Raw genomic sequence first — 71150 nt, 5'->3', positions numbered from 1 at the left:
GAGGGTGATTCCAAGGGAAAGGAGATACAACACTAGAAGCCCAAATTTGACACTGGGCAGAACAGAACGAGAACAATTGGAGCTGGAATCAAAGAACATGCAGAGGACTACCAGTTTGCCATCCCTGATATTCTGGATGAAACAGAGGCTGGTGGCAAAGGTTTTAGCAAGGAGAGAGAGAAAGGAATGAAAAAGAGGTCCTTGCCTGGAACGTGATCTGCAACATTCCTATAAGAAGGCAGCCTTTTCCACGTTCCGTCTTTCGCCATCGCCATGAATCTGTTGAACTGATTCACCATCTCTGGAGTCCAGCTGGCGTTGGGGATGGAATAGTCCTTTGCATGCTCAGACTCATGGAATAGTGCCTGTAAAGAAGGGGAATGTACGTAAGCCAGGGAACTGAAGTTGCGTAGAAGAGAGGGGATAAGGATCCAGGTTATAGCACAGCAAAAGCATCACCTGTGATTTACAGCATTTTCCACCAGTGACTCACACAGCTTTCTTCCCATCCTGCTCTGCTCTCCCACCCTTCAAAGCTCCTAGGTATATGCCCAGCTCCAGTTTTTGCCCCTGACACTCTCATCAGCTGCTGAATGCATTCAATCTAGGGGTAGGGAACCACTTTCAGCTGGAGGGATGCATTCAAACTCTTTGAATCTTCCAGGGTCCAGGTTCTGGGGGGGCAGAGGCCAAAAGTGGGGGTCACCTAAGCATGAGAAAGCAAAAACAACAACAACAACAACAACAAAACATTTATCAAAGTTTTTCCTATGATTTCCTGTTCAAGTCCTCCTTTGAATTCATATATATATATATATATACACACACACACACACACACACACACGAATGTATATGTATGAACATACATACACCGCATGAGTGTAACCCTAGGAAAGTCATGGAAAGTAGGGGGGCAGACGGAAATGATTTGACAGCTGATTTAATTTCATTTTTAATTTGTCTACCACCTTTCTATATTACTATTCACAAGGCGGTTTACAGCAACAAAGTATACAACGAAGAACACACACCTAAAACATAACTTTAAATTGGAGTAACTTAAATCAAATAAAGTAACATTACATAATTAGAATATAAAAGTACACAGTAAAATCATGATGTTCCATCAGGGGTCAGCAAACTTTTTCAGCAGGGGGCCAGTCCACTGTCCCTCAGACCTTGTGGGGGGCCGGACTATATTTTTTTTTGGGGGGGGGGGAATGAACAAATTCTTATGCCCCACAAATAACCCAGAGATGCATTTTAAATAAAAGGACACATTCTACTCATGTAAAAACACGCTGATTCCTGGACCGTCTGTAGGCGGGATTTAGAAGGCGATTGGGCCGGATCCGGCCTCCAGACCTTAGTATGTCTACCCAGGTGTTACATGATTGCTGTATGGGTGGGATAGACCTGGGTGTGTGGGTGTGAATCACTACCAAAAGCTGGAGGCTGCTTTCTGACGTAATGGGCAGACAGCTAAGATGACACTCTGCCCCAGCTGGCTCCGAGCCAGTTTCAGTGGTAATTATTTATTTTATAAAAATTATACTCCACTTGATTGTAAAAAACCCCTCAAAGATAAAACAAGAAAATCAAGAAAAAAATAACAGCCATACTCTAAAAAGACGCAAAAATTAAAATACTAAAACAGATTTAAATTGCCTCAACGTAAGAGCATTTGAATAGACTTGTCTAAACCAGGGTTTCCCAAACTTGGGTCTCCAGCTGTTGTTGGACTACAGCTCCCATCATCCCTAGCTAGCAGGACCAGCGGCCAGGGATGATGGGAATAGTAGTCCCAAAACAGCTGGAGACCCAAGTTTGGGAAACCCTGGTCTAAAAAATAATGTTTTTAGCTGTGGGTTAAACCACAGAGCCTAGGGCTTGCCGATCAGAAGGTCGGCGGTTTGAATCCCCGCGACGGGGTGAGCTCCCATTGCTCGGTCCCTGCTCTTGCCAACCTAGCAGTTCGAAAGCACATCAAAGTGCAAGTAGATAAATAGGTACCGCTGCGGGAAGGTAAACGGTATTTCCGTGCGCTGCTCTGGTTCGCCAGAAGTGGCTTGGTCCTGCTGGCTACATGACCCGGAAGCTGTACGCCGGCTCCCTCGGCCAGTAAAGCAAGATGAGCACCGCAACCCCAGAGTCGGCGACGACTGGACCTAATGGTCAGGGGTCCCTTTACCTTTAAATTACTCTTATAGTCACATCCATGCACAATAACGTTACATGGGCTTTGCACTCGATACAGCACCCATCTTGCACGAGAGCACAATCTCTTTATTTACAACAGGGGTGGGGAATCTTTGGCTCTACAGATGTTGCTGCGTTCCTGCCAGCCCCATCTAACACTGCCGAAAGTCAGGGAACATGAAAGCTACGAAAGAACTGGCAAAACTTCAGCTCCCCTAATTAACTTCTGTTTTCTGTGAAACTGGTCTCGCTGGTGCTCAAAACTGATACCGTATCTGAATACACACCATACGTTCAAAGCACCTGACTTCCCCCAAAGAATGCAGGAAACTGCAGTTTGTTGATGGGGCAGGAAATGGTAATTCTGTGATGGGCAAATTACAGTCCCCAATATTATGTCAAGGGAAGATGCGAGCTTTAAGAGTAGGTTGTGTAGACAGCCCCGAGCTGTTGAAATCTGCACTTAGCGAGTCCGAGCACCTATCCTGCTACCAGCACAGTGCTATTAGCACAGTCAGGCTGTGTGACAAGAGCATAAAGGGTGGTATGTTTGTGACAGATAAAAAGTGCTTCTCCTCAGAACCAGAGAAGGATGTTAGGTGACATTGCAGGGTAGGGGAGTAGTATCAATAAAATCATAAAAATCAGATTTAAAAGAAAACCAATAAAAACACAGCAAATCAGACAACTGGGCAGCAGTCTCTGTGCCCAAAAGCACAGGCAAAAGGCCAATCTTTAACCCATCATCCAAATGATCCCAAATTTGACCTCATTTGGTGGATCTCGTTTAGATGATGGCTTGAAACATCACTGTCCCAGAACCACAAAGAACGTCCAACTCATGTATGCTGTGACTGCAGAGGGTTGGACTGGATCACCCTTGGGATCCCTTCTGAATCTACAGCTCTATGATCCTATACTCACTGCGGCTTTCCACAACGGCATCTGGGAAGAAGGCAAGACTCCTCGAGACGCTGCTTCTGCTCCTGGGGAACCACATCTGGGGCCCCCCCAGCGAGCGAGCCCCTTAGCCAGCCGGGCGAAGCTCCTCAGCATGACCGACTCGTACGCGTCTCAGGGATAAGCTCCAGTCGCTCTTCTTGCTGATCAAGATGCGGCCGGAAGGGACAACACCTGCCAAGGGAGATTGGCCCAGTCAGTTTGGCAAGAGAAACGCAAACTTCGCAGGTTCTCCCAGCATCTGGGCTTCGGAGGGATGCTGGCTTCTGACTAGGGAGGGACAGCAGAGGACTTGGCAACCTCACCCTCTTAATAATAATTATTATAATAATAATTTTTTATTTATACCCCACCCTTCCCGGTTTAAAAACCAGGCTCAGGGCAGCCAACAGCAAATATAAAACATTGATCAAAATGTGACTTAAGAACAGCACAAAACACAATATAAAATGCAGCATCAATATCAATAAAATTCAGGGGTCGTTTTGGGAAAAACAAAAGAAAACAAAACCCAGTCAGTAGACATCAAATGATCACCAGGGCTAATTGGCCAAGTTGGTCCTACTAGCGCCAGCAAGGAGACCAGGGAAGAATTTAAATGTGGGGTCCCAGAAAGGGTTTCTTCATAGAAGAGGAAAGGGGAAAGGGAATAGAGGATCAGGATAATTCAAATTGAAATTAAGAGTTTGTCCTGTCCTCTTTGGAAGCCATCCAAGTGGGTGGTCATCACTGTCTGCAGTGGGAGCAGATTCCAACTTTAACTACGTGTCATGAGACGAAGTCCTTCTTTCTGCCCACCCTGAAACTTAGTCAGCTTCGTTGGGTGGCAAAGCATTGCAAGCAAGGAGCAAAAACTTGCTCATAATTACATTCCCCACTAACACAGGCCCCCACCCGGCCCCACCCAGTTACTAACTGCCAGGAAATAACTGAGAAGCTTGCCTCCTCCTGAGTCGGACCATTTATGCATCTGGGTCAGCGCTGCCTACACTATCTGGCAGCTGCTCCACCAAGGTTTTGAGAGCGGCAGGGCCTCTCCCCGCCCTTCCTGGAGGATCTGCCAGGGAGTAAGCCAGGGGCCTTTCTGGCTGCTCTGCCATCACGGAGCCCCTTCTGGAGGACTTTTGAAAGGACTTAAGATCCCAGTCCTAAAGGCGCTGCTTTTAATAAGGTCAGTTTAGGAACCTTAATACAAATAAGTCACAGCAGGGGGCATTTGGTGCTTCAATTAAATCCTTAAAAAAGGTAAAGGTAAAGGCACCCCTGACCGTTAGGTCCAGTAGCAGACGACTCTGGGGTTGCGCGCTCATCTCGCTCTATAGCAGCATTTCTCAACATGTGGGTCCCCAGATGTTGTTGAACTACAACTCCTAAACCACCCTAGCTAGCAAGGCCAGAGCTCAGGGGTGATGGGAGTTGTAATCCAACAACATCTAGGGACCCCCAGGTTGAGATGCTCTATAGGCCGAGGAAGCCAGCGTTTGTCTGCAGATAGTTTTTCCGGGTCATGTGGCCAGCAGGACTAAGCCGCTTCTGGCGAACCACAGCAGCGCACGGAAACGCCATTTACCTTCCCGCCAAAGCGGTACCTATTTATCTACTTGCACTTTTTTGTGTGCATTTGAACTGCTAGGTTGGCAGGAGCAGGGACCGAGCAACGGGAGCTCACCCTGTTGTGGGGATTCGAACTGGCAACCTTCTGATTGGCGAGCCCAAGAGGCTCAGTGGTTTAACCCACAGCGCCACCCGCGTCCCTTAATTAAATCTATATATCACCATAAAACATATATAACATACAATTTCAAAAAAGTTCAGGAGAGTCTTTATGTATGCTACAGTTGCTGCCAGAATTCTAATCGTAAAAGGTTGGAAGGGAGAGGATACTCCATACAAATCAGACTGGCAAAATAAATTAAGAGAGTACGCTGAACTGGTGAGACTCTCAGCAAGGTTACAGACGAAAAGGTTATCTATCAGAGAGTGGGACATATACAGCGTTTATGTAAAAGAATATCAATCCGTTGGCAGGTTTTGACTGAACTTCTATATGTAAATAGGATAATCTTACAAGATTCAAAGCAAATTAAATAACATGGAGGGAAAAAGAGATAAGTGCACAGTTAAGGAATTTAATTCAGGAACGTAATGGGAAGATCGGAGGTCACAGTATACTTAATTACAAAATGATGTACAAAACAAGTATCACTTAAAGATACTTATTTTGTCTTTAATATTTATTATTTCTGCTATACAGTTTGCAACCAATAAAGCATTCATAAAACCAAATAAAATAAAATAAAGAATAAAACATGTAAGTTCATAAAACCAAATTAAAAAAAAGTTCATAAAACCAAAGAAAAGAAAAAAATAAAACATATAAGTTCCTAAAAACCAATGAAAATAAAATAAATATAAGTTCATAAAACCAAATAAAATAAAATAAAAAACATAAAACCAAAGAAAAAACCCAAAAAATCCCATATAAGTTCATAAAACCAAATAAAATAAAACAGAAATAAAAAATAAAACATATAATCTGGTAAACATTAAGTCATGAATATTCATTTCCCCCTTGACTCCAACTCTCCCCCTCCTCTGACCTTTGACCCACATCCCCCCCCCCAAATAAATAAATAAATTCCAGGCGTAGAAAACTTCACCTCTTCCCTCCTTCTCCGCTCTCACCTTCTGCTGCCTCAGTCACTCTCAGGAGCCGGCCTCTGACTTCCGTTGACGTCACTTCCGCCCATCCCTCCCGAGGGTGGGGAGAGAGTGAGCCAGGCTCTGCTTCTGCGCATGCGCCCATGTGTTTCTCTAGCTCTCCGGGCGAGAGGAATCCAAGCGGCGCCATTCTTTGCGCCACTGCGCGTGCGCAAGAGGGCTCGCCCGCTTCCCGCCCGTCCTTCCGTCGCTATGACAACCCGTGGGGGGGAGAGAGAGAGAGAGAGAGAGAGAGAGAGAGAGAACTATAGGTTGGATGTCTATTGGTGACTGACGCTGCGCGCAATCGGTCATTGGGTCTGGCTCCTGTCAATCACCTTGTAAAAGCCAATAAAGCGCCTCCTATCTCTCCCTCCGAGGCTTCGAAATGAACGGTTGTTCCGCTTTGCCCGCCCTTCCATCTGATACCTGGTGCTGATTGGAGCGCCGGATCACATGTCTTTTATGCTAATTTCTGAGACATCCTTAGTTTTCATTGGGCGGAGGAGGGAGACCCGGATGATCAAAGGTTCTGGAAACCAAGCCTGATGAGGAACGGTTGAAGCAGCTGGGGGTGTTTAACCTGGAGAAGAGACTGAGAGGAGATAGGAGAGGCACCTTCAGATAGAATTATTATTATTATTATTATTATTATTATTATTATTATTATTACATAATAATATTTAATAATAAATGATTTTTAAAATTATTTATATGCCTGTTGTCTTTGCCAACAAAGATCCGTATAGTTCAAGCTCTGGTTTTCCCAGTAGTGATGTATGGAAGTGAGAGCTGGACCATAAAGAAGGCTGATCGCCAAAGAATGGATGCTTTTGTTTTTTTTAAAAAAATGATATTTATTAAAGTTTCAAAGAAAAAATTACGTAGATAAAAAGAAAGGAAAAAGAGGGAAAAAAAGAAAAAAGAAAGAATACAAATTACAGAAAAAAGGTAAAAAAAACACTAAAAAAACACATTATCTTTCCATACCTTACATTTCATTTCCTTACTTCCCTGACTTCCTCACACCTCCCCTTTTTGTATTCCCATTTACAAAATCCTTCCAGCAAATCCTTACCCTCTTTCATTTATCTTTACTCTGTATCTTAACCTATTATAACTATATATTTTCATCCATATAGCTATCAATATTTACATATTCTTATTAACCTTATTACCAAAACCACTTATTTTCAGTCCAACATCATTTTAACATTCATTAATTTTACAGTATTTCCGCAAATAGTCTTTAAACTTCTTCCAATCTTCTTCCACCAACTCTTCTCCCTGGTCTCGGATTCTGCCAGTCATTTCTGCCAATTCCATATAGTCCATCAATTTCATCTGCCATTCCTCCAGTGTGGGTAGATCTTGTGTCTTCCAATACTTTGCAATGAGTATTCTTGCTGCTGTTGTAGCATACATAAAGAAAGTTCTGTCCTTCTTTAACACCGATTGGCCGACTATGCCCAGGAGAAAGGCCTCTGGTTTCTTCAGGAAGGTATATTTAAATACCTTTTTCAGTTCATTATATATCATTTCCCAGAAAGCCTTAATCCTTGGGCACGTCCACCAAAGGTGAAAGAATGTACCTTCAGTTTCTTTACATTTCCAGCATTTATTGTCGGGCAAATGATAGATTTTTGCAAGCTTGACTGGGGTCATGTACCACCTGTATATCATTTTCATAATATTCTCTCTTAGGGCATTACATGCCGTAAACTTCATACCTGTGGTCCATAACTGTTCCCAGTCAGCAAACATAATATTATGTCCAACATCTTGTGCCCATTTAATCATGGCAGATTTAACCGTCTCGTCCTGAGTGTTCCATTTTAACAGCAAGTTATACATTCTTGAAAGTATTTGTTTTAGGATCTAACAGTTCTGTTTCCAACTTTGATTTTTCCACCTGGAAGCCAATTTTTTTGTCTAAATTATAAGCCTCTCTTATTTGATAATAGTGAAGCCAATCTCGCACTTTATCTTTTAGTTTCTCAAAACTCTGCAGTTTCAATTTGTCTCCTTCCTGCTCCAAAATTTCCCAATATTTCGGCCATGGATGCTTTTGAATTCTGGTGCTGGAGGAGACTCTTGAGAGTCCCATGGACTGCAAGAAGATCAAACCTATCCATTCTGAAGGAAATCAGCCCTGAGTGCTCACTGGGAGGACAGATCCTGAAGCTGAGGCTCCAAGACTTTGGCCACCTCATGAGAACAGAAGACTCCCTGGAAAAGACCCTGATGTTGGGAAAGATGGAGGGCACAAGGAGAAGGGGATGACAGAGGATGAGATGGTGGGACGGTGTTCTCGAAGCTACCAGCATGAGTTTGACCAAACTGCGGGAGGAGTGGAAGACAGGAGTCCCTGGCGTGCTCTAGTCCAGGGGGTCACGAAGAGGCGGACACAACTAAACAACAACAACAATTATTTATAATTTATACCCTACCCACCCTGGGCGGAAATAATAAAAGAAGATGGAGCAAGCTTCTTTTCTCCTGCTCCCGAGGGTAGGACTCGAACTCAAGGCTTCAAGTTACACTGGAGATTCCAACTGAACATCAGGAAAAACTTTCTGACAGTAAGAGCTGTTTGACAGTGGAAAGGTCTCCCTCTCCTTCCTTGGAGGTTTTTAAGCAAGAGTTGTTATTTTTTTATTTTTTTATATATTAATTTAAGATACAACAAGATTAATATAACTATCATCATATTCTGGGCAGAGTTTTTAGTGGCCATCTGCCATGAATGCTTTAGCTGAGACTCCTGCGTTGCAAGGGGTTGGACTAGATGGCCTTTGGTGTCCCCTCCCACTCTACAGTTCTAGGACATCTACGGATCGGGTTCTGCCCTAGAAGAAGATCTCTTCTTGCTGTGTTTTGTTGCTTTGTCGGCATGCAAACCGCTGTGTGCGCAGCAATATAGAAAGGCGGTATACAAATTCAAAAGTGAGAGGAAATGGAAATTAAATTTGGCTGCTCCTCTTTTAAAGCTGTCCAAGTTGGGTTGCCATCCCTGTCTCTTGTGGGATGAAGTTTCACAGCTGAACTACGTGTTGCGTGAACAAGTCCTTTCTTTTGCCTGCCCTGAATCTTCTGCTTTTTCGGACGCAAGGGGGAGCAATTGGGCTAGACTGGCTAACTGGCTAAACTGGCTAAACTGTTCTGCTAACTCCAGACAGCCTAGCAATGGTGCTTTTGCCAACTCTGATCCTGACGTTTTATTTTCAGGGCGGATGGCAAGAAAACTCTGTCTCTGCTAAGCAACAGGAACGTGATCAAATACTGTACTGGAGGGTGGGGGAAAGAACAAAAAAACCTACTAGAACACTGTGTAACAGTAAATATATTTTTATATTCTTAATGCTTCATTTGGCAACTTATACTGCCTGCAGACCTGGCATTAAATCCACACTGCGTCCCTCAGAAACCCCGTCTGGCTATGGTGCTTCAGGGATTGCAGCGGGAGTTATGCAGTGTTAGAAACTGAGATATGAAATCTAGGAGCTATATGGCACCTTAAAACGAGGTTATGGGTGCAACAACAGAATGTGTAGGCACACTTTTTAAATAACAAGAATACAAAGCTAAAAATGAATGAACTGCAGCTAAAATTTCACATTCATTTTTCACATGGTCTGGTCCTTCCCCTGCGCACCCCCCTAATATTCTTAAGAGGGTCTCATCTCCAGTCTTCAGAGAGTAGCTGGAAGTGGGCAGGCAGAAAAAGGTCCTCCTTTCCTTCCATTCTACCGTTTTGAATTGAAATCTTTGGGGCAGTACTGCACCCAGAGCTCAGAAACTGTTTGCGCTAATGAAATTCCCTGTTGTCAAATGTGCCTAGAACAACGGGAGTTTCGAACACGGGAGACATGATGGAATACAGTCGTACATTGGAAGTCGAATGGAATCCGTTCCAGAAGTCTGTTCGACTTCCAAAACGTTCGGAAACCAAAGCGCGGCTTCCAATTGGCTGCAGGAGTCGAAGCGGGAGATAACCAGAGCATGCACCACTCTGGCAAGACAGTCTGCGGACAGGGAGGGTCTCAGCCTGCGTACCAGATGGAGCTGGTAAACAGCTGCCCTGGACACAGAATTGACCCGCCCCTCCATGGACAGCTGTGAGTCCAAAATGACTCCCAGGTGTGCATTTTAGGTAAGGCCCCTGTTTGGTAGTCAGGCTGGCGCACTGCTCACCAACAAACCGAATCTCTCCAGTGGGTGCTCCTGACTGAGTCACGCTGTAAGGCGAGGCTGGTTCCCAATCCACGAGAGACCTCCCCTTTCCTTCTAGAAAATGCTGACCATCAACTCAGATCCTCTTGGGGGACCGCTTGGGGGAAATAATGTATCCTGGGTAGAGAAGAGAACTGGGGGAGTTGAGCACATGTGGAATGTTCATGTTAAAAAATTTCTGGCCTGACTTCCACCTTAGACTGGAATTCAGCTCGCATGCCTGGGAGCGTCCACTTCAGTCTGGCCTCGGTCCACGAGGTGTGCTGATAATGCTAAAGGCTGCATCTGCTCCATATCTTATTCCAAGGATTGCTCCGTAGGCTTCACCCTCCCGCTTCACCACTGCGCATTGTCAGAGACTTTTTGCCACCTTCCCACAAGCCTTTTTTCAGACTGTTCTGGGCAAATTTATTGGGGACCGCTTGCCGGCAGCGGGCAAGGCACAAGGGACAAGTGGGTGGGGCACTGGGTGCAAATTTCACCCTTGATTTTGGTTTGATTACCTCTGATTTAATATTTGCTCTCCACTTCTACAGCAATGGCGTTGTGAGCTTCAAGTGGCTCACAGTGATAACAGCATCGCTGCTATATAATAAAATTGTAGGACTGTCATCACGCCGCCAAAAGGGAGCTATGACAACTCCAGCGCAACAGCAGGAGCTTGTGCCTGAGCTTGCTTTCCCCTCCTCCCTCCTGTTCCTCTTTCCTTGTGTGCCATGCCTTCTCAGAATGAAAGCTTGAGGGCAGGGGCTTGAGGGCAGGGGCTGTTTTTGAATAAATGGTGGGGTAAAAAGGTAAAGGGAACCCTGACCATTAGGTCCAGTTGTGGCCGACTCTGGGGTTGCGGCGCTCATTCGCTTTACTGGCCGAGGGAGGCGGCGTACAGCTTCCAGGTCATGTGGCCAGCATGACTAAGCCGCTTCTGGCGAATCAGAGCAGCGCACGGAAACACCGTTTACCTTCCCGCCGGAGCGGTACCTATTTATCTACTTGCACTTTGACGTGCTTTCGAACTGCTAGGTTGGCAGGAGCAGGGACCGAGCAACGGGAGCTCACTCCATCGCGGGGATTCAAACCGCTGACCTTCTGATCGGCAAGCCCAAGAGTGGTTTAACCCACAGCGCCACCCGCGTCCCTAATGGTGGGGTACTAATGCCATAAACAAATGGTTATGAGGGACGGAGCTGAGCGATGGCCAGCCCAGAAACCAAGCAGTTTCTGGGATTGTAGAGGGTGCGAAAGACATGTCCCTTTCCTCCCTCAGTCCTCCCACTCGCCCTTTGTGGAATTCCTGGTCGCCTATGGCGATCAGATGAGTCGTTAATGGCAACCCTGCTCTAACTAGTGCGCCCTGAAACTCTCCCAGGTCTTGCTGTTCATCATTTGATGCAAAGTCTGAGTCATCAATGTCCTCTCCTCCATTCCCTCAGCTCTCTCTTCCCCGCTACAAGGCTGGTTGTACAGTGACTGTTTCATTCCCCTTACGAGCCTCTGTGGTTTGCTGTTCGGCACGAATGAGTCAGGGGCTTATGCACAGGAAGGGCGTCTTATTCCCCTCAATTTTTTCTCTCCAAACAAGTAACTTGATTACGGATCCTGTTCTGAGAGCAAGTGGCTCTTTCCCCCTTGGGCTGACTGCCAGAATTGGATAGTGCAAAGCCCCTGCAATGAGATTTTTTTAATATTTTATGAAAATTCTAGCTGAGCCCTTGCTACTGCTTTTTGGTCACCTGTTTTCTGGGTGAGTTCACACAGCTGACACTGAAAACACATGGAATCCCACATCCCTGCCCTCATGACATCCTGGGAACTGTAGCTTACCCCTTTCTCTCATTTGTAGATAAGGAGGAACATGGTCAAGAACTGGTGCGCACCTTGCAGCCCTAAGTCTCATTTTCCAAGCTGTTATACACCTGTGGTTGCGTTGCTTGCTTAAAGAACCATGTGTTGAGTTGGAAGGCAAGAGTCGTCTCCGTAATAAAATAAGAATAAAAATGATTTACAAAAAAGAAAAGTTATCTATTGTCTCATCCCTGGAGAGGCCCATATACCCAGAATTCCGCAGGCGAGGCAAACCCACTTCCTGTGCAACCGTCCAAAGTGAGCTAAGCAGTTGTGAGCAAACGAGCGAAAACAAGAAACCCCACACGGCAACGGCTGTTGCTGGTGGTGCTGTGGCAGGAATTCCTCCCCATCACCCTGGCAACGTCAAATATTTTTGGCAAAACACACACCCGGGACAGGAACCGTGGTGGGTGACTCACAGCTGCCGTAGTGTGGAGTTTGTGTGTTTGTGGTTAAAGTCTGATAGTGAGCAGCGGGCAGGGAGCTGTTTGTCATTCAGCAGAGAAGCTCGCTTGTGCCAGACCTACGAAGAGCAGACTGACTTTTCGTCTTCCGCAGAGAAGATCCCAGTTAACACGGGAAATCTGAAGACGACGGGCTGAACTTGCGGCTGTTCAGAATGTTAAACCCCTCTGGGGCATTGTTCAGAGACCCCCCTGTTCCCCTCACAGAGCTACAATTCACAGAGGGGTCTGAGAATCAATCCCAGGGTACTCTGGGAATTGTAGCTATGCAGGGGCTGCAGTTCAGAGCCGCCTAACAACTCTTAAAACTACAGTTCCCGCGCCCCCATCCTGAATTGCCAGGGTTGGACTAAAGGTAAAGGGTAAAGGACCCCTGACAGTTAAGTCCAGTTACGAATGACTCTGGGGTTGCGGCGCTCATCTTGCTTTACTGGCCGAGTGAGCTGACGTTTGTCCGCAAACAGTTTTTCCGGGTCCTGTGGCCAGCATGACTAAGCCGCTTCTGACGAACCAGAGCAGCACATGGAAACGCTGTTTACCTTTCTGCCACAGCAGTACCTATTTATCTACTTGCACTGGTGTGCTTTTGAACTGCTAGGATGGCAGGAGCTGGGACTGAGCAACGGGAGCTCACCCCGTCGCGGGGATTCGAACCGCCAACCTTCTGATCGGCAAGCCCAAGGCTCTGTGATTTAGACCACAGTGCCACCCGCATCCCTTCTAACAAAGTGACCCTCGGGCAAATCCTGCAGCTGAGCAGAGTAATACTACTGGAACATCTGCTGGCCTTGCAAAACTGCATCCACACGCGATGACAATTCCTCCTTTCTCTTTGCCCAGCTGTGAATTCTTAGCATCCCATCTGCGCCGGTGGAATTCATTCCAGGGGGCTATTTCTGGACTGCTCCACCTCAACAAACCATGCACTGTCCTGCCTCAGTCATGCCTCCGGTATTTCTGTATCCCAGCCCAACCCTGGGGGGGGGGGGCGTCATCCTGCTACCCTCTCAAGCTGGCCAGTGACAACATCTTGAGGCGTGAATCGGGGTGTCTCATAGCTGTCAAGCGTTCCTTATTTGGCGGGACAGTCCCTTATCCCAGCGCCATGTCTCGCTGCTGTCGCTTATTGATGATGTCCCTTAAATAAGCTACTGAAGGTAATGGGGCCCTTTCTATGTCCAGCTGTCCTTTGTCAACAACAAATTGTTGCTGTTTTTTTGTGCTGAATATATGCTATATGGTAATTTATGGACCCAATAGGTATCTAAAGCCATTTGCACGCAACAAAATATGTATTTTATCAAAGTAATTGTTGATCCCTTATTTTGGCTGCTGATCCCTTATTTTCGAGGCTCCTGGTCCCTTATTTTCAAATCTGTAAGTTGACAGCTATGGGGTGTGTGTGTGTGTGTGTGTGTGTGGACACAGCAAGCAATCTTGAAGGTGTCCGAGTACAAATGCCACGAAATGTCCATTCTGAACTGGGAAGGAAACAGCTCTTTTTGTGTGGAGGCACCTACCCTTTGGAACTCCCTGCCCATTGAAATTAGGCAGTGGCTGTTATCTTCTCGGTGCTTGCCGATGAAGCAAGCCTACCTGTAAAAATCGGACGTGCCTTTCAATGTATGTGTTTTTATAATGCATATTTCAAAGTGCTTTACCCATCAATACGTCTTCCCAAGGAACTCTGGGAGTCGTAGCTCTGTGAGGGGAATAGGGGGGTCTCCTAACACCCATAACAAACTACAGCTCTCAGAATTCATTGCAGGAAGCCATTGCTGTTCAAAGCAGTATGATACTGCTTTAAATACATAGGGACGATGGGGACTTAGAATGTTTAAATGGGGATGGATGCATTGATGGTCATTGTATCAGTAAAGTCGACTGGTGTTTTCTTTCTCCTTCCCTTATTTTTAAATCTCTCTTAAAACATAAAGCGATCCCTGATGAAGATGAGCTTGGGTGTGGAAGTTGAGAGGTTGGGAGTGTTTTTGTTTTTCATATTTTGCCTCGGTTCCAGGAGCTTCCTTGATAAAATTCCTCTGAGCTGATTGTTTTGCGCTCGCTCGTGACACACCTTCCTATGCCGAATGAACGAGGGGGGATCTGGAAACGGTCTGTTTCCTGGAGATGAAAAGCTCTTCAGGATTGTGCAGTGTTCGGGGCCGTAATTACGCCAAGCCGCCTTGGCGACACATTAATCCGCAGAGGATTCCATCTTTGCCAGTTCTGGTAATGCCATCACAGACTAAAAGTGAGGTACAGATGGCGAGCCCAGGGCTAGATTTAGGTTTGATGAGCCCCACAGCTACTGAAGGTAATAGGGCCCTTCATATGTCCAGCTGTCTTTTGTCAGCAACAAATCATCGCTGTGTGTGTTGAATATATGCTATATGGTAATTTATGGACCTAATAGGTACCTAAAGCCATTTGCATGTGTTGTCCATGCAACCAGTCCATGCCAAATGTAGGCACCCTATATATAGAAATGAGCAAACCAGTGATATTTTAGGGAGCGGGCGGGGCCCATGACATACATCATAGGAACCTACACAACACAAAACACTGTTGCTGTATGTCGGTTTTATTTCATTTGTTTTTTATCTTATATTTTGGAAATGTACATCCAGTTTTTTCCCCTTTAATTTTTTTGGGACCCCCAAGAGAGTGGGGCCCTAAACTATAGCTTGTTTAGCTTATACGTATATCCGGCACTAGGTGAGCCCATGTCAGGTCAAAGTTAGGTTCATGTTTGGACCAGAAGTTAGGTTTGGCCTCTCACACCCCAGAAACGGTGTTCCTAAATGTAGCCTGGAACACGTAACAGAAACAAGGGCCCCCCCTCTATGGGGCTGAGATGTCTTCGGCTACCTTAATGCTGAGGGATGGAGTGCGAGAGAGGAGCTGTTGGCCATTGAAGCTGGGCTCCGCACTCGGCCTCCTCCCGGCGTTATGACGTCGTACGCATGGTGTCACCTACATGTGTCATGCGCCTGGTGTCACCTATGCGCTGGGCCCCCTCAATCTTGGGCACAAGTCAGCGCCTCTGTACAGAAACACCCTGCCTTCAGGAAGACACAGAGGACTAGCACCTTGAACTTTCAAGGAATGATGGATTCCAATATCATGGTTAATATTTTGCTGGTCCCTAACAATGCTACATGGTGCGGTACAGCTACGATTGGCTGCTATTTCTCTCGAGTATTGGTATTTGCATGAGACATAACATTATGTCAACAATTCCTCCCTTTCCCAACAATACAATGAGCATACTAAGTAAAGGGACCCCTGACCATTAGGTCCAATCGCAAATGACTATGGGGTTGCGGCACTCATCTCCCGTTACTGGCCGAGAGAGCCGGCGTACAGCTTCCAGGTCATGTGGCCAGCATGACTAAGCCGCTTCTGGCAAAACCAGAGCAGCGCACGGAAACGCCGTTTACCTTCCCGCCGGAGCAGTACCTATTTATCTACTGCACTTTTGGGTGTGCTTTTGAACTGCTAGGTTGGTAGGAGTTGGAGCAGAGCAATGGGAGCTCACCCTGTCGCGGCAATTCGAACCGCCAATCTTCTGATCGGGAAGCCCAAGAGGCTCAGTGGTTTAGACCACAGCGCCACCTGCGTCCCTAATGACCATACTAGTACTGTTCAATCTCTGGGGCATACATGAAAAAGATGTAGCTCAGTGGTGGGGCCTCTGCTTTGCATGAAGAAGATCCCAGATTCAATCCTTGGAATCTCCTTGCAAGGCAGGGAAAGATCCCGTCTGAGAACCTGGAGAGCTCCTGCCATTCACTGGAGGCAGTGACTGGTAAATACCGTATTTTTCGCTCTATAAGCCGCACTTTCCCCCTCCTAATAAGTAAGGGGAAATGTGTGTGCGTCTTATGGAGTGAATGCAGGCTGCGCAGCTATCCCAGAAGCCAGAACAGCAAGAGAGATTGCTGCTTTCACTGCGCAGCAATCCCTCTTGCTGTTCTGGCTTTTGGGATTCAGAATATTTTTTTCTTGTTTTCCTCCTCCAAAAACTAGGTGTGTCTTATGGTCTGGTGCGTCTTATAGAGCGAAAAATACGGTAACTGCCTTTAACAGATGCCTGACATTCATCAATGTGGGGGAAAGCACATATTTTCCAAGGGACTCTGCAACTGGAAGAATTCTAAAGGAACGAGCAAGAAACAAACACCTGGACTGCGCACCCGGATTCAAGTGCTGACATCCGTCAGCTGCGACCTGGGGTTGACGGAACCAGTTCTCCTCCCTTTCAAAAGCTAAATCCCTCCAGCTCCACCCTCGCCTCACCAAGATGGGATGAGCTTGAAAGAACACGTTGCTCTTAGGGTATTTATCTTTTCTCGAAAGACAAAAACAGGCCTTCTGGGTTTTAGAAAAATGTTTTATTTCACGGCCAAGGAGAGGGCATGGCTGAGGGAGGAACGAAAAGGGCTGACACATCCCTGGCAACGAAGCTTTGGGATTTCACAGAAGGGATGGACAGGGAGGTCTTTGTTAAGGACTGGATTACTCCGCACGTAAGGCTGTAAACTTTAAAGCGCATCCAAATCACATTCCCCCGTCAAAGAAACTCCATCGCCCAGAATCCTTTGAGGGAAAGATGCTCTGCGTGTATCGATGGTGCTTCAAAGGTACACAGCTGCAGTTGTGTTATTATTTAGATCGGAGGCATGACACGACCTTTTATTTTTAAGCAGGAGCAGTCGGCTCTGGAAAGGTTAGGCAGGTAAGCTTTTCTGGGGTTATCGGCCCCGTGAGCCCGGCTGCGCCAAAGCGCGCCGCCGGTGCTCCGGGTGCGAGATCACGCACGCTATCCCGTCAATACTTCTTGACTCCAGTTGGCTTCATCTTCTTCACGTAATACTCGTTGCATCCATTGGTCAGCCCGGCAATGAGAGAGAGGTAGCCCTCAAAGTTGACTTTGCCATCCCGACATTCTTCTAGGTTTTTCATGATCCGGTCGATGGCCATTGGATCTTTCTGGTTCTGAGAGAAAAAGAGGGGGCAGGCAGGGAAAAACAACAACAGGCCATTATCATTAGGTAAAGGTAAAGGGACCCCTGACCATTAGGTCCACTCATGGCTGACTCTGGGGTTGCATCGCTCATCTCGCTTTATTGGCTGAGGGAGCCGGCATACCGCTACCGGGTCATGTGGCCAGCATGACTAAGCCGCTTCTGGCGAACCAGAGCAGCGCACGGAAACGGCGTTTACCTTCCCACCGGAGCGGTACCTATTTATCTACTTGCACTTTGAGGTGCCTTCAAACTGCTAGGTTGGCAGGAGCAGGGACCGAGCAACGGGAGCTCACCCCGTCACGGGGATTCGAACTGCTGAATTTCTGATCGACAAGTCCTAGGCTCTGTGGTTTAACCCACAGCGCCACCCGCGTCTCTGCCATTATCATTACTGTTACCTAAAGGGCCGTCCTGTGGAAGATGGAAGCAAGCTTTCTTCCTGGACCCCTGGACAGTTGAGTCCAGGCAAAGGCGACTCTGGGGTTGCGTCGCTCATCTCCCTTTCAGGCTGAGGGAGCCAGCGTTTGTAGACAGCTTTCTGGGTCATGTGGCCAGCAGGACTAAACCGCTTCTGGCGCTGTGACAGAAACCAGAGCGCACGGAAACTCTGCTTACCTTCCCTCCGCCGGAGTGGTACCTATTTATCTACTTGCACTGGTGTGCTTTCGAACTCCTAGGTTGGCAGGAGCTGGGACCGAACAACGGGAACTCACCCCGTCACGGGGATTCGAACTGCCAACCTTCCAATTGGCAAGCCCAAGAGGCTCAGTGTCTTAGACCACAGCGCCACCCACTCCCTTTTCATGTCCTAAACAGCACAATTTAAAGCCAGTGCCCTCCAGACATATTGAACTTCTGCTGTCATCAGCCTCCGTCGGTCAGGGATGATCAGAACAACATCCGGAATGAATTGGGCCCTGTGGTCTAAACCACAGAGCCTAGGGCTTGCTAATCAGAAGGTTGGCAGTTCGAATCCCCATGACAGGGTGAGCTCCCGTTGCTCGGTCCCTGCTCCTGCCAACTTAGCAGTTCGAAAGCACACCGGAGCAAGTAGATAAATAGGTATCACTCCGGTGGGAAGGTAAACGGCGTTTCCGTGCGCTGCTCTGGTTTCGCCAGAAGCGGCTTAGTCATGCTGGCCACATGACCCGGAAAAACTGTCTGCGGACAAATGTCGGCTCCCTCGGCCTGTAAACCCGCAACTGGACTTAACGGTCAGGAGTCCTTTACCTTTATTGTCTCTGTCTCTGCCTGTGATTGGCTCTGGTTCCACCTATGGTTGGGTACCCCTGCCTTCCTACACCCTCCTCTGCAAACAATGACATCAACGTCATCATCTACAGTCTGAAAAGTAATAATAATAATAATAATAATAATCCAATAACAATCCCGTTTCAGCCTTACTCACTTCCATATACCCAGGGACTTCCTTCTCCATCAACTGCCGAAGATCATCCTTCGTCAGATAGTTCTTGTCACCCGCAAATTTGTGGAAAGTGAACATGATATTCTCCATGGCATGTTCTAGCTGGGATGGCATCTTGGCGCTGGTTTCTGGGGCACGAGGAAGCCTGCAGAGAAACGGGTGAGAGAGAAGGAGATGTTGAGTTTTGCTGTCTTAAATTCCCCTGGTGGTTGATGGAAGAAGCGTAGGAAGTGAAGACTACTAGACTGGACCAATTCTCTGTTGCTGCATTGATGCTTAAAACAAGAAAAAGCAGGGAAAAGGAAAGGAAAGGAAGGAAGGAAATTCTAAGGCCAAGCGATCTCATACTGCCATGAACTCAAGGGCCACACTCCCTCCTGGGCAATGTTTCAGGGGCCACATGCCAGGTGGGCAGGACCAGAGGGGAAAATGGGCGGAGCACAAACACCCCCTTCTGTATCCTCCGTCCAAGGAATGAAAAGGCATGATCAAAATTCGCAGACACACTCCAGTCTTGCAAAACCACACACAGAGTGGAGCCGGGAGAGTGTGCGGCATAAAGAGTTTCTTGAGGGACAAACAGAGATGCTTGGAGGGCCACATTAGTCTCCCAAGCCTGTGGGTTCGCCACCTCTGATCCAAACTTCCAGAACTATGCGAATCACATGCATTGAGCAAAACAGGCATGATTTCTTTCATTTGGTGGAATGTTTCGCAGTGTATTATTTTAAACTATTTTGCATAATTTGTACATTCATACCTCGGGTTACAGATGCTTCAGGTTGTGTTTTTTCAGGTTACGTACCTGCCGAAACCCGGAAGTACCGGAATGGGTTACTTCTGGGTTCCGGCAGTCGCGCATGCGCAGAAGCGCCAAATCGCAACCCGCACGTGCGCAGACGTGCGTTGCAAACGTGCATCCTGCACGGATCACGTTCACAACCCGAGCGTCCAGTGTACTGGTTTTCCTCGGTCACGGGCAATGGGATGAGGAGCCAACACAGGACAACTGAGCTCCTTCTTCAGCCACCGTTCCATCACCTCTTGGGCTTCAGAGCAGACTTAGCCGAGACACAAATATCTTGGCGGCACCAAGGCCTAGAAAGTTTGATTTTTTAAAAAGTGAGTGAAGATTCTCTGTAAGGTGCATCCTGTGTACCCTTCATAGGAGCCAACTCCCTGGGGCCCACGAAGTTCCCCATGAAGGGGCTGGGCAACCACAAATTTTGGTGCCAGGGCCAGCCACACTGCATGGCACCTCTGGTCCTGGGCACCCACATCTGTGGGGCCAAGTTGGCACATCTGGTTCCCGTGGCGTACCAGCACAGCTGTGCTGCTCTTAAAATGGCCTTGGTGGTTCTGTTGAGTTTTTAAAAATTTAAATAGCGTATGTTCCTAGTCCTCATGGTCAGAAAGCAAAGCACAGTGAAAGAACCAGTATGGGTGTGAGGAACAGGGCCATGGAGTCTGGCTTCCTTTTGCTGGCCATACACTGGAAGACAGGACAAAATTCAACCGGTGCAGCTGTTCTTGGAAGGGCGATTGGTTTCAGTTACCTCTGCAGTCATCCCCCCAGATGAACAATAACCCCCATATTCTGTGCGTTCATGAAGAAAGGAATGTGTTTCTAGCATGTGAAGAAACTGAGTTAGGCGGCACTATTTTCTGCGGGTGCAAAACTGGTCTGTTTCCCCCAGTGTCTTATTTTACCCTGCCCTCCACTTAGCAAAAAATTCCTGCAGATGCCACAAAAAACACCAAGCCTCTGGGATGTGTGTGTCGCAATGCTCAGGAGGTCGTCAGAGCATGTGGAAAGTGCACTCCGCCAACAAACACTGCGCAACTGGGATGGTGATAGCAGGTCCTGACCTCTTGGGAAATTCCTCCCTAAGGACAGAGAGGAGACCAAGCACTAATCCTGACTGGCTGGTTCTCTGCGGCTCAGTGGAGTTCCTTCTCTTTCCTGCTCCCTTCACATTCCTTCCACTAAACGCTTTGTCTTTGATCCCTGGACCCTGCAGGCTGCCAAGAACATCTGGACTGGGGATAGACCATCTGGTTCCTATCTGGGGAGGGCTGTGCCTGGGGCAGGAGGCGTTGGCTGGCGTCCCGGCCAAAGAGTCTCTCCCACCCGTCCAACCGCCTTCCTCCTCCTCCTCCTGGCTGGCACTACGAGGAAGAAACACAAGGAAGAAGCACACTCTGACCCGGGATCAGCCGCCTGACTCAGCCTCTTAACCCTTCACCAGCAAAGACTTCCCTTAAGCATATGGCACAGTCCTCTCCAAACAAGAAGCGGCGCTTCAGGCTCCCACTGGGAGATTTGCACTTCCAGGAAACTGGGACTGCTGCCCTTTGTGCAAGCATGCCAGCCGGCCAAACACCACCCTTCCCCCCCCTTTTAAATTTAAATTTTATTAACATATAAAACACATACGTATACATTTACACAATACACGTACACAACACACTACCTTATTTTCATAACATAAAACATACCTACATTACTCTATATAATACCTACCTATACTGTAAAGGTAAAGGGACCCCTGACCATTAGGTCCAGTCGTGGCCAACTCTGGGGTTGCTGCGCTCATCTCGTTCTATAGGCTGAGGGAGCCGGCGTTTGTCCACAGACAGTTTTTCCAGGTCATGTGACCAGCATGACTAAGCTGCTTCCGGCGAACCAGAGCAGCGCACGGAAACGCCGTTTATCTTCCCGCACGAGCAGTACCTATTTATCTACTTGCACTTTGACGTGCTTTCGAACTGCTAGGTTGGCAGGAGTTGGGACTGAACAATGGAAGCTCACCCCATCGCGGGGATTCGAACTGCTGACCTTCTGATCGGCAAGTCCTAGGCTCTGTGGTTTAACCCACAGCGCCACCCGCGTCCCTTTACTGTACATATCAGCAAACCTACACACCTACCCCACACGGACACCCACCAAGTGACTTCCAGCCGTTCTTGTTACGCTACTTTATTTTTCCAACTGGCTTGAACACATTTTGTTATTTCTTTAACCTCTTCTTCTATCTTGTCTTTACTCTCCCTTCACTCTAATCATTTTCTGGATTCACTCAGTATCTGTCAGAAATTCTGCTTTTTCCACATAAATTTTGATGTATTCCTTAAAGATAACCCACTCCTTATTCACTTTTTGTACCATATCTCCTCTTATCCTCCCTGTTAGTTCGGCAATATGGAAGTATTCCATCATCTTAGAAAACCAGTCTGTTTTAGTTGGGACGCTGCTGCTTTTCCAATTTTTGGCAATCAATAACCTTGTCGCCGTACTTGAATACATAAATATTGGTCTGCCCGTTCTTTTTATTTCCTCTGACATGATACCTAGGACAAAGGAGTCTGGTTTTTCCCCCCAAATGAAAATCTAAACACCTTTTTCAGTTCATTATAGATATTTTCTCAGAATCCCACTATCTCGTTGCACTCCCACCACATATGTAGAAAGGTTCCTGCCCCTTTGTTGCATCTCCAAGAGACATCACTGCAGTTTTTATACAAAACGCCACCCTTCCCAGTTCATGGGCATTTTCTTTTGACATTTCTAATGAGATTTGACAGGCACACAAAAATGGCATGTGCCAGAGTCAGAGAGATAACTCAGTTGGTAACAGTATGGCACTGGTAACGCCAAGGTTGCAGGTTCCGTCTCCCTATGGGGCAGCTGAAGATTCCTGCCGTTGGGGGGTTGGGCTACAGGATCTTCAGGGTTCCCTTCCAACTCTATGAGTCCATGATTCTAAGAGACCAGACCCACTAAGAGATGACTACAAACTCAATTCCCGGCGCCAATTGTGGATGCACAGAAACACCAAACAATCTTGAAGAAAATACACAAGACGGAGTGCCAGCACAGATCATTTACAGATTTCTAAGCTAAGGAGAAAAACTGTCTGGGTATATAACACATGCTCATCGTGGGTGGCAAGAGATTTGGCAGCGGGTGGAGAAGGGCGGTTGTCACAAAACAAACCCAACAAACAGAGGCAAAGCCCCTGAGAAGTAACTCCTCTAAGTTGTCGGTTACCAGCCGTGACTTTTTCTACCGCCGCTAAATTGCCAGACCTGACTCCACTGTCCCTTTAAGGTGAAGTGGAAAAGGTACGGCCGATTCTGGACCAGTTCCAACCTGGCTGCTGTAACCAGGTGTGCAATTAGGATAATGAATTAATTCAACAATTAATACATTAATCTGCTGGCATTTTCAGCCGTGAATTACATCTTGGTCATGCCGGGGCGGTTCCCTCGCTGCGTGAAGCGAAGTTACAGGGAACCAGGCAGAGGGCCTTCTCAGTGGTGGCGCCTGCCCTGTGGAACGCCCTCCCACCAGATGTCAAGGGGATAAACAAGTACCTGACGTTTAGAAGACATCTGAAGTTTTTAATGTTTGAAGTTTTATTCTGTTTTTAGTGTTCTGTTAGTAGCCGCCCAGAGTGGCTGGGGAAACCCTGCCAGATGGATGGGGCAGAAATAATAAAATTATTATTATTATTATTATTATTATTATTATTATTATTATTATTACAAGGAGAAGCTGGACAGCCCTGTGTTCTGGAAGCTCTGTTTCCAGGCTGCCTGCTTCAAATGAGTCGGGTTGGTCTAGCAGACCTTACATGACCCCCTCCAACCCTTACGAACTCTCAACTCCCCACCTTCATGTGGTGGCATCTTCCCTCTCTCTTGGGAGATCAACAAAGAGCCATGTTGAGGATGCCCTAGCTGTCTGCTTTGAGCTGGGTGGGCTGTTATGGGCGACCTTACGGGGGCCACTTCAACTTTTACCAATGCCAAGCTCTCCAAAGTCGTGTTGGCATCCTGTCTGAAGGCAAAGTCACCATCCGCTCTATCTGCTTCACCTGGAAACCGGACGCGGCGTAGAAAGACTCATGGCGCAATTGTTGAGTCTCTCCCCCCCCCCCCGAGATCCAACAACTTTTAAGGTTGCTCAAACTGCCTCAGTTTCCCCTCTCTTCCTCAGGTAAGGCCCCAGAGGTTTAATAATCGCAAGACAGGAACGGAGCCAAGTCTGAGATAAATCTCAGTGCAAAGAGCAGGGTGGGACGAGAGAGGCAGAAGGAGTCCAAATACCCGAAGGGCGTGGCCCCCAGGTTGTCTTAAGGCCTAAGCCATCTCCCCTTGGCTCCTGGCCCATTTGCCTGCTCATAACCTGCGGCTTCTTGCCTGACGCCTGGAGCCTTCTGGAAGGAATCCCACACCGCCAACGGGACATCGGTTCCCTTATGTTTGCAATTCCTCCCCCCCCCTCCAATGGTAAATCTTTATTGATTTAAAATACAAACGTACAACGAAGATAAGTATAGAAGAGTTAAAGACAGAAGAAGAAAACATCAAAACATAAAAGTAAGAAAAAAAGAACCAACAATTTATACAAAAACATATCCATCAAATAAAAAAATTTCTGCATAAAACTTCCAATCGTTCTCATTACAGTGGTACCTCAGGTTACATATGCTTCAGGTTACATACGCTTCAGGTTACAGACTCCGCTAACCCAGAAATAGTGCTTCAGGTTAAGAACTTTGCTTCAGGATGAGAACAGAAATCAGGCTCCGGCGGCACGGCAGCAGCAGGAGGCCCCATTAGCTAAAGTGGTGCTTCAGGTTAAGAAGGGACCTCCGGAACGAATTAAGTACTTAACACGAGGTACCACTGTATACTGTTTCTATTGTCATGGTTTCGTCGCAGTTGCAATTCTAGTCGCTGCTGCAAACCGCAGGAGAGGGGAGAGCGCTCTTGTGTTCGAATCCCGCTTACTGGTTTCTCACAGGGATCTGGTCGGCCGCTGTGAGAACAGGATGCTGGACGGGCCCTTGGCCCGATCCTGCAGCTCTCCTCTGATGTTCTTACTTGGAGAGGCCAGGGATTGAATTTGTTGCATGCCAAGCCGACGCTCGCTGCGCTGAGCTGGGAAAGCAAACCAAGGTGCTAGTCCTCATGGGTTCTGAATGAAAGGCCAACTCAAATACTTTGTTAGAGTGTTGGGATCCTTCTTGCTAAGTAAAGTCGACACTGACTGGCAGCGGCTCTCCAAGGGCAGGGGAGAGTCCCAGCCCTACTTGGAGACGCCAGAGATTGAATTTGGTACCCTCTGCATGCAAAGCATGAGCTTTAAGGCTTAGATATGGCTCCGCCCCTAAAAAGAAAGAAAGATTCCCATCCTCATGGTTCCAGATGAAAGGGCTCTGAGACAGGGGACGATTGCCAACCCTTCATGTAGATGCTGGGGATCAAACCTGAGACCTTTGGCATGCAATAATAATAATAATAATAATAATAATAATAATAATAATACAGTAATAATAATAATAATGAAATAATAGATATTTAATTTATACCCCGCCCTTCCTGGTTCAAAAACCAGGCTCAGGGCGGCTAACAACAAATTTTAAACACTTTAAAACACTTAATTATAAAAGCAGCATAAAATACAGTATAAAAACATGAATAACAATAAAATATTCAGAATTCAGTTTAGGAGAAATAAGCATTAGATCATCTCCAGGGCTAGCTGGCTGAATTGATCCTACTTGGGCCAGCGAGGAGGCCAGGGGAGAATTAGCTGTGGGGTCTCAGAGCGGGTGATCTTCATAAAAGGGGAGGGGGAAGGAAGAGAAGGGAAATAAAAGACTGAATTCAAATTAAAGGCCAGGTGGAAAAGCTCTGTCTTACCGGCCTGACGGGTTAAATCCTGCAGGGCCCTGGTCTCATTGGACAGAGCATTCCACCAGGTCGGGGCCACCACTGAGAAGGCCCTGGTGGAGGATAGTCTGACTTCCTTAGTGCCTGGGACCTCTAAACTATGGTTATTCATGGACCTTAAGGTCCTCTGCGGGGCAGACCAGGAGAGGTGGTCCCGTAAATACGAGGGCCCTAAGACACAAAGGGCTTTAAAGGTCAAGACCAGCACCTTGCCAAAGGCTCTGCCCCAGAACGACTGCCTTCCCTCTAAAAAAGAATGCAAGGTTCTGGTCCTCATGGGGCTGGTTGAAGAGGAACACAGAAGGCTGCACACACCAAGCAGCAGCTGCAGAAGACTCTTTCAAAGGGGAAGCGATTTTGCTTAATCACAGACGTTTCCTGTCATTGCCCGCTCCCTTCTGGGTGTTCCCCTTGGGTGGGTGATGGCTGGAGGCTGCAGAGGAGAAGTTGTCTTAGGAGGGGGGCAGAGGGGAGGGGAAGGACTCCTCATCCCTTGGCTGTTAACGCAATGACTAAACAGGGCTTAAGAGATCCTGGCAAGCTCCCCAGCTCTGCTGCTGTTGTCTCCGGAGCGGGACAGCTCTCCCCACGGAGTCCCGGGCACATGGGCGAGGCCTTGACTTGGTTGGCATTTGCCAACAGACGGCCTCGTGGAAGACGACTCTGAGAGAAAGCATCTCCAACACTGGGCAAAAGAGACAGAGGACAGTTGTTGTTTAGTTGTTTAGTCGTGTCCGCCTCTTCGTGACCCCATGGACCAGAGCACGCCAGGCCCTCCTGTCTTCCACTGCCTCCCTCACGCTGGTCTCTTCGAGAACACTGTCCCACCATCTTGTCCTCTGTCGTCCCCTTCTCCTTGTGCCCTCCATCTTTCCCAACATCAGGGTCTTTTCCAGGGAGTCTTCTCTTCTCGTGAGGTGGCCAAAGTCTTGGAGCCTCAGCTTCAGGATCTGTCCTTCCAGTTAGCACTCAGGGCTGATTTCCTTCAGAATGGAGAGGTTTGATCTTCTTGCAGTCCATGGGACTCTCCAGAGTCTCCTCCAGCACCAGAATTCAAAAGCATCCATTCTTCGGCGATCAGCCTTCTTTACGGTCCAGCTCTCACAGAATAGAGGGAGAGAATTTAGGATGCCCTGTTTTGCAGGTTGCACCATCTTTTTGCGGACTGTAGTCTGGTGAGCAGCTGCTTTGCATACAAAATGTCCCAGGCATCTCCAGGCAGGGTTGGGAAAAATGCCCTACCCAAAACCCCGGAGAGCTGTTGCCAGTCAGTGTTCGCAATATAGAACTAGATTGACTGCAAACTTGGCTGCAAGGCTGTCCTTCGCTGGCCTTTTCTTGGCCCGGAATCCATCTCACAAACGCCAAAATCTCAGTCCTGATGTTCTGCAGCTCTGAGATAGTCCCTTGGGGTCAGTGCTGAGAGGTTTTGCAGGCTCCAGCTGCCCCCAGTGTGGAAATTGGAGGCCCATCTGCAGCCGGGAGCCTCTGCCATTGCACAGAAAGAGTGTAAAAGATTTATAAGCCACAAACCCTTTTAACAGCTTCTCGGAAGCGTCGGTGCAATGCAGAGAACATATGCTGTACCGGGAAGAATACAACCTGTTTCTCTTTCCCTCTCTCTTTAAAGACACCTAGAAATACATATGTTTTAACACCCCTGGACATACAATGAAGCTGAATGTTACAAGATTCAAGACAGAAGAAAGAAAGAATACAGAAAGAAAGATAGATCAGTATATCACGATGTCTGAAATGAAGATGTAACTTTGTAGAGGAGAACAGGGTCATGTCCTGGCAACTGTTACTACTAATTAGGTAGGGCTGCCATGTTTCAAAAAGTGAAAATAAGAACACAAAAGCTGTTGACCTTTTTTTTGGGAGGGCGTGGGGTGGCCAAAGTTGCTGAGCTTACGTTTTTGAGCTATTTTTAATGAAATTCGCCAAAATCTACTCTTCCAACGTGGGTTGCCGTAAGTCCAGATTTTCCCGGACATTTCAGTGATTTCCGCCCATAGTTTCCAGCAGGCAAATCTCAGCTATGTCTGGGTAATTCCGGACATATCGCAACCCTAACTTAGGGGTCTAAAACTAGCACTCTTTTTATTTTACTTACCTTTTATTGCTGCAACTGTTGTTTTATAGTACAGTGGTACCTCAGGTTAAGTACTTAATTCGTTACGGAGGTCTGTTCTTAACCTGAAACTGTTCTTAACCTGAAACTGTTCTTAACCTGAAGCACCACTTTAGCTAATGGGGCCTCCTGCTGCCACTGCGCCACCGGAGCCCGATTTCTGTTCTCATCCTGAAGCAAAGTTCTTAACCTGAAGCACTATTTCTGGGTTAGTGGAGTGTGTAACCTGAAGCGTATGTAACCTGAAGCGTATGTAACCCGAGGTACCACTATACAGAGCAGAAGGGCGGTGGGAATAATAAGAGAAGCGATGTCTGGCTTCACGGTTTTTCCTACATCATGTCTTTTTTTACATAGCACAGGCACACATCATGATACATTGCCCGTCCCCAATGAGCGTGTGCATGTGCTATGCAAAAGTCACAATGCAAGAAAAACCTTGAAGCCAGATGATGCCTCTTCTAGACAGCGCCATCCGATATATCGGTATATCGCAATGTTTATCTGGCGATAGACAGTATCTTGATCTTGAAAACCGGATACCGCCTTGCCCTAAGCGTGTGGACCAGGAAAGAGGCGTGGCCTGGAAGAGGCGTGGCTTAGCGAGAGGCCACTCCCACAGCATCCATTCAAAGCACATGGCTTCCTGCAAAGGATCCTGGGAATCTTAGCTCTGTGGTGGGAAAAGCCACTTTGGGGGGAAGCCATGACCGTTAAAGGAGTAGACAAGTTCTTAAATCGTATGGTGTGGATGTGGGCAGAGAGGCTCAGAGGACTGCATCTGGTTCTGGGGCCTGAGGCTTCTCCCCGACTCTGCTCTAGCCATTGCACGATACTGCCTTCCCTCTTGATACAGGGCTCTGAGTCAAGGTTGGTGCTCTGAGTCAAGGGTTAATCTCTTTGGTTAAGAGTGTGAGCAGGCTCACATTCTCCCCAAGTAACTCACAGATGGAATTCCATTCATAATGAGTAAGTCTAGCAATGGGGTCCTATGCTTCCGAAGGCATGCGCTCATGCGCCCACACAGTGCCAAACCCTGTTTATTTTAAGGGCTGTCCTTTGTTCAAAGAGCAATCCCTTTCATACAGACTCCACCCAGAATTCTGCTCAGATCTCGACAGTCGGCCACAGATGCCCTTATTCCATGGTGAGCTTTCTCTCGCTGTGTGTGTGTGTTTGTGTATTTGCACATGCACAGACATGCGGACACTTGCACAAACCACGGGCTTACCAGAGTCTTCTAGCACACCAGATCCACCAATATCAAAACAACTATTTCGACAAGCAATAGGATTTAGTTTTCTAGCACACTGGAAAACTGCTTCGACAAGCAACAGAGCTTAGCAGCTTTAAATGGAAAGGTATTGGTGCAGATATAAGAACATTGGAACAGACTCCAGAATCAGGCCAGTGGTCCACCAATGAGCCCAGGATCCTGTTCTCACAATGGCCAACCAGAGGCGTCTTTTTGGAAAACTCCAAAGCACAATAACACTTCTCCCTCAAGTGATGCTCAGAAGCATCACTGCCTCCAGCCATGTAGGCAGGGCAGAGCCACCAGGACTAGCAGCCATCGATAGCCCTCCCTTCCTCCAGGAATGGCTGTGTAATCCTCTTTCTAAGCCATCCAAGTGGGTGGACATCCCTGGCTCCTGTGGCAGGGAGTTCCACAGTTCAACTGTGTGCTGCGTAAAGAAGTCCTTCCGTTCGTCGGTCCCAAATCTCCCAACACTTGGCTTCGTTGGATGTCCAGTGTTATGAGGGAGAAAAACATGGATCTGCCTGCAAGCCATGAACCATTTTATAAACTTCTATCATGTGGCCTTTTACTATCTATCTATCTAACTAACTACCTACCTACCTACCTAACTATCATCTATCTATCAATCATCTACCTACCAATCATCTACAGTATCTATCTATCTATCTATCTATCTATCTATCTACCAATAATCTATCTATCAATTATCTATCTATCTATCTATTTATCTACCTACCTACCTATCATCTATCTATCAATCATCTATCTATCTATCTATCTATCTATCTATCTATCTACCTACCTACCTACCAATCATCTATCATCTATCTATCTATCTACCAATCATCTACCTACCTATCTACCTACCTATCTATCATCTATCTATCAATTATCTATCTATCTATCTATCTATCTATCATCTATCATCTATCTATCTAATTTGCTACTGACTTTTGAGTGCTCTGGATGCTGGACTGATTGATCTGCCCACCCCTTCCTCCCAAGGGGGGCAAAGAGCAGCTAACTAGATCACTTACATGATAATAATAATTAATAATAATAATAATAATAATAATAATTTATTATTTCTACCCCACCCATCTGGCTGGGTTTCCTCAGCCACTCTGGGCGGCTCCCAATAGAATATTAAAAACACAATAAATACATCAAACATTAAAAACTTCCCTGAACGGGGCTGCCTCCAGGTGTCATCTAAAAGTCAGATGGTTGCTTATTTCCTTGACATCTGCTGGGAGGGCGTTCCACGGGGCGGGTGCCACCACCGAGAAGGCCCTCTGCCTGGTTCCCTGTAACCTCACATCTTGCAGGGAGGGAACCTCCAGAAGGCCCTCAGAGCTGGACCTCAGTGTCCGGGCCGAACGATGAAACAACGTGGCGGATTTTGGTCCATTTTCATTGCAACGGGTCTCCTCTGAGAAGGACTTTGTTGGGACACCCCCGCCCTTCTCTGACAGCTTGCCACAGTGGGCTGAGATTGGCACTCTTAATTCCATTTACGTATCTCTCCCCCAGGAGGCAGCTCAAAGCATTTTACAAGAAAGCAGGCGCATCGGTTAAAAAACAATTCCATGTAATTGTTTTTTTGTTTTTTAAAAAATGATGAGGCAATTACAAGCATAGAGACGCTTTTAAAAACAACAACTCGTACACAGAATCAATTCAGAATCTGGGACAGGTGCCAAACATCCTAAAAGGGGGTGAGACAAATTCGTGGAGGCTGTTCAACGGCTGCTAGCAGAAATGGCGCTGTCCCCTGTCGGAGGCAGTATGCTTTGCAATGCCAGTTGCTGCAAAATCAGAGAGGTTGCTGTGAGAACCGGGTCAGGCTTTAGATTTGGATCTAAAGCACATCCGAATCACGTTGGAGGTGCACGCCTTCCCCCAGAGAATTCTGGGAGCTGTGGTTTATTTGCTTATTACTGGCCTGGGTTTGAAACCCGACTTGGCCACATGACGCTCCCTGGGCGTGACCCTGGCAGCCAGTCACTATCCCTCTGAGCCTATAGACCTACCTCACAAGGTTGTTGTGGGAATCAAATGAGGAGATGGAGAAACATGGAACCCTACTTTGAGCCCTTTGGAGGAAGAAAAACGGCGGGATGCAAACGCAGAAAATAAATGGAATAAATAAAGAGGAAGCGTTCTTTCCTCGCATGTCATGCTCACAGCCAGAAGGCATTCTGAACTGGCTGGAGTCTTCTTTTCCACTGGGGCAACCAGTTAATTTATTCAGGATGGATTTAAAGAGAGCAGAGCACTGGCGTCACCAGAGGAATGCGAGGAGAGGAGGGCTGGGGAATCCTTTCCGCCCTGAGGGCCAGATCTGTAGTCTGCCAGCCCTCCGAGGGCCAAGTGGGTGGGAGCAAGGAGGATGCTTCATCTAACTGTTGCAGCACCGTTGCATCAGTTCCATTGGTCCACCTACCTCCATAACGTCTACACTGACTGGCAGAGGCTCCCCAGGGTTTCTGGCCACGCACCTTCCCAGTGCGACCTGGAGAAGCCACTGGGGACTGAACCTGTGACCTTTTGCATGCAAAGCATATGCTCAAGCCGCTTGGCTATAGCACTTGAATGAAAAAAACTAAAGCAGGTTTCTAGTCCTCATGAATTAAAACCAGAGCGATTTAACAGCGAATCCCTTTTCACAGGGAACTAGAACTCTGAGACAGTTTCCCAAGAGGTCTCAGCGCCCGTAACAAACCACAGCTCCCAAACTACAGTCACGTGCCCCCCCCAAATAACCCAGGGAACTGTGGTTTGTGAAGGGCACTGCAAAACGTGTGGGGCAAACTACAGTTGATTCCTGGCCATTAAAAGTGGCAGAAAATAATTAAATGTACGGTTTGTGGGCATGGCCTGTGACTGCGAGAAACTGAACCTCCAGGGACAGGGATAGTCTACCTCGGAGGCTCAGATGGGGGTGACAGGCGTGGCTGTATCACGACCTGCTTGGAGGAACCGAGGGAGGAGGAGGAGGAGAAGGAGGAGGAGGTGGCCTTTGGTCTAATCCAGAACGGCTCCCTGCTTATCTTCTTATGACCCAGCAAACAGCTTTGCCACCCTGGGAAAACAAATATCCTTTTGAGAAACTTCGGCACCCCACCCACCTCTCTCTCTCTCTCTCTCCAGATCTGGAAAGAGAAATTCTCTTCACCAGGAGACGGATCCAACTCTTGTGACACAGCCAGGGAGGGTCTCCCCTTGCCAACAAACATGTGGTCTGACGCTGCCTTAAGTAGGTCACAGAAACGCACAAGGGGAACATCTTCTCCGACTGTGCTGTCTGGTTACAGTTCACTCCGGGTCCTTCCATTTCCTCACCCTGAACCCCCAACACCAGAGTCCCCTTCTGACAACTACGCCCCACAATTTGCCCCCCAGAAACTGCAAGAGTGGCTTTAAAACTCTGTGACGGCAGAGCCTTTCAACAACACACAAGCCCTCGAACTGTTTGCTGGCTTCCTTTGAGATCTCGACAGGCTTGCAACCTTCGGACACATTTTATGGAGTGATGGTTCTGTCTCTACGGTGACGCTTAGCCCCATGTTGGGCAAAAGGTCCCTGCATCGCAGAGGGTTGGACTAGATGACCCTCGCGGTTCCCACCAGGCTCTCCAGATGTTTCTATAGAACCTCCAGTTCCAGGGGCAGTCTATCTAGATTCCTAGGCTCCTCAGGGCTTTTGGCTGCTGCAAAAACAGGCTGCTGCATGAGATTGGTCCTCTTTGGCCTAATCCTGCTGCCAGGCTCTGTGTGGCATCCCATACAGCAGAAACATCATTTTCCAAGACCACCATCGTCGCAAGCCCAGCAAATCCGAACCGTGAAATAACCCAAATCTTCCTTCTTTAGGCGAAGAAAACATCTCGATTTTTTTCTTTTGTGATTTGGAGAATCATTCCCAAACCCATAGGCAACCGAACTTATTTTAACGTGCCTGTTTTGCATTTTGGGGGTTGTTTTTAAACATTTTAGTCTGTTGCCACAATTATCCTCTCTGTGTTTCCTATGCATTATCACATGAAACAACAAACCTTTTACCCAAACGCAAAACTGTTCGTTGTTACTTTAAGGGGTCGAAACCGAGGGGAGCGGATGGGAAGATCAGAGAACTGAAATTCAGGGCTCTGTGGAAAGGGCTGTAGCTGAGCGGTCCCCCAAATCCAATCCCCAGCCCATCCTAGCAAGGAAGGAAGGAAGGAAGAAAATCCTCTATCCTTGTCCTGTCGTGTAACAGACCCTCCCTGTTATAAGGCTGTTCCTTGGGTAATCAGGCTGCATGCCACACCCTGGGAGGGGGGGGCAGCTGTAGTGTGAAACAGGGGAAAGCAAATAACAGCCTTTCTCCCCATAGACTTGAAGCTACATCAAGGACTGCTGGCCAAGTTTTGAATGGATGGATACAAAGCACGACCCTGCAGACCAGGGGTCAGCAAACTTTTTCAGCAGGGGGCCAGTCCACTGTCCCTCAGACCATGTGGTGGGCCGGACTATATTTTTTGGGGGGAAATTGAACGAATTCCTAAGCCCCACAAATAACCCAGAGATGCATTTTAAATAAAAGCACACATTCCACTCATGTAAAAACACGCTGATACCTGGACCGTCCGTGGACCCGGACTGAGAAGGCGATTGGGCTGGATCCAGCCCCCCGGGCCTTAGTTTGCCTACCCATGCTCCAGACTGGCACCCAATGCCAATTCCCATCAGACACAACGGCCCATGGCCACTTACATACCATGCATTCTCTCCCCCCCTTTAATTTATTCAATCATTTATCGATCATTAACAAAAACCCAAGAAACTGCTCCAGGGAAAAACCCACCTCGAGATCACAATATTCCGCAAGAAAACACAACTATCGCAAAATTAAAACATCTCTTCTAAACCTGCAAAAGCGACGGGTTTGCTTTCATGGGAGGTGGTTATTTTCTCAAAGAGAGCAACCAGTTCTCCCAGAATTTATTTCTGAATTCGCTTGAAACGCTTCGTCTTAGATATTATTTTTGTCGTTGGAGACGGCTTCCCAAACTTCGTGGGGCCACTCTTTCCAAGACGGCAGCCATGCGCCTATCAATTTTTGAGCCGCACAGCATACATTTAAAGCACGTTCTCTCTCCTCAGCACCCCAGAGAATCCTGGGAACCATAGTCTGCCAAGGGTGCTGGGAACTGTAGCTCAGTGAGGGAGTAAAGTACAGTTTCCAGGATTCCTCCCCCTTTTTTTGGAGTTGTGTGTGTGTGTTTAAAAACACAGCAGCCAGGTGGGGTCAGTCTGACAACATCAATAGCTTTGGCTGTCTCTGGCCTAGGAACCAAGACTCACTCGGGGCAAGTTGGACCTTGACCTCAGCTGGAGGGGCTGGGGCCTCTCTGGGTGTGGAATGCAGGTAACCTCATACAGATCCATCACACCTTTGGAACCTTCTTATGCATGCTCCCGTAGCAAATGCAAGGGATTTCAGTCCCCAAAGGAACAGGCTACGCTAGATTGACAGTGGCGTGGTCTAGTCCCAGAGCTTTTTTAAAGAAGTAGTTAGGCCCTACTCAAGAGTAGACCCACTGGAATTAATGACTCTGAACTAGCCATGTCTATTAACGAGCCTACTATGAGCAGGACATGCGTTTGGATATATAACCCGTTCATTTCTTTCTCTCCCCACAACTGGGATTAGTCGGCCACATGGCTGGGTGGGGAACTCCAGACAAGTCCCTAGTTGGGAGCACACCCTATCCAATGATGGCAGGACACACCCAGCCCCATGTCCCCCCAAATTCTGCCTTTGGAACCCCCACGTCCTCTAGTTTTAGTTTTGGGGTGTTGATGGTGGTCTCCTCCACCCCTTCAAAGCACTAAACTTGGGGTTACCCCCTTCTTCCACAATCCCCTCCCCCTAAATAAAGTCTTCCTGAAGAACCCAACCTCCCCTATTCTAAATGGGGAGGAGGAAACGAATCACCCTTTTTGCTCAGGACACCAGATTTTAAAATCCCCCTAAAATAAAAATAAATACGCCCTCCCCAATTTTAGCGATGCTTTTCAGACCCAGAGGTTTTATTTTATTTTTTTTCTACTGCAAGCCCGTATGCAAGAATAAGGACGCGGGGTTTCAAGCCACTTGGTCCGGTTCACGAGTAGACCCAGTGGAATCAAAGGGACCTAATCCCACCCCCGTGCCCATTCACGGCAATGGACCTGCCTCTATACTCCAAGCCAGATTAACGCAGGAAACACAGGACAACTCCCAAAATGAATTCTGAGCGGAGACTGATTGATTTAGGAGAAAAGACCCCCTTGCCCCAAGACACCCAACCCACTTTCTCAAGAGGAGACCACCCCGCTCTCATTCCCCAGGGCGGACCACACCCTTTCCCCAGAACTGCAGGCTTTTCCACTGCAGAAAACAAACAAACGTTCCCTTTCAAAAAATACCAAACTTATTTGGTTTCCAATAAAACTGCACATCAACCTCAGTCCAGTTTTTTCACCTCCCTGGGGTGCAGAAATTTTTGGGTGGGGAGGAGGGTGCTCCATTTCAATGGGGAGAACCCCACTTTTCTGAATGTTTCTTCCAGCCCCCCCCCCGCGCCCCCCATTTCTATCCTCCTTTTCAAGCGAGCGCGCAAGCGAGGCGCGCGTCTTTTTCTGCACTTCTCCAAAAAGTCCCCGTTACGCGCGGCTGGAACGCCCCAAAGAGACTCACCGCGGAGGAGCTGCAGAGAGCGCGAGAGGGAGCCTGGAGCGACGGCTGGCAGGAGGCAGAGTGAGGCCTCTCGGCCAACGCCTCCGCAACCCTCGCCAGGCTGGGCTGGGCTGGGCAAGAGGGGCGGAGACGGAGGCCGGCAGCTCCAGCCCCGCCGGGGGAGAGCCAGAGAGGACCGGCCTCTTGGAGAGGAGCCACGTGGGGTTACCAGGAGGAGCCCAGCGCGCCTCAGCCCCACCAGCGAAGGGGCTCCGTTTCACAGGATCCACTGGACATTTCTTGCTTTTTCTCCCTTTTCCGAAAGGGCTTTTCTGCCTCTCCAGAACAAACGCAAGGCAGACATTCGACAGGTGCAGAGAGAGAGAGCGAGAGAGAGAGAGAAACAGAGAGAGAGAGGAAGGATGCTGGACTAGTTGGGCCACTGGCTAACTACAGGGCTCTTCTGATATTCTGGTGGAACCTCCAGATCTAGGGGCAGTCTATCTAGAGTTTTAGATTCCTTGGGGCATTTGGCCACTGTGATAATTAATAGCGTGGTGTGGGCCTTTGGCCTGATCCAACTTCGATCTGCTCGTGATCTTCTGTCCTCTGGCTGCCCTCCAAATGGAGGAATTGCACTTCTTTACCCTGAACTTTAGGAACACGGGTGGCACTGTGGGTTAAACCACAGACTTGTTGATCAGCACTTGTTCCTGCTGCTGACCCACTAATAATAATAATAATAATAATAATAATAATTTTGATTTATACCCCGCCCTCCCCAGCCAAGGCCTGGCTCAGGGAGGTTAACAAGCAATAATAAAACCAAGTCGAATGAATACAACTTAAAAACAAAATTAAAATACAACATTAAAATATTGAAACATTAAAATATTAAAATGTAGCCTCTTCGCAGGAGGAGAAAGGAAAAAGAAAAAAGAAAGGGGGAGGGAATCAAATTGGCTCCAAACCAAAGGCCAGGCAGAACAACTCTGTCTTACAGGCCCTATGGAAAGAGATCAGATCCTGCAGGGCCCTGGTCTCATGAGGCAGAGCGTTCCACCAGGTTGGGGCCAGTACTGAAAAGGCCCTGGCTCTGGTTGAAGCTAATCTGACTTCCTTAGGGCCCGGGACCACTAGGGTGTTGCTATTTATGGACCTTGAGGCTCTCCATGGGGCATACCGGGAGAGGCGGTCCCATAGGTACGAGGGTCCTAGGCCGTGAAGAGCTTTAAAGGTCAAAAGCAGCACCTTAAATCTGACCCTGTACTCCACCGGGAGCCAGTGCAGCTTGAAAAGCACTGGGTGAATATTCTCCCATGGCAGAGACCCCGTGAGGAGCCTCGCTGCAGCATTCTGCACCCGCTGGAGTGCAGAAGCCATGCATTCAGTATAATAGGCCCTAAGGCCTTTGGAACTCCCACCCACCTGAGATAGACAGCCACTCTCCTTGCTGAACTTCAGAGCATGACTAAGCCTTTTTTGTTCCAGCAGGCATTTTAAGGTAGGGTTTGGTTTTACGATAAATTTTTATTGTTTCCTTTTGCTGCCTGGGTTGCTTTTTATGGACGCCACTTAGGAATGCCAATTATTTGGTGGCGCATAAATGTCTCCTGTAAAATAAATGATCAATAAATCCACGAGTGCTGGATGCGACAAATGGTCTGGCTTGTTCTCAGCCAGCTTCTTAATGCTGCTGTTTAAACCACCCCTTTAGTCAGCATCATGAGGACTGGAATCTTAAACTTTATTTTCAGGGAAAGGGTTGCGTAGCTCAGGGGCAAAGAAGCTGTTGTGTGCCAGTTGAGGATACTATTTGTAGGAGACACACAGGGCCACTTTCTTTGACTTCCGGCAAGCAGGACCTGAGCACAACTATTATTAAATTATTATTATTATTAATTTATTATTTGTACCCCGCCCATCTGGCTGAGTTTCCCCAGCCACTCTGGGCGGCTTCTAATCAAGTGATAAAAACAATACAGCATTAAATATTAAAAACTTCCCTGAACAGGGCTGCCTTCAGATGTCTTTTAAAGATAGGATAGCTGTTTCTTTCCTTGACATCTGATGGGAGGGCGTTCCACAGGGCGGGCACCACTACCGAGAAGACCCTCTGCCTGGTTCCCTGTAACCTCACTTCTCGCAGGGAGGGAACTGCCAGAAGGCCCTCAGAGCTGGATCTCAGTGTCTGGGCTGAACAATGGAAACAGCACTCTTTCCCCATCTGATCTCAAGCAACTGGGTCCCCTCCAAACTGAACTGGCTGCGATCCTTTTAGCAGCTTGGAGAGTTTGACACAATGCCTTTAAAACACGTAAAGGTAAAGGGACCCCTGACCATGAGGTCCAGTCGTGGCGGACTCTGGGGTTGTGGCGCTCATCTCGCTTTACTGGCCAAGGGAGCCAGCGTACAGCTTCCGGGTCATGTGGCCAGCATGGCTAAGCCACTTCTGGCGAACCAGAGCAGCGCACGGAAACGCCGTTTACCTTCCCGCTGGAGCGGTACCTATTGATCTACTTGCACTTTGACGTGCTTTCAAACTGCTAGGTTGGCAGGAGCAGGAACCGAGCAACGGGAGCTCACCCTGTTGCGGGGATTCGAACCGCCGACCTTCTGATCGGCAAGCCCTAGGCTCAGTGGTTTAACCTACAGCGCCACCCGCGTCCCTTAAACCACATACAGTAGTTTAAATATGACTTTTCTTAGGTAGTCATCCTTGCAGTAGACATTTGGCTGTAGACTACATATGCTGTTTTAAATGTGCATTTCTTACAGTTGTACCTTAGATCCCAAACGCCTTGTAAGTCAAACATTTTGGAGTGTTCCAGTTTGCGAATTTTCTTTGGAACATGAACATCGTCCGCGCCTTCCGATTGGCTGCAGCCAATCAAAAGCCACGCCTTGGTTTCCTAAAATTTTGGAAGTCGAACGGACTTCCGGAACGGATTCCGTTCGACTTCTGAGGTGCCACTGTATTTGATTTCCTTTGGATTTTGAAATGTTTAAGATTACTTTGTTGCTAACTTTTCTGTGTTCAACATGACCTCCATTGCAATGTTTTATTTTGAAACTTTTTAACATAATATTTTAGTTTCCCGTTAACTACGCTGCTTTGAACTTTATACTTGACTTCCTTTTGGATTGCGTTGTTTGATGTTTTAATGTAGGGTTGTAAACCGCTTTGAGATTTTTGGCTTGGAATAGTAAGCGGTGCAGAAATGAAATGAAAAAAATGATAATGGCTCCCCCACGCACACACACAAGAATCCCAGGGACTGAAGTTTGTGAAGGGTTCTGGAAATTGTAGTTCTGTGAGGGGTGGAATTATAGTTCCCGGGATACTTTGAGGGAAGCCATGTGTTTTAACTGTTCAGCATGGATCTGACTAGAGAGAGGAAGAGGAAGAGAGGAAGAGGAGAACGGGTGTGAAAGAGATGTTGGAATGGCAGAGAGAGAGAGAGAGAGAAGGAATGAGAGAGAGAGAGAGAAGGATGACAGAGAAGGGTTATTTATGTTGCCACTACTGCGGTCCATGTTTCGTTAGCCCCCAAATGGAAAACGCGTGAGATTCCCAGCCAAAGAAGAATGGCAACTTAAGCTGACAAAATATGTGCTGCTTGCAGACTTAACATATAGAATAAGAGAACAAGAAGAACATACGTTTAGAGAAGATTGGAAAACGTTGATTGAATATACTGGAAATAACTGTGTACAGCTGAAAACGCTGGCAGCATCGAGATACATCCAACAGCGTAAATAAGTTTTGACAGATGCAATAATGGAACACTGAATGGTTTCGTATAGGCATAGGCAACCTTTGGCCCTCCAGATGTTTTGGACTACAATCCCCATCATCCCTGACCGCTGGTCCTGCTAGCTAGGGATCATAGGAGTTGTAGGCCAAAACATCTGGAGGGCCGAAGGTTGCCTATGCCTCCTTTGTTGTTTAGTCATGTCCGACTCTTCGTGACCCCCCTGGACCAGAACACGCCAGGCACTCCTGTTTTTCACTGTCTCCCACAGTTTGGTCAAACTCATCCTGGTCGCTTTGAGAACACTATCCCACCATTTCGTCCTCTGTCTGCCCTTCTCCTTGTGCCCTCCATCTTTCCCAACATCAGAGTCTTTTCCAGGGAGTCTTCTCTTCTCATGAGGTGGCCAAAGTCTTGGAGCCTCAGCTTCAGGATCTGTCCTTCCAGTGAGCACTCAGGGCTGATTTCCTTTAGAATGGAGAGGTTGGATCTTCTTGCAGTCCATGGGACTCTCAAGAGTCTCCTCCAGCACCAGAATTCAAAAGCATCCATTCTTCGGCGATCAGCCTTCTTTATGCCTGGTTTAGTTTTCGTAAAAGCGGCAGGGATTTATCACCTGCAAAACAAGCCATGGAAAGAGCAGAAGGTAGTTTAGGTAGAAGGTAGAAGTCATTGGTAGTTTAAGGATGTTCAAATGAATGTTTAGATTGTGAAACAGAAAATTTGATTAAAATTATGTATTTTTCAAAAAAAAGAAATAGAGAAAATGTCACAAAGTATGCGAGAAGGGAAAGAGTGGCTCCACCCCGGATCATCTGGGCGCACAGCAAGGACCCCACCCACTGAGCTGTCGGCCCACCCTGCTGCACTGATGTTTCTTTTTCCATCACGATAGATAACCCTGGCCATCTCGCTCTGCCCCCCCCCCGTTCCCCACCTTTCCCCTCCCCTGTGCTCTTAAAATTCCACTGGCAGAGTGTCAGCACAAGGCTTGCATGTTGTTCTTGGCTGTCCTCCCCATGTTGCAAACGCCTCCACTCAGACGTGGTTGGGTTTCCCCCCCTTCTTTTTGTTTTTGCAGTGGTGGGGAGGGTCTTCCTCAATGGACGGGTGTAGCGAAGTTCGGAAATCTTGGTATGCCAAACGCTGGTTCATGCAGCAGTGAGGCATTATGGGAGAGATAAAATTGTGGCCTTCTGGGGAATGGGTGTTTGGTCTCTTTAAATGTAAAACTATAGAAGGGTGAGTCAGTTACCTCTTGGCTCTAGGCAGGATGAGAAGTTATCTGATTTGCAGAACCTAGCCCAGCTGGGGGCCTGAGTGTGGATTGGGTTGTAAAAAGGCACAGGAGCCTATCAAGTAATTTACAATTTAGGAGCCTGGTGCCTGGGAAGGAAGGAAGGAAGAGCCTTTTGATCTTAAGGTCTCTGAGTCTAAACAAAGTTCAGCTGGTCTGGTCTGCTGACAATCAGGAGATATAGTCATACAGCCATTGGTAAATTGGTAATTAACCCAAAGAAATGATTGGTCCCTAACCTGTCCTCCACCTGGGTTTTCAAGGATAAAGGATTTGGGAATTCAGATGCAAAGGGCAACAGAACATCTCGCCCTGGTACTTTGCCTGGGGGCGTTTGACCAGTGAAAGGACTCTTGACTATTCCATGTGTTTTGAACTATTGTCGCTGTGTGAGTATGGTTTTAGCTAGTTATACTTTACAATGTTTTTATTTTTAGTTTGTAACCATCTAAGAAATGTGCAACTTTTTGAGTGGCTTGTTCAATAAACTTGGGAAAGGACTTTTTGTCTTTTATACTCTGTGCTTTTGCTCGGGGAAGCTAAACTGGTGCCTTACCGTTTGGACACCTACCTGTTGAATTTCTGTCTGCCTCACGGTAAAGTGACTCAGGGCTGGGCAAACCTGGTAAATGTCCAAGGGGGGTTCTCCTCCTCGGGGGGTGGGGGGTGGATAGCCCCACTCACTACAATGGGGCTGTGGGTCTAGGTGTGTGTTGAATCATGACCTTGCTGAGTATTATGGGATGGGCTGCAATGACTTGAGATGTCTTAAATCTAGGCTCCACCCCCCCTAAAATTCAGGCCACAAGCATATTGTCATACAATTGAAGTGGCGTCATGCCACTTTAAACAGCCAGGGCTTCCCGCAAAGAATTATGGGAGCTGTGGTTTCTTAAGGGTGTTGAGTGCTCTTAGGAGACCCCATAGGACCTACAATTCCCAGAGTTCCCTGGGAAGAGAGATTGACTGTTAAACATTTATGGGAATTGTAGTTCTGTGAGGGGAATGGGGTGGGGTTTCCTATCAATTCTCAGCACCCTTAACAGACTACAGCTCCCAGGATTCTTGGGGGGGGGGGGAACAATCTTTGATTGTTTGAAGTTATATCATTTCGCTTTAAATTTATGCTTTGAATTGGCCTTATTGGGGTGAAATTCTTTAAATCGTTAAGTCTGTCTCCTCACAGGGCCCTCGGACGCCTCTCTGAGTGCCTGCCGAAGCCTCCTGTCCTGGGTTTCTTATTTTTAAGAAGATTTTTGTGTGTGGACCTGATCTCCTGTTTGTGCGTGTGTTACGTTCCCCTCTCTTTATTTAGTATATACAGTGGTTGCGAATGTGATCCGTGCGGAAGGCACGTTCGCAACCTGCAGCGCCCACAACGCAAATTTTTTTTTGTGCACACGCGGGTTGCAATTTGGTGCTTCTGCGCATGCTCAAAGAATGATTTAGTGCTTCTGCGCATGTGCGAGCACCCAAACCCGGAAGCAACCTGTTCCGGTACGCCCGGGTTTCAGTTCGTCCGTAACCTGAAAACGTGCAACCTGAAGTGTCTGTAACCCGAGGTATGACTGTATTTGCTTTTGGGGCTGTTGCTTGTTTTTTTGAAGCCCTATCCTCAGGTATTTTCTTCTGTGAAATGGGTGGTTTCAGAGTACCCACAACAGCTGCATACCGTCCAGTCCCTTCAGGTAAAAAACCTGGATGCCCACCTTCTGGAACGCATGTCACGTGACCTATGCCATCATCATACCCCGGAAAAGAGCTTTTTCGGAATGTGATCTTGCACGGTGCCCAAAATTTGGTATGTTTGTGTTTACAAGCGTGGCACAATAGCACAGCACAAAAAATGGGCACCGTGATCTCATGCTAAAAAATGGGATGCTCCATTTTCCCCCAGGACGCTTGGCAGGTATGCAGTTGTATGATCCGTAACAAATTGAAAAAAATGTTTAAAAGTACAGTGGTACCTCTGGTTGCAAATGGGATCTGTTCCGGAGCCCTGCTCGTAACATGAGCAGAACGCAACCCGCGTCTGCGCATGTGTGGGTTGTGATTCGCCGCTTCTGCGCATGCGTGCGACGTCATTTTGAGCATATGCGCATGTGGTGAAACCTGGAAGTAACCCTTTCCAGTACTTCCGGGTCGCCGCAGGATGCAACCTGAAAACGCTCAACCTGAAGCAAATGTAACATGAGGTATGACTGTGCCTTTCCAAAAAACCCAGAGTCCTTTCTGTTGGAGATAATTCTGACTGAAATTCCCAGGTGTCAAAAAAGGTAATGTATGCTACTACTACGGCCCGTGTTTCGTTAGCCCCCAGATGGAAAACGAGAGAGGACCCAACTAAAGAACGGCAATTTAAGCTGACAGAATATGCACAAGTTGCAGACTTAACATATAGAATAAGAGAACAAGAAGAACATACGTTTAGAGAAGATTGGAAGACGTTTATTGAATATATAGGAAATAACTGTATATTGCTGAAGGAAGTGAGAGCTGGACCATAAAGAAGGCTGATCGCCGAAGAATTGATGCTTTTGAATTCTGGTGCTGGAGGAGACTCTTGAGAGTCCCATGGACTGCAAGAAGATCAAACCTCTCCATTCTGAAGGAAATCAGCCCTGAGTGCTCATTGGAAGGACAGATCCTGAAGCTGAGGCTCCAAGACTTTGGCCACCTCATGAGAAGAGAAGACTCCCTGGAAAAGACCCCGATGCTGGGAAAGATGGAGGGCACAAGGAGAAGGGGACGACAGAGGACGAGATGGTTGGACAGTGTTCTCGAAGCTACCAGCATGAGTTTGACCAAACTGTGGCAGGCAGTGGAAGACAGGAGGGCCTGGCGTGCTCTGGTCCATGGGGTCACGAAGAGTCGGACATGGCTAAACGACTAAACAACAACAACAAAGCTGGAAATGCTGGCAGCATTGAGATAAATTCAGCAGTGTAAACAAGTTTTGATGGATGCAATAATGGAATACTGAATGGTGTCGTTTCTGTAAAATATGCAGGGATATGTAAAATGAACCATGGAAAGAGAAGAAGGGAAGTCATTTGATATTTTAAGGATGTAAAAATGAGTACTTTAAATTGCAAAACAGAAAATATATAAAAATAGAATGACTATGGAAGCAGAGCCGAGCCATCTTGCTGGTAGCTTTCAGTATCCCTTTCCTCCCTGAAATGTTGAGGAGTGCCTTTCAAACTTGATATCTGCCGCCTTGCATTCTTGAGTGTTGATTTATGGCTCAAAATTGCTTTGGGAAGAATGCGATCGGTGGTGTTTTTCCCCCTCCCAAATGTGAGCCCCATTGTTCTCCTGAAGGGCGTAGCGCAGCTGCTGCCGATGTTTCCTTTGCGGCTTTGCTGCTGCGGTTAGGCTGCGGAGCTTTCCACGCCTCACCTGGTAATCCCATTCCTGTCTGAAAAAGCAGAATAAAATGGGAGAGCTGTCTTGAGTAGCCCACCTACCGAACACTGGCGGAACCGCCCCAGCTTGTTCGACTGGATCTTCCCTAGATCGGATGACGCAGGAAGTGGCTTTACCCTGAGTCAGGCAAGGGGGGTGGGTGTCCATCGAGCTCAGTATTGTCCCACGGACTGGCAGCCGCTCCCCCAGGGTGAACCCTCATGGTTCTGGCTGATTTAAATAGGAAGATGGGACGCTGCCTTGTAGCGAGTCAGGCTATTGGTCTATCTCGCTCAGGATTGTCTAGTCCAGGGGTCAGCAAACTTTTTCAGCAGGGGGCCGGTCCACTGTCCCTCAGACCTTGTGGGATGCCGGACTATATTTTTTTGGGGGGGGGATATACGAATTCCTTTATTAAAAATCATTTTTAATGATTTTCCAACAAAAAACATCCAATTAAATATCCAATCATAATACTTCAATTAAAAATAAAAAACTAAAATTAAAAAAATCAAATTATAGTCCAAATTGTGTTTATTAATTTCTTGGGGTTCCCCATGGTCTGGATCTCTGGAGCATATCTTAGTCCTGCTTCTCAAAATGAACGAATTCCTATGCCCCACAAATAACTCAGAGATGCATTTTAAATAAAAGCACACATTCTACTCATGTAAAAACATGCTGATTCCCAGACCATCCACGGGCCGGATTGAGAAGGCGATTGGGCCGCATCTAGCCCCCGGACCTTAGGTTGCCTACCCATGGTCTATGCTTTCCAAGATTTCAGGTGGCAGCCTTCCAAGCCATGCCTGGACTGAACCTGGGGCCTTTTGCCAGGACTCTTCCCACTGAACCTCCTTCCCCATGTTGTGAACAAAATCTGCCCTTATTTCCTTCTGTCGTGGTGTCCAAACTTTTTTCAAAGGGGGCCAGATTTGATGAAGTGGAGGGCCGTGAGGACCAGCCAAAGGGCCAACCAAAGTTTTAAGTTGTTGAGGTTTTTTTTAGGGTTTTACCGCAGGAAATAAATTGCCGCCAGGGCTGGATTAAATTGACCGGTGGGCCGGATTAGGCCCCCGAAACGGACTTTGGACATTCCTGATTTAGCCACTCTGCAGATTTCATAGTCTGGGAGTAGAAATGCCCTCTGTGTTTTGCCCCTTTCTTGAGCAATATAATCTGAGTTCCAGAGTGTTCCTGCATCCTCGGTCTAAGTTTAAATTTATACAGTGGTGCCTCGCAAGACGAAATTAATCCGTTCCGCGAGTCTCTTCGTCTTGCGGTTTTTTCGTCTTGCGAAGCACGGCTATTAGCGGCTTAGCGGCTATTAGCGGCTTAGCGGCTATTAACGGCTTAGCCGGCTAAGAAGAAGGAAACAAACTCGCAAGAACTCGCAAGACGTTTCGTCTTGCGAAGCAAGCCCATAGGGAAATTCGTCTTGCGGAACGACTCAAAAAACGCAAAACCCTTTTGTCTAGCGAGTTTTTCGTCTTGCGAGGCATTCGTCTTGCGGGGCACCACTGTATATTTTAAAACTGTTGTTATATCTGTATTGTCCCTGTTACACCTAATTGCAAATTCAAATGTCTCCCTATCGTGTTTTATGACTTCCTTGATATTGTATGAGGGCTGGAACTGGTCTGTGACTGAAATGATAAAATTCATTCATTCATCCTCGGTTATCTTTGGTGTGTGTCCCCTGATTTCTTGGATTGCTTCTCGACCTTCCCTCCGTCTCTGGCTCCTTGTCTCTACGCTGGTCTGTTTCTACTTTCTCACTGTGGGGAAGCTGAAGAAAGATCTGGAAGTCCATCGGTTTATAGTTTTGACACAATCCCAGACCATGGATGCTGGTAGGCTAGAAGGAAGGGAGCCCAGCAGTAGGTGGTGTCAGAGTGCCGATGGCAGACCAATTCTAGTTTTGTTCCCACCCTCCTCCCTGTTCAGTCCTAGAAGGGGTCAATGCTGAGTCTGAGGAGGAGGAAACTGATAGCCAGCCCCATCCTCTGGGCTGTTCATCAGTCAGAAGGCAGGCAGAGGTTGGTGGGGCAAGGCCCCATTCGCCCAAAGAGACCAACCGGCGATGAGCCTTCAAAGTAGGACACCTTGCCAGGCTGAGATTAGGCGATGCAGCGAGAGAGATTTAAAGAGAGAGAAAGAGAAGATGTGATTAAGTTGTTCTCTGAGTTTCCAACAGGCTGAGAAACTTCAGCATTCTCTGGGAGGCTGCCAAGTGAGCAGGAAATAGGAAGCGATGGCTGGGGTGATAGCGGCTAATGGGCCTTTACTGACGACAGCCCATTGGAGTCCACCTGGAAGAGGGCCGGAGGAGCCACGCAATGGGAAAGGAGACAAGCAAAGGTGAAGGGTGGACTTTGCTGGACAGCTAGCTTTGGAGCAAGCAGCTCGACCGACTGCGGTAGACGTAGCAAGTCCCAGGTCCTTAGCCTCTTCAGGTAGCGCTGAGGGAGAGACACCCCTTTGGCCGAAAGCTCAGAAATAATAATAATTTATTACTTATACCCCGCCCATCTGGCTGGGTTTCCCCAGCCACTCTGGGCAGCTTCCAACAAAAGATTAAAAATACATTAAAACATCAGTCATCAAAAACTTCCCTAAACAGGGCTGCCTTCAGATGTCTTCTAAAAGTCAGATAGTTGTTTATTTCCTTGACATCTGGTGGGAGGGCGTTCCACAAGATGGGAGCCACCACTGAGAAGGCCCTCTGCCTGGTTCCCTGTAACTTCACTTCTTGCAGTGAGGGAACCACCAGAAGGCCCTCAGAGCTGGACCTCAGTGTCCGGGCAGAATGATGGAGGTGGAGACGCTCCTTCAGGTCTACTGGGCCGCTGCCAGTCAGTGCATACACTACTGAGCTGCTTGGACAATGGCCTGAGTTGCTGCGAGGCGGCTTCCTCTGATCCTTTTAAAACCAGCCCTTCAGGAGGGAGATAGACTGAAATTGCAGAGTTTTGAGAAACTAAAAAACAAAGTGTGAGATTGGCTTCATTATTATCAGATAACGGAGGCATATAATTCGGACAAGAAAATTGGCTTCCAGGTGGAAAAATCAAAATTAGAAACAGAACTGTTAGAACCCAAAACTAAGATTTTGTCAAAGATGTATAACTTGCTGTTGAAATGGAATACTCAGGGTGAAACGGTGAAATCTGCTATGATTAAATGGGCACAAGATGTTGGACATGATGGCTGACTGGGAACAGTTATGGACCACATGTATGAAGTTTACGGCATGTAATGCCTTAAGAGAGAATATTATGAAAATGGTTTCCGGTGGTACATGACTCCAGTCAAGCTTGCAAAAATCTATCATTTGCCCGATAATAAATGTTGAAAATGTAAAGAAACTGAAGGTACATTCTTTCACCTTTGGTGGACGTGCCCAAGGATTAAGGCTTTCTGGGAGATGATCTATAATGAATTGAAAAAAGTATTTAAATATACCTTCTTGAAGAAATCAGAGGCCTTTCTCCTGGGCATAATCGGCCAATTGGTGCCAAAGAAGGATAGAACTTTTTTCATGTATGCTACAACAGCAGCAAGAATACTCATTGCAAAGTATTGGAAGACACAAGATCTACCCACTCTGGAAGAATGGCAGATGAAGGTGATTGACTATATGGAACTGGCGGAAATGACTGGCAGAATCCGGGACCAGGGAGAAGAGTTGGTGGAAGAAGATTGGAAGAAATTTAAAGACTATTTACAGAAATATTGTAAAATTAATGAATGTTAGAATGATGTTGGATAGAAATTAAGTGGTTTTTAGCTGCAATACTATAAGGGAATATGAAAAATGGATTACTAACAGGTAAAAATTTAATGTTACAATATTTTAAGATTAATGATTAGGATAGACAAAGAGGGGAAGGATTTGCTGAACCAACAAACCGAACTGGAATACAAAAAAGGGAGGCGTGAGGAGGTCCGGGAAACAAGCTAATGAAAAATAAGTAATGGAAAGATTGAGTTGTTTTTAACTAATTTTATTTTTTGTGTTTTTCTTTTTTCTATTTTTATTTTGTAATATTTTGAAAATCTTAATAAATATCTTATAAAAAAATAAAATAAAACCAGCCCTTCAGAACCATGAGGAGTAGAAGTGTACTTTATTGTCAGGGGAAGGGCTGTGGCTAATGCGCCCACTTTGCTTGCAAAATGTCTCCGGTTTGATCCCCAGCATGTGCTGGGAGCGCTGGCGATGCCCCCTGCCTGAAATTTCAGGGGGTTGGTCTAGCTGACCCTCAGGGTCGCTCCTACAATTCTATGATTCTATAAAACGCTGGAGAGCTCCTGCCGGCAACTGCAGATGATACCCAGGTTCCTGCGGGGAAACCAGCAAGCAGGATTGGAGCTGTGGTTTTTAGCAACTGGTATTCAGAAGCATCGTTGCCTCTGGCTATGGAGGGCAAAGCATAGCCATTGTGGCTAATAATAATAATAAATGCAACACTGGAAAAGGTACTATGATACATATATGGTGGAATTGTGTAAACATCAAACAATTTTGGGAAACAATATATAATGAAATGAAAAAAAATGTTCAGATATTCATTTAGGAAAACACCAGAAGGTTTTCTATTGGGAATAGTACCAGGAAGTCTAAAGGAAGAAAAGACGTTATATTTGTATGCAACGGTAGCCGCAAGGCTATTGATCGCGAAAAACTGGAAAAGTGGTATTGTACCAACAAAAATAGAGTGGCTTGCCAAATTATTGGAGTACTACAATATATCCAAAACAATGGGAGAAATTGGAAGGATCTCAAAAGAGAAGATAGACAGGGACTGGAAGGCGTTTAAATGATACTTGCAAAACCATATCGAAAAATCAGAACTATTAGAATAAACAAGTTCTGTTTTAAATACTGAAATACTAAATAAGATGGATAACAATGTGTAATAGAAAAAGAAGCATGAAATTAGGTTAAGGTGTGTGAGAGAAAGTAATAGAAGTGGAAAGAAATTGCAATTGAGTAGATTGGAAGTCTAACACAAAGGGTGAGGGGTGGTGGATGGTGATGGGAAAAGGAATTATCTGTGGGATTGAGTGTAGGTATGTTTGAACATTTTAAAGGATTATGGAAAATGTATGTTTGTATGCTTGTATATTTGCAATATGTGTGAATGCTGAATTATTTTAACAATAAAAACTTAAAAATTATTATTATTATTATTATTATTATTATTATTATTAATTTATTTATATCCCGCCCTCCCCAGCCGAAGCTGGGCTCAGAACAGCTAACAACAATAAAAGTAACACAGCATTCTAAAATCAATTCGTTTTAAAATCAATTCAAAATCAAATTAATGGCATTGGCCATTAATAGCCATTAATAGCCATTGGGCTAGAGTTCTGTGAGGATTACCAAAGGAGGGGGTCAGACTGTGCCTAATTTCTCTAAGGCAGAATCTACACATTTTTTTAAAAAAAAGCTGTGATTTTTTTATAAAGGTTTTAAAATATAGATGGAATTTGCCATTAGCTCACCAGCGCCACCTGGTGCCACCTTTGTACAATGCACCTAAAACACACTTAAAATGTTATATTTACAGCTGCCTAACTGAGTCCTCGTTGGAGATGCTGCCCGGAGAACATGTTCCCTGATCTCCTCCCTGTTGAGGAGCAGTTCCTTTATTTGAATTGCATGTACGCTTTCAAAAACTTCTCCACCTTCCTGCCCCCACCCCAGCATTTCTGAGAAAACAAGGAACTTTCAGTTGCCAACCTTCAAACTGGTTGCACAATTTTGTGGGTTTTTGCCTGTTCCCTGACGGGAGGATGTTGGCGACACACGGTGTGTAACAACAGAGGGTCGTTGCCTCAGAAAAGTTTCCTTCCTTATAAACAAGACCAGTTGAGATCATGTGGTTTTTTTTGGGGGGGGGGAAGGGTTGCCAGATTTACCTGCATCCTAAGTAAGATCTGAGTAGATCGAGTTGATCTAAGCAGCGCGGTCAAGTTTATAGGGCCACATCCGCCCCATACTTTTTTAAAAAAAATATATATTAATAATTTCAACATACAAACTATCTAAACCTAACATATTCATTATTTTCCCCCTTTCCCCCTCTTCAAACCCTCCCCCCCTCAGCTCCTCTCTCTGATTTTTCAGCACATGTTATTCTCTGCATGTTATAAAATTGTACATATCCTTACGTTAACTATCTGTCATGTTATCAACCAATAAATTTGTGTATGTTAATTCAAACCCTGCCAAGGAGTCCAGTTCATTTTGTCGTCTTTTTAGATAATTTGTAAAAAGCTCCCTTGGACATGCAGATGACACAACCTTGATGGCAGAAAGTGAGGAGGAATTAAAGAACCTTTTAATGAGGGTGAAAGAGGAGAGCGCAAAATATGGTCTGAAGCTCAACGTCAAAAAAACGAAGATCATGGCCACTGGGCCCATCACCTCCTGGCAAATAGAAGGGGAAGAAATGGAGGCAGTGAGAGATTTTACTTTCTTGGGCTCCATGATCACTGCAGATGGTGACAGCAGCCACGAAATTAAAAGACGGCTGCTTCTTGGGAGAAAAGCAATGACAAACCTAGACTTGCCTAGCTCAGCCTTTCTCTAGCAAGGCCAGAGCTCAGGGATGATGGGAGTTGTAGTCCAACAACATCTGGGGACCCAGAGGTTGAGAACCGCTGGCTAGCAACTCTCAGCACCCTTAACAAACTGCAACTCCCAGGATCCTTTGGGGGAAGTCATGACTATTTAAATAGGTATCCTAGCGCTTTGAGGGCCACTGGGGTGGGGTGATTAGAGTACTGGATCATGACCTGGGAGAGCAGGGTTCAAATTTCCACTAGGCCATGAGAACCCCCTGGGAGACCTTAATAATAATAATAATTTTTATTTATACCCTGCCTTCCCCAGCCAAGACCAGGCTCAGGGCGGCTGACACCAGGTATAAAAACAATTGACTGAAATACAACTTAAAAACAAGATTAAAATACGACATTAAAACATTAAAACCTTGGGCCAGCTACACTCTTTGCTTGGCTTTCATGACTTTCCTTCAGCCAGATCAAGCCCTATCTTGTTTGCACAGAGAATTTGCTGCCTCTTTTTTTCTGTTTGATTAAGAACCGCTTCCGTTTACGGCTGCTTTAAGTGTGCTTTAAATAAATACACTAAACCTGGACTTTAAACAAATACCTACTAAAACTAAACAAAGGCACCCAAACTGGCGGGCCTAGATATTTTTCCGCGTCCCGGCTTTTGCAGCCTCTACTTCCAGCAGGAGGTGATATTCTGGCGGGGTTGCAACCGTCTGGATCTCACTTGGTGGTTCCTGCATCCTGGCTTGGCAGAGGTGGGTATCTGCTGGAGGGAAGATTTGCCAGGCCCTTGGAATAAAGGAGGCTGATTCTTCCAGCTGCTGGCCAGATTGTTGTTGTTTAGTCGTTTAGTCGTGTCCGACTCCTCGTGACCCCCTGGACCAGAGCACACCAGGCACTCCTGTCCCGCAGTTGAGTCAAACTCATGCTGGTAGCTTCGAGAACACTGTCCAACCATCTCGTCCTCTGTCGTCCCCTTCTCTTTGTGCCCTCCATCTTTCCCAACATCAGGGTCTTTCCCAGGGAGTCTTCTCTTCTCATGAGGTGGCCAAAGTCTTGGAGCCTCAGCTTCACGATCTGTCCTTCCAGTGAGTGCTCAGGGCTGATTTCCTTCAGAATGGAGAGGTTGGATCTTCTTGCAGTCCATGGGACTCTCAAGAGTCTCCTCCAGCACCAGAATTCAAAAGCATCCATTCTTCGGCGATCAGCCTTCTTTATGGTCCAGCTCTCACTTCCATACATCACTACTGGGAAAACCATGGCTTTTACTATACGGACCTTTGTTGGCAGGGTGATGTCTCTACTTTTTAAGATGCTGTCTAGGTTTGTCATTGCTTTTCTCCCAAGAAGCAGGCGTCTCTTAATTTCGTGGCTGCTGTCATCATCTGCAGTGATCATGGAGCCCAAGAAAGTAAAATCTCTCACTGCCTCCAGAGCAGCTATTATTCAGCAGCAATAACAAGGCACTCATCCTGCACGGGGCATGGACCACCTGCTTGGCAACGAATTCCACCGGAGTCAGTGTGGGCTTCAGCAGAAGTTTGTGAAACATTGGCCACCTTCACACCAAATGTTTAGAGCACTGTGATACCACTTTATTATTATTTTTCAATTTTTTTATTGATTTTCCAAAATTATAACAAACATATCGACAAACAAGAAAAACATTACAATATCAAAGAACAAACAAACAATTATCCTAACTGTTATTGTCCCACTTTTGTTATCATTGTTGGGTGACTTCCTCAAATTCCCCTAGCTGAGTTTCCATATAGCTCATTGTAGCACTTTTCCAACACTATTTTCATATACGATTTACTTGTTCAATTAACTCTTTCTTTTCATTTTGACTTCTAACCATAGTATTATACAATTTCACATATTTTAATCCTAGGCCAATCTGTTACTCACAAGTAATTCTATTTAAGTTATCTTAACATATTTAACTAAATAATCTTTAAATTTCTTCCATTCCTCTTCATACTCCTCCTCCCTCTGGTCCCGGACTCTTCCTCCTCTTTCTGATCGCAGATCCTTCCAGTCAGGTCAGCTAGCTCCCAAAAGTCCATCATCTTCATCTGCCATTCCTCCACTGTTGGTACTTCTTGTAATTTCCAGGTTTTGGCCAGCAAAATTCTAGCTGCAGTTGTGGCATGCAAAAACAACCTGACATCTTTCTTGATACCACTTCAAGCAGTTATGGCTTCTCCCCAAGAATTCTGGGATCTGTAGTTTAAGGGTGCTGAGACTTGTTAGGACAGTGATGGCCAAACTTGGCCCTCCGACTGTTTCGGGACTACAATTCCCATCATCCCTGACCGCTGGTCCTGTCAGCTAGGGGTGATGGGAGTTGTAGTCCCAAAACAGCCAGAGGGCCAAGTTTGGTCATCACTGTGTTAGGAGACACCCCCCCATTCCCCTCACAGAACTACAATTCCCAGAGTTCCCTGGGAAGAGTGATTGACCATTAAGCCACTCCAGGCCATGGGCCCGATCCGGCAAGCTCGTTTTATGTCGTTGGAAGCATTTTAGTATGGATTTTCCCAAGGGCGCAATTTTCCTCTGCGGTTTTGCCCAAGTTACACACTTTTGCAAAGCAATCCCCACTACTATATTGACTTCCTTGTGTGCAATTTTCACAAACATATGCAACTTTTAAAAAATTTTTTGCACAGGTTACCCTGGGCAGTGATGGCCAAACTTGGCCAAACTCCAGCTGTTTTTGGACTACAACTACCATCATCCCTATATAACAGGACCAGTGGTCAGGGATGATGGGAATTGTCCCGAAACAGCTGGAGGGCAAAGTTTGGCCATCACTGCTGTAGGAGATAACATTTTGCATATCCTTCGCTCACCCTGCATTGCAAAATTCAGAGAGGTGCAGAGTTTTGAAAGAAGGCAGCTTTTTGGTTCACATGTTGTGTTGGAAAGTGAGAATTTTGTAGGTCCAAAATTAAATGTGATTTTACTAGCCAGTAAATGGAAAACACAAGAATTACCAACGGTAGAAGAATGGCAGATGAAGATGATGGAATTTATGGAGCTGGCTGATCTCACCGGGAGAATCCGCGACCAGAAAGAAGAGGACTACCAAGAAGATTGGAAGAAATTTAAAGACTATTTGAATAAATACTCTAACATTAAAGATATGTAACCACTTGAAAGAACCAATCAGGCCTTGGACAAAATTAGACCTAAATGTATAAATAAGAAAATGCATTATAAGAAAGGTAAAGAAATTGGAATACGACTGTAATATTGTTTTATGAAATAATGATATTGGAAACTGCTACATTCAAATTAAGAGGAAATTCAGATGGAGGAGATTAGAGGAAGTCAACTAAAATGTTTATGAAAATGGATTTTAATTAATTAATTGAGTTTCTTTTTTTCCTGTTTAGGTATGTTAAGTCTGTTATTCTTTTTTCTTATTTTTTACTTCTATATTGTGTTGTTGTTATGTTGTTGTGTTGTTGTATATTCTCTTTTTTGTTATGTCTATTGAAAATTAATAAATATTATTGTAAAAAAAAAAATTAAATGTGACCTGAATTGAACCTCCCCCCCCCCCGCCATCCCTAAAGAAACATGGGAGTTGTAATCCAACAACATTCAGAGGGCCACACGTCCCCCTGCTCGGCCCTAGGAGGACCTGTGGCCCTTCATAGGTTGTTGGACTCCAATTCCCATCCTCTCCACTGGCTATAGACTATGCTGGTTTACCAAGGCTAATGGGATCTGTAGTCCAACAACATCTGGTGGGCAAGAAAGAGACTTCCCTGTGTAAGAAAAGAAAAGCTGCCCTTATTCCCTTATGGGGGACACAAGAGCCCTTATAGAGTCCTTTGCGGGTTCTCCATCGGTCGGAGAAAAGAACAGAGGCCAAGCAGAGAATATTGAGAAGCAAAGCAGCTAGTAAGCCTGATCTTTATTGATCTGTTGCAACAGGGTGCCCCCTTCACACGCAGGAAAGGAGGAGGACCCTGAACCAAGGTGTGCAAGCCCTTATATAGACATTTTAAATTGCCCACCCTGGAGTCCAAGACCACCCCCAGAAACATCATACCTAAATCACAGAAAGGGCGGTCTACAGCAGAAATCTGAGTGCGTTGTTTACCTTCTGTCTGGCAGGTTACCTGTTAATGCTTACTTGATTGGATACCCTGGGGAGCCTGGTCAGTCTTTTGTAATGATAAATACTTAGTTTGTGAGCCAGGTCACAGGCTCACCCTATTCATACACAGACATACCCTTAAGACAGGATTTCTGAACAAAAAGACAATGGGGAGGCTTTTCCATTTTCCTTGACCTTACAGAGAAATCATTTGGTCAGTTTGGGAGTGAAAATGGTTTCCGGGCTGTTTTCCTCTGCTGCTTCAGACATGCAGTTTATATATTTATGTAAGTGTTTGCTTGGTACATTTATGAACAATATATATATATATATATATATATATATATATATATATATATGACCTTAATTTTTAAAAAAGGTAAAGGGACCCCTGACCATTAGGTCCAGTCATGGCCAACTCTGGGGTTGCGGTGCTCATCTCGCTTTATTGGCCGAGGGAGCCGGCGTACAGCTTCCGGGTCATGTAGCCAGCATGACTAAGCCGCTTCTGGAGAACCAGAGCAGTGCACAGAAGCGCCATTTACCTTCCCGCCGGAGTGGTACCTATTTATCTGCTTGCACTTTGTGCTTTCGAACTGCTAGGTTGGCAGGAACTGGGACCGAGCAACGGGAGCTCACCCTGTCGTGGGGATTCGAACCGCTGACCTTCTGATCAGCAAGTCCTAGGCTCAGTGGTTTAACCCACAGCGCCACCCGCGTCCCTGAATTTTTTATTTCACCTGAAATGCAGTTCACGCCCTGTGACTCTAAAACTCTACAGAGAGCCATGGATTCTGTCAGCACCCCTTGGGAGTTGTCCTTTTGCAAAGGAGCCCAGCATTCCCTATGAATGGGTCAGTCCCATCGTTCTGGACCGCAATCTCCCTAAATCCCTGGAGGCTGGGTATAGGAGAGTCAGCCGGACTGTGTGTGTTAGATCAGATTAGGCAGGAATGCAAATGGCACTTAAGAATTTGGCCTTCTGCCACAGAGAGCTTTGGCTGGCTGATTCGTAGGCATGGCAGCGCCCCCCAGTGGCTAACCTGCACACCAAACGCTTTCAGGGTGGCAGATATGGTTGGAACAAGCCTTCTTTGCAGCGCCTGAAATCTTGCTTCAAATTTTGCCTGCGCCTATTTTTTGCCACAAGGGACTGCAGAATGTTCCCTCTAAACCAGCGGTTCTCAACCCGTGGGTTCCCAGATGTCGTTGGACTACAACTCCCAACATCCCTGTGCTCTGGCCTTGCTAGCTAGGGGTGATGGGAGTTGTAGTTCAACAACATCTGGGGACCCACAGGTTGAGAAAGGCTGTTCTATAATGACCACATAGAAGATGTTCTGGAACTTTTTTCCTAACTGGTACAGTGGTACCTCGGTTTTCAAATGTAATCCGTTCCGGAAGACCATTCAATTTCTGAAATGTTCGAAAACTGAAGCATTTACTTCTGGAAAACTCAATACAGCAGCCACGTGGTACATTTGACTTCTGAAAAGCATTCGAAAATGGAACAAGTTACTTCTGGGGTTTCGGCATTCGAAAACTGAAAGGTCCGACTTCTGAGATGTTCGAAAACCGAGGTATCATTGTAGTACGAAAGGGTAAGCGCACTTGGTCTTTGAAAAAGCATTTGACAAAGCACCTCACCAAAGATTCCTGATTAAACTGGGAATAAGAGGAGAGGGCCTCTTGCAGATCAGGAATTGGTTAGGTGGCAGGAAGCAGAGAGGAGTAAAATAAGTGCACAGTTCTCTGTATGTAAAGGGACCCCTGACCATTAGGTCCAGTCGTGGCCGACTCTGGGGTTGCGGCGCTCATTTCACTTTATTGGCCGAGGGAGCCGGTGTACAGCTTCCGTGTCATGTGGCCAGCATGACTAAGCCGCTTCTGGCGAACCAGAGCAGCGCACGGAAACGCCGTTTACCTTCCCACCGGAGCGGTACCTATTTATCTACTTGCACTTTGATGCGCTTTCGAACTGCTAGGTTGGCAGGAGCAGGGACTGAGCAACGGGAGCTCACCCCGTCGTGGGGATTCGAACCACTGACCTTCTGATCGGCAAGTCCTAGGCTCTGTGGTTTAACCCACAGCGCCACCTGCGTCCAAAGATGGAGGTCCCCCATGGATCAGTATTGGGACTTGCGTGCCGCTGTGTACATGTTTGCAAAGCATTTTGAGGATGAAATCACTTCCACCCGCCAGGACCTTGGCCGCGATCCAGAGATAGGGGTGAGCAGTGAGGTGGCTGTGTTTGCTAATGAGATTAAATTGCTCAAGGTCTTTTAAATACAAAGAGCTCCAAAAGGACCTCTCTAAGCTGAGTAAAATGGCAAATGCAATTTAGTGCAAAGAAGTGCAAAGTGGGCAAGGAAATATTAATTTCACAAATGCACTCAGGAGTTCTGAAATTGGTGGCAGCAGCTCACCAGGAACGAGACCTTGGCGTCGCCATGAGCAGGTCAAGGAAAACGCCAACCCAGCCATGAAAATGGCGAATCCCACGCTGGCCACCGTTAGGAAAGGAATTGGAAATAAAACGGCCAGTATCATAATGCTGTTATGCAAATCTGTGATGCTGTTGCGTTTAGAATACCGTGTGTGGTTCTTGCCAGCTCAGAAAGGATATTGGAGAGTTGGAAAAGGGGTGAGCAAAATGATCAAGTGGTGTCCAAACTTTTTTCCAAAGAGGGCCAGATTTGATGAAGTGAAGGGCTGTGGGGGCCGACCAAAGTTGTTGACCTTTTTGAATGATTTTACCCCACAGTTCAGCTTTTTTAAGGATTGAAGTTGTTGAGCTATTTTTAGGATTGGAGTTGTTGAGCTTCTTTTAGGATTGAAGCTGTTAAGGTTTTTGTTTTTATGATTTTACCCCAGGAAATAAACTGCCACAGGGGCCAGATTAAAGTGACCAGCAGGCTGGATTAGGCCCTTGGACATGCCTGGCAGAGGAACTCCCCTAGGAGGAATGATTACAGCATTTGGGACTTTTTATCACCTTTGTGCTCAAGGATCTCCCCTGCCCGGAATGTTTTGCTGCCTCTGCAAAGGTGAAGGTGGTTTGTGGCCTCCCGCTCCCCATTCAGCACCCAGAAACCAACTGGGTTGGCGGTTATCGGACGCTGCCAGTGGGGCAGTTTCTACCACCTCACATGAGGTCAGCATGCCAGCTTTTAGGGGGCTCAGGGCGGGCCTCCCAGTACACAGAACTCTACAGTGTTGGCTGGTGCCCATTGCAACTGGTCAGAGCCGTCTTTCCCATTGGTGTTACTGGTGCATTGCGCCAGGGCGCCAGCCTCTCAGGGGCGCCCTAGCGAGTGGGGGAGCTGTGCGGCTTTGCCAGCAGCCTCCCCTTTCCCTGCATGCCCACCAGATGTGCCCTGAAAACTGTATGGCTGGCGGATGTGCAGCTTCCCTCCTAAGCCTCTGCATCTGCTAAAGATGGCCCTGATCCTGGTCGTCGTCGTCCTCCTGCTTCCTGGCAAAAGGCGATGTGCAGCCTTCCTGGGCTGCCTTCTCGGCTGCCCTGACACTGGAGAGCATATCCACCAGCACGTTTTCCTGCTTGATCGCTGCCACCACGCCGGGTGTGATGGCCTGGGATTCGGACTCGGATGCTGAACCTGAGGAATCCCAGCCTGCACAGGAGTCCCCGCCTCCAGAACCAGCTGAGCTGGGGCAGGGGCTTGAGCCTGAAGGGTCCTCACCTGTGCTGGATCCTCAGGTGCAGGCACCAGCTGAGTCTGCTCTGGCTCCTGAGGCGATGGAGGACCCATTGACTGCAGGTGCTCCACTCTCAGCCCCGTCAGGGGAAAAGGAGGTTGCCTCTGGGTCCGGTAACCCTCCAGCCTCTCCTGAGCTGCAGAGGCTCAGGGCAGAGAGGCGGGGGGAACTATGTTCCCACAGGAGGAGTGCTCGCCTCCAACCAGGAGAGGCGAGTCATCTGTGGACTGGGGCTGCCCTATGCCTCAGGGCAGATAAAAGCCGGCCAGCCCCAGTCCCAAGTTCCGGGAGCAGCATTGTTGGTAGCCTGTTCCTGCCTGACCCCTGTCCTGCTATCCTGCCAGAGTTCCTGACCTCACCCGACTCCCTGCCTTGGACCCAGCTTCAGCTTTGACGGACAGCCTCCATACCGCACCCTTGACCTCGGACTGGACTTGGACCTTGCCGCACATTTAACCCTCGGGACCAGCACACCGGGCATCGGGACGGTGGGGGAGGCAGAGGACATTTTCCACTGCCCCCTCTCTTGTTTTGGAGTTGCTGGGGAGGGGGTGTCAGAGGGATCTTTGCACCACAGCGCTGGATATGCTTAAGACTGCCCTGTAACTGGTAGAGCGGAAACAGGGCCAGATTTAGGTTTGATGAGGCCCTGAGCTCCTGAAGGTAATGGGGCCCTTTCTATGTCCAGCTGTCCTTTGTCAACAACAAATTGTCGCTGTTTTTTGTGTTGAATATATGCTATATGGCATTTTACAGACCTAATAGCAGTTCGAAAGCATGTCAAAGTGCAAGTAGATAAATAGGTAAAGGACTATAGAGTCTAATTTTTTAATTGTTAAAAAAGGGGGAAAGTTCAGAATTCTGGGGCAGGGGCCTCACATGGATAAGTCCTCTGGCAAGAGTGCAGTCAAATGTTTCCTACCGGGTGCTTTGTACAGAAAACGACGAGACCTTTGTGTTTAACCCATCCGTTTTATTGAGAAAAAAATATATATATGAAGAGAGGGTCGCTCGCTTTTCCGTGTCGGATGTGTTTTGGTGCTTCACAGAAGTGCTAGATTTTGGAATGTTTGGGAAGACGTTGGTCTTGGCTCGGAAAGGCCAAGAAATTGGGGTGTTTCATGGTTTTGGGGGGACACCAGCTGTGGGGGATGCCAGCACCTGGCTGTGGCAGGCCTGGGCCAAGCCCCCAATGAGGTTCAAGAACTCGCCAAAGTCCAGCTGTCCATCGTTGTTCATGTCAAGCTTCTTCATCATGCGATCGAGGACACCTGGGTCTTTCTGATTCTGAAAGGCAGGGAGGAGTTTTGGATGAGGATTCACTCTGCATAAGGCTATACAACACACACACACACACACACACACACACCCCATACATTGAAAGCACCACGATGCCACAATAAACAGTCATGGCTTCCCCCAAAGAATCCTGGGAGTTGTAGTTTGTTATGGGTGCTGAGAGTTGTTAAAGGTAAAGGTAAAGGGACCCCTGACCGTCAGGTCCAGTCGTGACCGACTCTGGGGTTGCGGCGCTCATTTCGCTTTATTGGCCAAGGGAGCCAGCGTACAGCTTCCGTGTCATGTGGCCAGCATGACTAAGCCGCTTCTGGCGAACCAGAGTAGCGCATGGAAACGCCGTTTACCTTCCCGCTGGAGCAGTACCTATTTATCTACTTGCACTTTGACGTGCTTTCGAACTGCTAGGTTGGCAGGAGCAGGGACCGAGCAATGGGAGCTCACCCTGTCGCGGGGATTCGAACCGCCGACCTTCTGATCGGCAAGCCCTAGGCTCTGTGGTTTAACCCACAGCGCCACCCACATCCCTGAGAGTTGTTAGGAGACTTCAATTCCCCTCCCGGAGCTACAATTCCCAGAGTTCGCCCGTGAAGAGGGACTGATTGTTTAACCCAGTGGTGTCCAATCTTTTGATGGTGAAGGGCCGTGAGGGCCGGCCAAAAGGCAAAGGCCAACCAAGGTTTTGTTGACCTTTTTTTTAGGATTGAAGTTGTTGAGGTTTTTTTTTAGGGTTTTACCCCAGGAAATAAATTGCCGCAAGGGCCGGATTAAATTGACCAGTGGGCCGGATTAGGCCCCCAAAACGGACTTTGGACATTCCTGATTTAGCCACTCTGGGAATGTCATAGTCTGGGAGTAGAAATGACCTCTTTGTTCTGCCCCTTTCTTGAGCAATATAATCTGAGTTCCAGAGTGTTCCTGCATCCTCTGTCTAAGTTTAAATTTATATATTTTTAAACTGTTGCTATATCTGTATTGTCCCTGTTATACCTAATTGCAAATTCAAATGTATCACTATCGTGTTTTATGACTTCCTTGATATTGTATGTGGGCTGGAACTGGTCTAGGACCAAAATGATAAAATTCATTCATCCTCGGTTATCTTTGGTGTGTGTCCCCTGATTTCTTGGATTCCTTCTCGACCTTCCCTCCCTCTCTGGCTCCTTGTCTCTACGCTGGTCTGTTTCTACTTTCTCACTGTGGGAAAGCTGAAGAAAGATCTGGAGGTCCATCGGTTTATAGTTTTGACACCTTCCGAGACCATGGATGCTGGTAGGCTGGAAGGAAGGGAGCCCAGCAGTAGGTGGCGCCAGAGTGCCGAGGGCAGACCAATTCTAGTTTTGTTCCCACCCTCCTCCCTGTTCAGTCCTAGAAGGGGTCAATGCTGAGTCTGAGGAGGAGGAAACTATAGCTAGCCCCACCCGCTGGGCTGTTCAGAAGTCAGAAGGCAGGCAGAGGTTGGTGGGGCAAGGCCCCATTCGCCCAAGGAGACCAGCCTTCTCTGCTCCAGAACCTTTGGAAACCATACCTTGCTGAAACTCGCCAGCTCAGTGTTCATGAAGGTCAGGAACTCCCTTTTGGACAGGGTACAGGCGTTGCCATCCCGGCCAGCGTAGCGCTGGAAAACGGCGAGGAGCGATTCGATGCAGCGCTCTGTTTCCGTGGGACCGACGGGGTACTTGGACGACTGGAGGAACGAGAGAGCGATTTGTTTTGTTTTTTTAAGAGAAGAATAATTCTTTATTTAGAATTCAACAATAACAAAGGAAAACACCACAGCAATTGCTACATCAATTCATTACAATTCACCGATTTTAATAATATATACGGTAAATAGCAATAGAAAAATTACACAACATCACTTTCGACTTACTGAAGTTTTCATATTACACTTTTATGGTTGAAAAAATTAAAGGATTTCAGTAGGAAGCTATGGGCCATGTGCTGATCAGAAACGAAGCAGGAGCTTAATTTTTTTTACGAATACAGTGGTACCTCTGGTTGCGAGTGGGATCCGTTCCTGAGCCCCGTTCGCAACCAGAGCAGAACGCAACCTACGTCTGCAGGTCGCGATTTACAGCTTCTGCGCATGACGTCATTTTGTGCATCTGCACATGCATGAGCGGCGAAACCCTAAAGTAACCTGTTCTGTTCTGCAAACTGAAGCGTCTTTAACCCGAGGTATGACTGTAGTTGGATGTTAATCAGTGAATACTATATTTAGCTGTAAGACACAGAACCAGAAGTATTTTTTAAAATCTTTTCCCCTTTTCTTTTCTTTTTCTTTTCTCTTTTTCCTTTATTTTGCTCTTTTTCCTTGTTAGATTAGATTTTTACAGTATTTCTTTTATTCTGATGTACAGTGGTACCTTGGTTCTGGAACTTAATCCATTCTGGGAGTTTGTTCAACTCTCAAAACCGTTAGAAAATGAAGGCGCGGCTTCCGATTGGCTGCAGGAGCTTCCTGCAGCCAATAGGAGGCTGCGTCGGACATTCAGCTTCCAAAAAATGTTCGCAAACTGGAACGTTCACTTCGCGGTGTCCAGGAGCTGATCTGTTCAGGAGCCAAGCCGTTTGACAACCGAGGTTCCATTGTATTATAAAAAAATACTTCGTATTGGGTATCAATCTCTCTGTGTGTACAATTTTGCAGCTGCAAATGGTATTGAAAACAGGTTTGCAGATAACCACCCTGATATTGTTATCTTTAATGCATAATAAAAGGAACATCTGGAAACAGCTCACCTCCTTAAAATCTGTGTTTGCACTGGATTCGAATCATTTGTAAATCTGAAATTGTTTTAATGAAGAACATCAGAAGACTAGGCCAATGGCCTGCCTTGTCTAGCATTCTGTCCTTGCCGTGGCCGCATACCCCCGAGAACATAGGACTCTGGATCAGGGGTTGGCAACGTGCGGCCCATAGGCTGGATGCGGCCCACGAAGACCGTTTTACTGGCCCATGAGCCGCCCCTGAACTGAGCTGCCTGCTAAACCCGTGTGGGTTCTCAGCGAGTGGCGCCGGAAATTGCGTCTGTGCACGCGCAGATACTGGAAATTGCGCCTGTGCATATCCAGACGCCGAAAATTGCTTCTGTGCAGGCGTGATTTCCGGTGTCTGGGCATGCATAGATGCAATTTCTGGTGCCGTGGACATGTGCAGATGTGATTTCCGGCATCTGGGCATGCGCAGAAGCAATTTCCGGCGCCATAGACATGTGCAGACGTGGTTTCCAGCGTTGCGCTGTGCCAGTCCACTCCACGGATGATCTCCGTGGGAGCAATCCGGCCCATGGCCGGTACACCTTGCCGACCCCTGCTCTAGATAGACTGCCTCTGGACCTGGGGGTTCCAGAAGGACACCGGAAGACCCTGGCTGGATCGGTCTAAAGGGGGGGGGGGCATCTAATCCAGCCGGAACCGAGCCCTTTTCCTACCTGATATTCCCAGTAACTAGGAAGCCTTCCTGCTATCAAATAGGACTCTTGGCAGAGCCGGGTTCAGATTCTCGCTTGGCCGTCAACCCATCTGTGTCTCTCAGCCTAACCTACCTCACCAGGTTGTTGTGAGGATGAAATGGGGAGGGAGAAAAATTGTGCATGTCCCCCCCTTGAGCTCCTGGGAGGAAAAAGGTGGAACGGGTACGCAGAGGATAAATTTAGACCAAATCCAAAGAAATATAAGCTGCCCTCATTCCGCACTCTAGTGGCCTTAAGTGTCCTTACAGCCTCAGAGAGAGAGAGAGAGAGAGAGAGAGAGAGAGAGAGAGAGAGAGGAGCCCTGGGGCAGCGGTGGGGTGGGGTGTGTGTGTGTGTGTCATGGGTGATGAGTCATTTTTGGGAGCTGCTCCCAAGCTGACTCTGCCCTGCCAAGAAAGCCTGTGTGAAACGGCCTGTTTGCTCAGAGCAAAGGAATGAGCGGACCAGGTGGGCGGATGGGAAGCTTGGGCGGGTCTGGATGAAATTTGCGGGTTGTGTTTTCAGGGGGGGGGAGGGTTGGAGGGGAGGAGAAGGAGGCAAATGATCCCTTGGGCCTCCTTTCCAGCCTAGCCACCCCCTCCCAATTGTGTGATGAAAACCTGGAAGGCAGAACATCGGAATCGGCCTTCTAGTGAGTCAGGATCTGCCTAGCTCAGTCTTCTTGGCACTGACTGGCAGCTGCTTTCAAGGGTTTCATGCAGCTCTACTGGGGGTCGAAGCAGGACCTTCTTGCATGCAAAGCGTCAGCCTTGTATGCCTCTTCTTCCCCCCAAATTAAAGTAAGATTCTAGTCCTCATGGTTCCAGGTAAAAGGGTTGTGAAGGAGGGGCATTAAAGATGCCCACGTTTATTTGGGTTTTTTGCAGGGGATGTAAGAAGCTGCCTTATGCTGAGTCAGGCTACTGGCCCATCTTGCTTGATACTGTCTACACGGGCTGGCAGCATCATTCCAGGGTTCTAGGCAGGGGAGATTCCCAGGTAAAGGGGTTTTGAAAGAGGGGCATTAAAGATGCCCAAGTTTTTATTTTTGCAGGGGATGTAGGAAGCTGCCTTATGCTGAGACAGGGCACTGGCCCATCTAGCTTGATACTGTCTACACGGGCTGGCAGCATCATTCCAGGGTTCCAGGCAGGGGAGATTCCCAGCCCTACTTGGGTCCTCTGGCATGCAAGAGAGAGGCTCTATTGGAGCTGTGGAATTTCTGCAGTTACTAATTTATGACTTGGGGTGTCGTGAGGAATTGAATAAGGACTCTTCAGTTGTGATTCCTTCCCTTTGAACTCTAAAATTCTGCGATTCTTTAAACAGGGGCAATCGAATAGGGGAAAGGGCCATTCCTCATGGATTCAGAGCTCAAGGTTCCCCACCAGGTGAGGAACTCTCTCTGTTGGGTTTCTGCCTGTTGGAAGCGCAGTTAGGCTGCGAGGAAGTTGGCAACCCCTCGGATGAGCCACGCAGGGCAGGAACAGTTGGCATCATTGGGGGCGGGGGGGGGGAGAGCATGTTTGAAAGGGAAGTATGACGAATAAGCATTTCTTCCTCATTCTTCCAGCCGCTATTGTCTCCTAACCCCCATTCCCCGGAAATGCACGGAGCTAAAATAACACGGCCTTTTTCGGCTGAAAGAGGAAAGCTGCCAACTCTTCTCAGTGCTTCCATAATCCAATATCCTGGTGGCTCAAGAGAACAGCAGGCTAAGATCACAAGAAGAGCCCTGAATTTGGATCAGGTCTCAAGGGGGCCCATTTGGTCCAGCACCCTGCTTCTGGCAGTGGCCAGATACCCTCTAGGAATCCAGATAGACTGCCTGTGGACCTGGAGGTTCCATAAGAACGTCAGAAAAGCCCAGCTGCTGGATCAGGTCCAAGGAGACCCACCTAGTCCAGCATCTTGTGACTCTGAACGTGGAGAGAACATGGTTTCACTTCGGTGCAAAATTGCCACCCCCTTCGGCCTAATAATAATAATAATAATTATTATTATTAATAATAATAATAATAATAATAATAAAACCTTTGTAGGCTTAAACTGAAATGTTTTGTAATGTGAAAAGAAGGACCTGATTTACATATAAAGAGGTAATTATCATAAAAAAGAAGCAGCTTTAAGGTAAAAAAGTGATTATAGAAATGCGAGAATTTAGTAAAAGATGTTTGGAAGTCAGAAAGAGGGGGGGAAGGAAGTCAATTCTCAGTATGAGCAATGTTTTGTGTTATAGATTTGTGTAATGAGATGTAATTAAATATGAAAACCCAATAAAAATTATATGAAATACTACTACTACTACTACTACTAATACATTTTGGCCGCCCTCCCCGGCCAAAATCGGGCTCAGAGTGGCTAACATCAAGTGTGCAACACATGAACATCAAATCAGGCAATCAATTAAAATACACCCTAAAATCAGATCAGGATCAGAATAAAATCCAATTGGATGGCAACCCGCAGGTTAGGGTTAGGAAATTCTCCTGTTTGGGGCCCAGAAAGAGTCTGAAATATATCCATGGCGTTACTGTGCCTGATGCAAAAGCTCTTCTGCTTGCTCAACTCAGTTGGGCAATTTTATTTATTTGACTTTTCTTTTTCTGTGGAGAAAGACTACAGCAACAGCAGACCACCGAAAGGAGGCTTGGCCTTCTCTGCGTTTCCAGTAGCAACTTGTTCGAGGTAGAAAACTGAAATATGGCCTCCTCCCAGCACATTTGCGCCCAAAGCAAGAGACGGAGAGCTCAGTGTGCTGGTGTGGGAGATGTTCAACAGGTGAAGCTTTTAACAGCAAGGCGAAACAGCACCAGGGCAGGCTGTACCTGTTGAATATCTCCCATTGCACAGATTAAATGGTGGGTTGTCACCTTCTCCTTCGTGGTAAAGGTGCCCATGCCACGTGGCAGGCAGAAATCCAACAGGCCTTGCTATGCACGCATGCAAGAAAGGAAAGCTTCGCCTGTTGAACGGCTGCCAGAGTGGGAATCCTGTTACATGCTGATCCCTCCCTGCCCTGGGATCTGTGACATTTTGCTGGCCTCAAAATGCTCATCGTCCTCTACAGCGCATAGAGGCGCACAAGCTGATGTGCTGTGCGCTATGGGTGTGTGCATGTCTCGAGGTGGCAAATGCAGCCACGCCCTTACCTAGGTCTCCCTTGAGCACAACTGAAACTAGCCGGGAATGGTTCCAGAGGTCTTTTCTTATGAAAATAATGCCAATTTTTGACCCTGGCTCTGAGTGGTTATGGTGGGATCCAGCCTAACCCTGCAGCCCTTTGAGGGAAGACATGCATCTCAGACGTCGGGCGTGCCCTCCATGTTTCAAAGGCACACCTCTCTCCAAACATCAGAGCATTTCCCCCCAGCTCACCAGAACTCGGTTCTGGCACCTCTCATTGCCATTATAAGAGAACGAGGGAGGTGTTCATGGTGAGATGTAGGCAGCTCATTTTTCTAGAAAAACAGCACCGGCAAACACCATGGCCATGCATGGCTCTCTGGCGCATAGCTATGCGCCATCATGCGCCGCCAAGCGCCGCCATGCGCCGCCATGCGCCTTCCCTCTCCAATTGAAATGTTTGCTGCAGGGAATGAGTGGCGTCTTCCATGCGACAAACACGAACGAATGAGGAAAACTAGAATTGGGGCCCCCAGGGCTCAGCCATGCGCCATGCGTGTCTTCCAGGAGCCTTGATTGGAGAGGATGAGCTCCCTGCCAAAGCCCTTTCCACTCCCCGCTTTGCCTCCCCACCAAACGGAAACAAACTTTCCGGGCCTGCTGTCTCGTTAGAAAAACTGGACGAGAGTTCTCCCTTCCCCTGTTCCTGCGCATCACGGCGCATAAATCCCTCTGCCCTCTTGCAAGGAGTGCCAAGCGCCGGGGCGTCAACTTACCATAGTGCTGGTAAGTTGTCAGTCGATAGGACGCAGAGACTTGGCTGGCCGGCCGCTGAGTTGGACAGCTAGCTCTGAGCGAGGGATTTGATGTGCAACGGGTGGCTCTGTGGCCCCTCCCCTCCCGGCCAACGCCCTGCTCCCCCCCCCCCCCCGTTAAAAAGACGGCCTCCCCCTTCCGCTCCTCGCTTGAGCAATTGCTTTGAAATGACAAAGCCAGACTTGCCTGTTTGGAGAGAATACAAGCCCCACCTTCCTTATTCGCTCAGGAATGTGAGACGAAAGGGGAGGCAGAGAAAGTTTGTTTCTCTTGGCTTCCCTGTTATCTCTCCACACCCCCCCCCTTCCCTCTTGCTGTATATATAAATTTTCTGGTTGCGGCGCTGTGCAGGCAGGCAGGAATCCAACAGGCGAGGCTCCCCTTTTCTCAAGAACTCTTGAGATGCAGCTTCTCAGCTAAAGCTTCCGTTCAGCTTGATCAAAATATCTTCCAGGTGACCACCTTTAGATATTCAAAGATATCTAGCTGCTGGATCAGACCAAAGGACCCCGATTCACAAATCTACAGGCTGAATAGGTGGCAGGCCAGCCCAGCAGTTTAGAGGCAATGTCAAAGCGACATTGAGACACCATCCCAATATCTCAGCAGCTCTCAAACTCCAGTTCTAGCTAAGGGATGGAGAGGATCTAAGGAGACAAAGATTCAATATTTTGCAGGGGAAAGAGGACATTCCTCTTGAGTAACTGGACTCCTCCTGTCATCAAACCAAGAAGAGTTTCCCCATCGCCACTTGTATTACCCATTGCCAAAGGCTCTTTGTTGCCTCTGCTGTGTCCACGCGTTCTGCAATAGCCAGTTCCTTATTATGTTACCAAAAGAGAGAGAGAGATGTGCGCTGCAACAAGAAGTTGCAGTATAACCTCTTGCCTATCGGAAGTGCTGGAAGCTTCCAGACAGCCATTCCTTCCAAGCAGGGCTTTCCCCTCTCTCCCCTCTCCTGTTTCCCTCTCCCCATCCCCCCCCCCTTTTCAATCAGATACCCGACATTCAGGGTCTACTGAGCATCACTGGTTGTGTGGCTTTTTGTGTGTGTGTGTGCGGGTGTGTGTGTGGAGTGAGGCCTGAGACTGGTGGAGATGGTTCACATTTTTTGCTCTGCCAGACATGCATCCCCCAGAAGGTTGCATGTGGCAATACAGCCCTCGGGCTTAAAAATCTTTCCTACCGCACATGAAAAAGGGCTGTATCTTCTGAGCCCAATTCTATGAAAGGGTCTGTGGGGGTCCCCTATTCTGTGGGGTGGGAGTGACAGGGGGTGAGAAAGCTGGGAATGTGCACTGAGATGCAAAATCCAGCTTCCTGGAAGTAACTGCTGCTGCATATATATATATATATATATATATATATATATATATATATATATATGAGATTCCATTCCTTATCTTTGTGAAGCTCAGTGGAATGGCCCGTCTGTGAGTGTTCCCAGTGTGCTGGAATGCACAGATGCACAGACGCGGGTTGCATTCCTTTCATGTGGTGAACGGGGCTCCAGAACGGATCCCGTTCACAACCAGAAGTACCACTGTATAGGACAATGAAATAATAATAATAATAATAATAAAAAAAAAAATATTTATATCTCACCCTCCCCAGCCGAAGCAGGGCTCAGGGCGGCTAACAACACTAAAATAGTACTAAAAACACATGCTTTAGAGAAGCATTATCCCTATTGCATCTCCAACAGTTAGATACCTTAGGTAAAGGTAAAGGGACCCCTGACCATTAGGTCCAGTCGCGAATGACTCTGGGGTTGTGGCGCTCATCTTGCTTTATCGGCCGAGGGAGCCGGCGTACAGCTTCTGGGTCATGTGGCCAGCAGGACTAAGCTGCTTCTGGCGAATCAGAGCAGCACACGGAAACGCCGTTTACCTTCCCGCCAGAGCAGTACCTATTTATCTACTTGCACTTCGACATGCTTTTGAACTGCTAGGTTGGCAGGAGCAGGGACCGAGCAACCGGAGCTCACCCCATCGCAGGGGTTCGAACCGCCGACCTTCTGATCGGCAAGTCCTAGGCTCTGTGGTTTAACCCACAACGCCATCCGCGTCCTTAGATACCCCCTTTTAAAACAAACATAATGGGGTCCAGTATATTCTGCTTTTACAGGCTGTTTGTAAGGAAGACCTTAAAAAACAACAACCAAGAGTCAATATCTGGTAGGCGTCAGCTAGCAGGAAGTCTGTGCCCTCCCTGTGACTTTTCAGACTTGGTCCCTTGGCAGAGGTCCTGCTAAGATTTCTTACCCTGCAATGTGCCCAGACAGAAGATCTTGTGGTTGTGATGCCCTTCCAGGGCAAGAGTCTTGCAAATTTCAGAAGAAATGATGAAAGAGGCCCTGGTGAAATTCTAAAGCCCCGTAATGTTCCCTAAACAGAGAACCTCTATGTTATACTTACAAAAACAATGTACAGTAATGAAATGGTCTCACTAGCAGGTTTTGATTAAATACAACTACCAAAATAAATATAGAAAATATAACAACGTTGTTAAAATATCAAGAGGATATCAAGAGTTCTTTTAAAGGCTTTAAAAGTAAGAATAACAAAACAAGCAGGAGAAATCAATATGTAAAAAACCAGAAGAGGAAATTGAGGGAAGTCACAAGGGGGATGGGACATGGGAATTGTATTTTTCTGTTATGTGATATGACATTGTGATGATAAAATCATGCAAAATTTTATAAAAATTATTATTATTTTTTAAAAAAAGAGTTGAGTGGAAAATTCTCACTACCCTGGGAAAATTTCAGAGATTTTTCTTTTAGCTCAACCTTCGAGGTAGGGCTGGGGATGCCCTGTCTGAGATCCCAGAGGGCCACTGCCTGTCAGTGTAGACAGTATTGAACGAGGTGGGCCAATTGTCCGACTTTATTGAATATTGATTATTCTGATGAGTTTGTTGTTCGGTTTATTTATGTGCTGCTATGTTTCATACGACAGTGATTGCAACTTTTTAAAAAAATGCAATTATGAGTATCGTGAGCCACTTTGAGCTCAACATGTGCTGTAGGAAAAGCAGGACACAAATATTAAATCAGACCAGTGTAGAGCCACTTCTCCTTTAAACCACCCCTTCTTAAGAACAATGAGAACTGGAAACTTGATTTATTTTCAGGGGAAGGGCTGCAGTTCAGCCTGAGAGCCCGTGCTTTGCATGTAGAAGGTCCCAGATTCAACCCTTAAAGAGATCCTCTGGCAGAGTTGGGTGAGGCTTTGCCTGAAACCCCGGGGAGCTGCCAGTCAGAGTCTGGGCAGCGTAGGCCGAGATGGACCAGTAATTTAGCACCCTGTGTTCCTACAGGAAAACAAAACAAAAGGAAAACAAGTCTCTGCACCTGGGATACCTGGGCAGATTCCAAAAATATCGTGGGGAAAAACGAGGGAGTGCCTGGCGACGGGGAGGAAACAATGGCTTGGTTTCAGATCAACGCCAGTGAGTTGGTGGAAGAAGAAGTCAAGCTACACACCCAGAAGTGTGCAATTGTGTGTGTGCTAGGCTGTTCTCTTGTGGGTTGTTGTTTTTTTTAAAAAAATTCTCTGTTCCATGGGGGCAAGTTCCAACAAGCAAGAAGGGGGAGAAATCAATAAACTTCACAAAATCCCTGTACAAACTTTCCAGTGACTCATGCGATTAATCATCGCCTTCCCAGAGGCAATTAAGCAGCTGTCAGATTGTTGACTCTCTGACTCCACCTGGTGGTTGAGAAGAGCCATCTCTACCGGCTCTCTGACACCAATTTGAAAACCTCCTATTCCCCCCATTATCCTTTCAAATATTTCTCTGCAAGGAGGAAGGAAATGGAAAAAGCTTTCCGATTGTCTTTTGACTGTAGGGGCTTA

At 47.1% G+C, this 71150-nt stretch overlaps 3 protein-coding genes across 3 annotated transcripts in view; all 3 read right to left on the bottom strand.

Annotated features, from left to right (window-relative positions):
- THEM4 (thioesterase superfamily member 4) overlaps positions 1-5931 on the bottom strand; it is a 14812-nt gene extending 8881 nt beyond the window's left edge. The window contains exons 1-3 of the mRNA XM_080986116.1: positions 5822-5931; positions 3126-3335; positions 206-365 (exon numbers count right to left, since the gene is read on the bottom strand). Of these exons, the coding sequence (XP_080842242.1) occupies positions 206-365; positions 3126-3257 (292 nt within the window). The 5' untranslated portion in view covers positions 3258-3335; positions 5822-5931. The remainder of the gene's footprint in view (positions 1-205; positions 366-3125; positions 3336-5821) is intronic.
- Positions 5932-16778: 10847 nt separating this feature from the next.
- On the bottom strand, positions 16779-35882 carry S100A10 (S100 calcium binding protein A10). The gene is made up of 3 exons (XM_080986129.1): positions 35728-35882; positions 18845-19007; positions 16779-17404 (listed from the first exon to the last, which is right to left on the bottom strand). The coding sequence occupies exons 2-3, from the start codon at positions 18974-18976 to the stop codon at positions 17237-17239; spliced, it is 300 nt and encodes a 99-aa protein (XP_080842255.1). The 5' UTR covers positions 18977-19007; positions 35728-35882; the 3' UTR covers positions 16779-17236.
- Positions 35883-59546: 23664 nt separating this feature from the next.
- On the bottom strand, positions 59547-67401 carry S100A11 (S100 calcium binding protein A11). The gene is made up of 3 exons (XM_080986127.1): positions 67251-67401; positions 61419-61577; positions 59547-59881 (listed from the first exon to the last, which is right to left on the bottom strand). Exons 1-3 carry the CDS (start codon positions 67251-67253, stop codon positions 59714-59716), a joined length of 330 nt encoding a protein of 109 aa, XP_080842253.1. The 5' UTR covers positions 67254-67401; the 3' UTR covers positions 59547-59713.
- Between the last annotated feature and the right edge of the window lie 3749 nt (positions 67402-71150).

Source organism: Podarcis pityusensis (assembly GCF_964106645.2).
Source record: "Podarcis pityusensis genome assembly, chromosome: 16".
Classification (NCBI taxonomy): Eukaryota; Metazoa; Chordata; class Lepidosauria; order Squamata; family Lacertidae; genus Podarcis; species Podarcis pityusensis.
This window is presented reverse-complemented; position numbering and strand designations above follow the sequence as displayed.

Excerpts from the sequence above, each read along its gene's own strand:
- S100A11 (XM_080986127.1), bottom strand. Across the intron at positions 59,882-61,418 it reads AGCTGGCGAGTTTCAGCAAG|AATCAGAAAGACCCAGGTGT; the intron begins GTATGGTTTCCA and ends CCTGCCTTTCAG.
- S100A10 (XM_080986129.1), bottom strand. The coding sequence starts at position 18,976 with ATGCCATCCCAGCTAGAACATGCCATGGAGAATATCATGTTCACTTTC. Across the intron at positions 17,405-18,844 it reads AAGTCCCTGGGTATATGGAA|AACCAGAAAGATCCAATGGC; the intron begins GTGAGTAAGGCT and ends TTTTTCTCTCAG.